The following is a 70,915-nucleotide window of genomic DNA, read 5'->3' as shown; positions in this document are numbered from 1 at the left end:
ATAAAATTATTCTAAAAAATTATTAATTTTCACATGGCATTTTACTATCATTAATAAAGTTATTCTCGAGAATGTGTTTGGTTTAGTGCTTGGAGCTACGTACGTTTAATTTTTTTAAAAATTTTATTTTTTCACGTTAAATTGAAATTTATTTTTTATCTATCAATTTTGTCCTTCATTATTCATATGATTAATTTTGTTGTTTTTTTCATAATATTTTTTTTAATATTCTCTCATGCATATTATTATCTTTTATAAAATTCTTATTATTCTTTGTTTATATGAATTTTTTACTTGTTATTTCTTTTGTATGATTTTTTTTATTTGTATTATGATTTTATTAATTCTATTAGAGTACTAAAGAGTACGATAAGTACTAGAAAATAGAGTATTAAAATTTATTTTAATATCTAAGGAAAAATTATAAGAAAATATAAAATAATTAGTTAGATTTATGCTCTTTTCAGTAATTTTTATCTATAAGTGATTTTGAATAATATAATCCAAACAACATTTAATTTACTATAATGTATTTTAATATAAAAATTGTCAAACATAAACTATATTAATACCAACTAAATTTTAATTAAAATTAATTTTACAAAATTAATTCTATACAAACTCCAATCTACAAACTTTAATCTGAACACACTTTAATTATAATTAATAAAATTAATCTAAAAAAATTAATTTTCCAAAGCACATGACTCATAGTTAATAAAATTAATATAACAAATAGAATCTGCCCATTTGCTACAGGAAGGGTGAGAGGCATTTTGACTGGCTTTGTTGTGATGGCCCACCAGATTCTCTCCTGTTCTGCAATGTTTGCCGCTGGGTACGATTCTTTCATTTCAAAATGGAATTACATAAATTTCACTTAAACTTTAAATCTTCCCATCAACTCTCCATCAGTCAAGTGCAAAAAAGTAAAACACAGTAGAATCACGCAAACGCATTTCATGGTTATCGCTGGGATTGCTTTGGAATTTTGAACTGGAACAGTAATCTGAATCTGAAATTTGGTTTGATTTGGGGTATTGGGACTTGTAGGGATTTCAAAGAATTGGAATAATATGGATCGTATTGAGCATTCTTCCAAAACAGGTTTTGATGAGTGTAGAGTATAGTGGTCAATTAGTAGAAAATGGAGGTTTTTATAGAAATGGGAGATGCTCTAAGCAAGCTTCACCTCCAAGGTGTGGTGGTGGGTTAAGAAATTCTAATCCTATTGGTCGCGCCAGCTTGAGGAACACTAGCCCTTTACGACAGAAGGTTTTTAAAACAAAACCAAGGGATTTGGATGAAGAAACACTTGCTACATTTGGTAAAGTAGTGGACTTCGACGGAGTGGGGCCAGTAGATTTCGGGCTTGCTGGATAAGACGCTGCCGAAGCCACCATGGCTGAGTGGAGAGAAGGAGTTGGTAGCGCGACGACAGAGAGAGGTGGTGGGGAGGTTTCAGTCGTTGTCGGCGAACGGGAGAAATAATAGAAGAGGCGGTGCTTGCGATGGCAGAAAAAAGGAAGGAAGAGAATCTGGAGGAAGAAAGAAGCAGTAGTAATAATTAATTAAATAGTGAGTATAACTAACTTTAACAATTAAATTAAATATATTCATTTAAAAATTAAAAAAATAACCCTTTATTTTATAAAGAATTACAAAAAAGACTCGAAAAAAACATATTTTTATTTGACACTTTCTGAATAACCGATGCGCCAAACAAATTTTCAGCAATTCAGTACGCAAACGTCTCCTGCATACTGAATCCGTGCCCATATTGCAGATGCGGACAATGGATTCAACACTTTATATATATATATATATATATGAAACACTGTTAGATGAACATACCCCGATGAAGCGTGCTCTTCACACTCTTATTATTTATGTTATTGAAAATAAAAACCCTAAAAATTACATCCCAATAAGAATTTCTTAGCTAGAAAATAGTGTTGAGTCATGTGTGACTGAATATATTTTCTCTTTACAAGATGTTGCAAAATAAAAATCAAAAGGTATATAAAGTGAAGGCAAATTATTTACGAATTAATATTCTAACTAGAAATTAACTTTGATAATTAATTAACATGATGAGACTTTCTTGTAGGGGTGGTTGAATAATGAGTGATGAACAATTGCACTATATATAGAATAATGAAGTGAAACTTCTTCATTTTGGTGGATTCCTTTCTTGTCTAATTAAATATTTGGATAAAAAGCAACTTGTATAAGTGCCAACTTTATAATATAGTTTCATTGTTCGTTGGGGCATATTGTGTGTAATAAACTTAATAAATCAATTACTTTAAATTAAAATATTTTGATTTTTTTTATGCTTTTTCTATTTTTATTTTTTTATTTGTGTTTTTTCATCTTTGGTTTTGTCGGATTTTTTTAAATAAATAAAATAAATATTTTAATTGTGAATATACGTTAATTTGAGAGTATTTATTGATTTTCATTAAGTGACTTATCTCGTTTACACTGTAAACGAGATAAGACACGAACACGTGACAACGTATCACGTTTAAAAACGCGTTATGATACGGATCTTATCTCACTTACAGTATAAATGAAATATGACCATATTTATCTCGTTTATACTGTAAACGAGATAAGGCTGGAGAGCGCCTATAAATGAAAGTCGTTCACAGCGCCCTTGATGCCACTCTGCCCCCACATTTCTCTCTTTCTCGCACCGTTTTCTTGATATTTATTAGTCCCCAGACGTTATGGCATGTGCAGACGCACGGAACCCTGGCATCAATCGCTTGAACGCTAGTTGACACATTGCGGGAGCTATCGACTTTGAGGTTAGTGTTATCTTTATTGTTTAAATTAATAAGTGTATGCGATTTTATTTAGGGAACTTTTATAGAGTTAGTGTTTTAACACATGAGTAGACTGGATGAGGTAACACAGTTTAGGTTAGTTGGCAAGTTAGTAATATTTCTTAGGTGTATAATTTACTCATAGTGAAAGTTAAATAACTAATTACTTTGATTTGATTAGTTAATTAAATATTTTTCTTAGTTAATTTTTTTTTAAATTTGAAAAGAATTTTAAGTATTGGTTTTGTATCCTGTTTATAATGTTGTGATGTTTATCTAAGTTGCATTTTAGATTTGTTAGAATAGATTTGAACATGTTAGAGAACTTAGTTTGGAATTGAATCTTTATGAAAAATTTTCTTTTAAACAAAGGCCTCGCCTGCTACTACCTATGCAGCTTAGTTGCACACTTGCACCCCCCAGACGCCATCGTCCCTTACTTGAGGGTGGCTGGGTTCGGCAACACGGTGCAGCTCAGAGACTTTGTGTTTGACAACTCTCTGATCGCTGCATTTGTGGAGTGCTAGCGTCCGAAGACCCACACTTTCTACCTGTCATGGGGTGAGTGCACCATCACTCTTCAAGACGTTGTGTACCACCTTGTGTTACGCACAGACCGAGAGTCAGTGAGTGGGTACCTGCGTGACTTCCAGACTTGGTACCAGCAACCGACATGGAAGTATGTGGAGGAGCTTTTAGGTGCCAGACCCCTACACGATTCGCAACAAGGTGCCCAGAGAAAGGAGTCGTTTAGCATCAAGATGACATGGCTTCGGAACAGAGTCCGGCACATGCCTCCGAATACCACGGATCCACCCACTCTCTGACAGTACACTAGGTGTTACATCATGCTGCTGATAAGCGGTCACCTGATGATCGACAAGTCCAACAATCAGGTGCATATCAAATGGTTGCCACTGTTGGCTGACTTCGGGAGGTGCAGCGGTCTGTCGCAGGGGTCTGCTATGGTTGCATAGACGTACCACTCTTTGTGCCATGTAGCACATCGTGATACCACGGACATAGCCGGATGCACACCGTTGTTAGCCTCGTGGATATACCACAGGACTCCACAGTGGTGTCTGTCCGAGAGGCAGATTCTGACCTTTCCACTGGCAGTGAGGTAATTGTTATCATTTAGTGTTCTTGTCGATTTCTATTATTCAATTCAAGTTTTACTGCATGGATTGACACAATTTGATTATTGCGTATGTTAACAGGTTGATCGGGATGACCCACCAGACTAGGGACCACCATGCACAAAGAGTCCTCCATTAGCGTACGGTGTTAGATCGGCTGCATTTGGATGAGGTATACCCTTATCTTTTACTTACTTGAATATGAAACGTTTGAGTATGATTATAGTATAAACTTCTTCTGATGAGCCTATTACACTTGGTTATGTAGTTTTAGTGGACACCGTACGCCGACTCCAAACTGCATGACATTACTCTAGACTGGGCGAGGTCCGGCGGGGAGTGGGGGACTTGGTTGTCTGTTGTCCCATTTATATGCTTTAATATTATGGAGTTTCACCAAGACGATCGGGTGAATTGTCAGTTCGGAAGTGAGCAGCTAATTCTTGGCGACCTAGTTAATGTCGACAAGTTTTTGACCACTACTGGACGGGAAGAGGATGTGTGGCGGCCTACTCACCTTCAGGAGTGGTACGACTCATTCATGTCCCAGTTTGAGGAGGGCCACATGATCTCCATTCAGCCTACCGCTAACGACAAGCCGACGTAGGAGTACTGGGTCTAGTACCAGCAGGCCTGCTGGGTCAGATATCTGTTCGGCGAGGATGTGCTTGATGATCCCAGACTTTCTACCCTCCATGACGACGTCCAGCCCACACCTAGTCAGCCCAGCGATGTCCTCCACCTTCCACGAGATGTTTTTGATCACTCTAAGAGTGCCAGGGAGGTGCGACCAAACACTCGGAGACCTGCCTGAAAGGAGAGGGGTGTGAGGAACCCCGGAGGAGCTGCAGTGTCTCAACGAGAGTGCGTCAAACCCCACATGGAAAGGCTGGACGTTGAGTCTGGGGAGGAGGCAGAGTATGCCCGGCAGGAGGATGTTGGCGACATACCCGAGGATGTGGATGACTCTCCACCACCACCACCACCACTGGGACCACCACCACCAACACCACCAGCCTCTTATGTGCATCATGATGACCCTTTCACAGATCCACCTGGCTGGGTGGACCTGGGTGCCTCGTCCAGTGTTCAGGAGAGATCGATTGTGGATGAGATACAGTTGATGATGTATTTCAGATTCAGACAGCTAACCAGCAGACCATGCATTGGATTGCCACGTAGTTTCGCACGGCCAGAGAACATGGTGCTGCATATGGTGTACCTTTCTCTACCCCACCAGTGACTACCTCGGTTTGGGTGCTTCAGATGTCCCCGGGTGCTAGCTCCTCCTACGGACCAGATCTTCGGCTGGGGTCTCAGTATGCTACACCTCCTTCCGTTGACTACGACCGACTAATGACTACCTCACATTGGTTACCTCCTCCACTTCAGTATCCACCACCACCACCACACTTCCAGACATAGGCGACTGATCAAGCACACCCATACCTTCCACAGCCTCCTCTGCCACCATCACATGCAGTGGCCTTTCCACCACCATCGGCTCCTCAAGACCCGCGAGGCCATTGACTACCTTGCCAGACTCAGACTCCCCCTTATGGCACTGAGCATTGACTTCATTACCCTAGGGACCAGCATCCATGAGTGATAGTATGTGTTGTTAGATTAGTTAGTAGTTTATCCTGTATTTCTCTACAGTATAGTATTTTGTACTAAAATTTTACATTATAGTGATGATGTACTCCTTTATTTCCGTTTTTGTTTTATGTACCTTATTTAACAAATTTATTTAGTTACTATCAATACCTTTATTAGGGTTATGTATGCAAATTATCGTTATACAATATAAAACATAGGTAGTTCGATTGCTAAAATAAACAAAATAACAGCGATACATAACGTAACCATAAATGAATAGCATGTTTCTAGTACATATGAAATGTGGCACAAGTTACAGAATTGCTAAGTAACCTCTGTGGATTGATTCGAACAACCCCTCCGAGTATGGCCGGTTTGCCAGCATAGCCTGCACCGTTTCTCTTGGCGCTCCACCTCATCCATATCGCTACAAAACCTCATAGAAACTAGTTTGCCAGTTGCCTTTCTACGCATGGTCAAACGTGCCCCGTGCCACTTTGGCTGAAACTTCTCGTCAAGGATCGGGAAAAACTCTACCTTGTAAACCTTGAACACAGACTCCTGCAAGTAGACTAGGTGAGCATATGGCCCCCACTCGACACTAGCAACAGCACAAGCAGCAAGTGCATGACGACAAGAAAAATGAACCCTGGCTCCAACCCTCAAACGACTCTAATTCCTCTACCAAAAAATTGAAGCCCTCCTGTCGCAATGTGTAATCCTCATCTTCTGGATACCCTCTCAATTCTTTTCAACCACAGCCTACATCCACTGTGAATACCGATTACCCACTACCATCTGAGCCTGTGCCTCCCTACTCTTCCGGATGAACAACTACTGCAATCTCTTGTACGTGCATCTAACGATTGCTGAAATGGGTAGATATCTTGTACCCTTCAGAACTGTATTGATGCACTCGGATAGGTTAATTGTCATGTGCCCAAACTGATGTCCACCATCACAATGTTGCAACCATATTTTCTTATTAAATCGACCGGCCCAGTCAGCCATCTCACACGATAACGTCCTCAGAGCATCCATGTACCACTCATACCCAACATTATTAGAACTGTATGCAGCATTAATCAGATATCGCTTGTCCTCGGCTGACTTGAACAGAGAGATGAAGTTCGCAGGCATGTGCCTGACACAATACGCATGGAACGTCTTAGGAGGCTTCTACAGGCTATCATCATCTCTAAGTGAAATCTTGATTACTTGGGATCTATCAGATATAATCAGTAGCCGTTCTTGCAGTGTCACATGGCATCTCAGATTAGTAAGGAAGAAGGACCATGACTGCGTACTCTCAGACTTAACAATGACGAAGGCCATAGGGAGGATGTTACTATTACTGTCATGTGCAACTGCAATTAGCAACACACCACCATATTCGCCATACAAGTGCATGCTATCTACGAAGACGAACAACTTACAATGCTTGAAAGCCTCAACACAGGGAGGGTATGACCAGAACACCTTGTCGAACTAACCGCAATCATGTACCATCAAGTGGCCATCAAGTACGACACCGCATTGATGTCACATACTGTGCTAGGGAGACAATTCTGCAACAGTTGGAGCAACCGCAGTATTTTGTTGTACAGCTCCTCTCAATCACCATATATATGTGCAATTGCTTTTAGGTTTTCTATCCAAACCTTCCTATACGGCGGCTTGAAGTGATAGCTTTGTCTCACTGTACTCTGTAGAACAGGGATAGTAACTGATGGACTGGACTGTATGAATGGCAAGATGATTCTGCATATGAGGTTGCTATCCAACTGTCAATGATTCTATGACATGGTGGAGTCCAGACACGTGTGTGGTCCGCCGAATTTACGCACCCCCTAACCATTTTAAATATAGCCAAAATAAAATCTAACCAAAATAACAACGACAAAGAAGACAAGGAACTAAAATACTATAACAGTCAGAGAAGCACAATGGAGGAGGAATGTGCACTGGTTCACTAGGTCTTGGACCAGCAAAAAGGAAGACAGGGAACTAGAGTTAGAACCTACAACTTGTGATGGTGAGAAGATGACCAGTGATGGCAGGTACGTCTAGGAGTTCTGAACGGCCATGGAAGGAACTCGATGGAAGAGGAACATGTGCAGGTTCTCCAGGTTTTGCAGTAGCATAGCGGCGGACTGGGAGCCACAAGCACCTTAGAGATTTGGACAGCCACAGATGGTGGTTGGCGTAGAAGGGGTAGTTTCTTAAGGTAGCAATGAGAGACTCCATCAAGTGGAATTTTGAAACATGCTGGGTTTGGAGTTGGTAAGCGGGTCGGGTTTTAATTCTAAATGTGAGGGTTCGAGTGGGGTCCAGATATTTCAGGCTTGTCTTTAGCATGCCTATGAGAAAAAAACTTTTGATCAACAAATATTGATATTAAGTATTATGTTGTAACCAACCAATTTGGGTTGGTAAAGCGGTCAATTTACTCGTTTACTTAAACAAATATCATGGGTTCAAATCTTGGTCTTTGACCTGTCGGATTTGAGCCCACTAATCTATTTAAGCAAGTATAGATCAATTCTTGATAGGGATGACAATGGGTATCCATGGGGGCAGGGACCCTCCTCCACCTGTTTAATAAAATACCCCCCGTCCCCGTCCCCGCCCCATCCCCGTCACAGGTCCCAATTTATTTCTCTTTGCGGGAGAAGCGTATACCCACGAATATCCATGGATATTATTAGGTTTTAAATTTAAAAAAAAATTAGTACAACCATAATAAAATATGAGTATTGTTAAAAGAAATTTGTTAAGAGTATAATTGATTTAATTTTGATATACTATCAATGTAAAATAATTTATATGTATATTTAATAACGTAATATCATATCATAAAAAAATAATTTTTTATATTAACTGGATAAATAAACATTTAAAAATACAGATATAATTAGACGACTTGTATAAAATATTTTATATTATTAGTGTATCAAAATTAAATTATATATATAATTTATTTAACAAGCAAAATTAAAATCTTATTTTCAATAAATTTTTTATATATTTATATCTTTACATCGAGTGCCCTACCAAAATTTATTTACAAATAGAGATTAGATTTAAGAAAAATATTGAATTATTTAGTCGAACTATAATTTAAAAGTTGTACAAATCAATAAAGTAAAAACTTAAGTTGCATGTAAAGAGCATATGCGAGAAGTTAAAAAGAAAAAACATGTACATCTTTTTGTGTTGTTTTTTTTATTCGGTTTTTTTTATTAACCGTCAAAGATCTTCTTCTGCTCTTTCCAAAAAGTTATTGGGTAATTTTTTCTTCCCCTCACTACTTAGTCAACATTGGTCATGTGCCTATTCGTTTGCTTTACTTTGCCTCATTGAAAATCGAAATAATAATGACACATATCATATGAAGTCTACATATAAACAATGGGTTAATGTTCAAATTCGTCTCTCAAAGATATAAGATTTTCATTTTCGTCCCGAATAATTTTTTAATCAAATTAGTCCTTGAAAGATAAACTGTTAGTCAAATTAGTCATTCCGTCAATTGGATGATGACGTGTTACGTTAAGTGCCACGTGGCACGCCACGTGTCACTTAACATATAAAAAAGTTTTCTATTAGTCAAAATAGTCCTTGAAAATCCAGACGTAAGTCATTTTTATCCCTTAAAGTTTAAAAATTAGTCAAACTAGTCCTTATATAATTTTTATAATATTAAATTTATAATATTTTTTATACTACTAATTTTAATATTATTTTTTAAACCTTAATAAACAAAATTCTCTTTACATAAAATAATAAAAATAATTAAATTTTTATAAAGTTATTTTGTCATTTGTATTTTAAAATTTTACATTTTCAAATTGTAATTTTTATGTGAATTTTTTTATTTAAATGAGTTTATCAAATTATTGTTATAAAAATTTAATATTTTAAAGTTTACTAAATAATATAGTAATTATTTTAAATTTTAAATCTTTTAAATTTTTTAAAATTATAATTTTTATTATTATTTAATTTATATAGTAAAACTCAATAATTGAAAAACTGGTTTATGAAATTATTTTTGAATCTTAATATTCTAATATAATTTTTTAAATATTTTATTTAAAGCAAAAGAAATTTTATTTTAATACAAAGCATATCTATTTATATAATGTACTAGTGCGGATCGGAGTAGCTTGTGTTATGCATAGATATAATGTTTCCTATTTCATTTTATCTCATTGATTTGTGAAATTAAAAGAAAAATTATATAATCTTTCTCAAACATATATGAAACATACAAAAATTTATTATGATCTTTGCATGTATTACGCTTAAGAAGCAATTCGTTTATAATAATAATAATAATAATAATAATAATAATAATAATAATTAACCAACAAATTTTTAATATTTTGTAAAGTTTGGAATTGAAATAAAATTTGTGGATCTTCTTGAATTTGACTCTAAATATCACTACCATTACATCCTATATGTAAGTAATACCGTAATAGAAAAAAAAAAGATGTAGTAGAAAAAAATAGTATAACTTTGTTTAGGTTAACATACATAAATTTTGATTTTGAGCATATAACTTTGTTTAGGCTAATAAATACATACATTTCAATTCTGAGTATATATATATTCCAGCAAAATATAGTAATGTAAGAAAAATGTTTTAGAATAGAAAAGAATAAGAGAGATTTTGAGAAGAATTAAAGGAGAGAGATAATTTTCTGAAGAAAAATAAAAAAAAATTATATAAGGACTAGTTTGACTAATTTTTAAAATTTGACGGATGAAAATGACTTACTTTTCGACTTTCAAGGACTATTTTGACTAATAGAAAACTTTTTTATATGTCAAGTGACGTGTCACTGACCTGCCACGTGGCGTGTCATGTCATCATGCCACGTGGCACTTAACGTGACACGTCATCATCCAATTGACGGAAGGACTAATTTGACTAACAGTTTATCTTTCAAGAACTAATTTGATTAAAAAAATAATTTGGGGACGAAAATGAAGATCGCGTGATCTTTCAGAGACAAATATTTTATCACAATACCCATATATTTAAGATTACGTATAGTCCTCTTTTGGTTTTCCACCACTAACCCAAAAACAAGAAAAGAAAATCGTAGATAAATTTGGTTTTTTTTAGTACTAGTAATATTAACAAGAAGCCGAAATATAGAAGCCGTTATGGCTATTGGCTAATAGAGCATAGGAGGTAGGGAGGGTAACTCTTCCTTCACTTATTTTATTTGGTGGGCCTATCTTTCATTGGATCTGTGAGAAAGAAAAAAAAAAACAACATAAGGTGGGCCTCGAGCCTCTAAGCAAATTTCTAATACAGAATACTACTACACTAGAGAAGTTTCCTCGATTAAATTATCTTCCTAATTTAACTTCAGTTAATTCAATGGTTAATTTATTTATCTACTTAAAAAAAATTAGAAGTTCAAATTTTGATTTGTATATAGAAGAATGAATCTTTTTAATTTTTTCTCTTAATTATTTAATAAAATGTGATCTTTAATAATTCAATATCTTTAACCAAACTTTCTTAAAATAGGAGTAAGAGTTAAGGATGGCAACGGGTCTCATGAAGACGGAAATATGTTCTCTGGTCCACGGGCAAAAATTTCTCCCATTCCCACCCCGTATTTGCAAAGAGTAACAAGATGTTAACCAAGGTAAATCTGGTACAAACGCCCATGTACGTCACTAGAAGCAACGCATAAAAGAAACCATGACGCCTCCCAAAGAGTCACGGTGGACTTCCGGCGAGACTTGGCACAGTGGCACTTCGCAAATGGTGATGTCTTGACTCCTATAGTGGTGGCCCATTTTCCACTATTCTCTCGCTATTCCAATGAACCCCACCAAGAAATTAATATTTTCCCACATTTTTCAGAGATGTTTCTCTCTCAGAGCCTTTAATCCTAAAAAGTAATCTCATGCCCAGATGATAGTAACTGTTTTTGTGCCCAGCATCTATGTTACCAATTGTATGCTTCAATTCTACTGTAAATGTTCCAATATGGCCTATGCATTCAAGGCGTTTGACAGAATACCACAAAAGGATATAATCTCATGGAACACCATGTTGTTTGGCTATGCTGGAATTGGAAACACGGAATTTACATAGTACTTGTTTGATTCAATGCTAAAGAGAGATGTGGTTTCTTAGAACTCTATGCTCTCGTGCTATTTACAAAATGGTACTAATCGAAAGACAATTGATATTTTTAACAGGATAAGATCACTAAGAATTCCACATAATTATGCTACCTTTACTATTGTTCTAAAAGCATGTTTAGGTATTGGAGACTATTGCTTAGGTCTTCAAGTGCACTGCCTTGCAAGTCGCATGGGTTTTGATAATAATGTTGTAACGACTAGTGCTCTAGTAGATATGTATTCAAAGTATAAGAAGCTAGACAATGCTCTTTATGTTTTCTATGAAATGCCCAAAAATAATTTGGTATGCTGGAGTACTGTAATTATAGCTTGTGTTCAAAATGATCAGTTTATTAAGAGTTTAAAACTGTTTAAGGATACATTGACGGCTGGTATAGGAGTGAGTCAATCAACCTATGCTAGTGCACTTAGCTTTTGTGCAGGATTAACTGCATTCAGACTAGGTACACAATTGTATGGTTATACTTTAAAATTTTCTTTTGGATATGATACTACGATGGAAACTTCCAACTTGGACATGTATTCAAAATGCAACAAAACAGCTAACGCACAAAAGCTTTTCAACTCATTGTCCAATCCTACTCGGCAATCTTATAATGCCATTATTTTTGGATATGTGACGAACGGATTTTCTGTCAGTAAAGAATTTTATAAAAATAATCACGTTGTAGGTATAGTTTCTAAACCAACAAAGAATCCTTTCGTACAAAAGTTTGGTTGTCACAAGTAACAAAACCCAATAAAATTTATAACCGAAGTATTTAAACCTCGGGTCGTCTCTCAAGGAATTGCAGGAAAGTATGATTTATTATTGGTTATGGAAAAGGGTATATTTTTGGGTTTTTGAAATATGGAACAGGAAAATAAATTAACACTAAAGTGAATTAATTATCATAAAAACCATTGCAAAGTATAAGAACTGGAAATCCCATCCTAGTTATCCTTATCAAGAGTGATGAAAATTATTTATTGCTCCCACTTAGTTAACCCTTACTAAATAAAGAAAAGTCAATTGGACTAATCAATTTGATTCCTCAAGTCCTAGTCAACTCCTATGGAAAGACTAGCTTTAGAAGGATCCAAATCAACCAGCAAATTCCAATTTTCAATCAACATCTGAGTTTGATAACTCAAGTGTCATCAATTACTTAACTAAAGCAAAGGGAGAGAAATCTAAATTAAATTAAAAGCATCAATAACATGAATTCGAAGAAAGCAATCTTAAATCTGAAATACCTCAAATTGTATTAAATAGAAAATCAAATTAACATGGAGTTCATAAACCAAATTGGATAATAAACTAGTAAGCTAGAACAAATAAAAGTAGAAGAGAAGTTAAATTAAAGAAACATTAAACTTGGAATTGAGAAGAAACAATCCTAAAACCTAGAGAGAGGCTCTCCTCTCTCTCTAGAAAACTACATCTAAAACCTAAAATTTTGAAGTATGAAAGTTGTCTTTATGAATGAATGGATTCTCCCACTTTATAGCCTCTAATTTGTGTTTTTTGGGCCGAAAACTGGGTCAGAAACAGCCCAGAAATTGCTGGGGGCGAATTTTGCCATGTGCAGGTCGCTAATTTACGCAGATCCACGTGTGTGAATGAAACCACACGTGCGCATCACTTTTCTTTAGAGAAACTATGAAAAAATATATATTATTTTGAAGTCCCAGATGTTAGCTTTCTAACGCAACTGAAACCGCCTCATTTGGACCTCTGTAGCTCAAGTTATGACCGTTTGAGTGCGAAGAGGTCAGGCTGGACAGCTTAGCAATTCCTTCAACTTCTTATATTCCTTCCGCTTTTGTATGCTTCCTTTCCATCCTCTAAGCCATTCCTGCCCTGTAATCCCTAAAATCACTTAACGCACATATCACGGCATCGAATGGTAATAAGAGAGGATTAATATTAGCAAATATAAGGCCAAAGAAGCATGTTTTCAATCATAGCACAAAATCAGGAAGGAAAACGTAAAACATGCGAATTGCATAAATAAGTGTGAGAATAATGGATAAAATCCACTAGATTAAGCACAGGATAAACCCTAAAAATGGGGTTTATCAACCTCCCCACACTTAAACATTAGCATGTCCTCATGCTAAGCCAAGAGAAGCTATAAATGAGTGAAGAGGAATGGTAGAATGTATGAAATACAACCTATCTATATGAATGTAACTACATGCAGAATGCTTTTTTCTACTTGGTTAAAAGTAAACAAATTTTTCAAGACAAACATAAATCTGATTCCACTAATTCAAATCATACAATAAAAGACAAGTAAACTTGTAAGAAGACAGCTCATGAAAGCAGGGAACATAGAATCAAGCATTGAACCCTCACTGGTAGTGTATATGCACTCTAATCTCTCAAGTGTCTAGGGTTAATTTACTATACTCTTCTCTAATCATGCTTTCTAAACTTTGTTCTTCATCTAACCAATCAACAAAAATTTAATGTACCAATGCAAACATCATGAGGTCTTTTCAGGGTTGTAATGGGGCTAAAGTAAGGGTGAGGATATATGTATGGCCAAGTGAGCTATAATATGAATCTTTAATTAACCTAAGCTCTTCACCTATACACACACTCTATGTACTTCTAAAATCATGCCTAGCTACCCAAAATTCTCATTTTTACATATCATACTCATGTATCAACTTTTCTTTAATTTTATCACATATGCATTGATTTTTTATTAACTTAACATTGGGGTAATTTTGTCCCCTTATTTAATTACTTATTTATTTATTTATGCTGGAAATATATTTTTTTTTATTTTTTTATTTTTTTATTATATTTTTTTCTTTTTTTTTGTTTTTTTTATTTTTTTTTTATATAAAAGCAAACCATAACATATCAATGCACATGGATATTTGATTTTTCTGGTTTCACATGAGTAGGTACCCAAATTCCTAATATTTTATCATTTAAATACTGTACACTTTCATTAACCCAAGTACCCACAGTTTTTCCACACTTAGTTAACACACTATCTTAAGCTAACCAAAGATTCAATTGGGGTATTTAATTTGTTTTTCTGCTTAAGGCTAGTGATGTGGTAAAATATAGAACAAGGGGGATAAAAAGGCTCAAGGTGGCTAACAAGGGTGACATAAAAGGGTAGGCTGTTTGGGATAAGTGAGCAAAAACAAGTAATGACCTCAATCATATGCAAGCATGTAAATACACTAAATACTGGACATATAGAATGGAACAAAGTAAAGTCTGCAATTATAGAGAAGGAAACACACAAGAATAAAATATTATGGTTAAATAATGTAACCATGTAATTAAGCTCAAATCTCATAGGTTGTGTGTTCTTTAGCTATAATTCATGTTCCAATTTACAATCTTCAAACAAGTTTTAACACAAAAATTTTTTTCAATTTAAATTAGTGAAATATTATAAAATAGAGTCTTGAAAAGAAATTTATTACTTTAATCAAGTAGTAACTAAATGCATAAAATCAAACAAACATGTAATTAAACATGCAAACACAACAATGAACTAACAAAGAAAATAAAACATTTGGTGTTGAGAAGAAAATAACTAACCCACGGAAGTCGATATCGACCTCCCCACACTTAAAGATTGCACTGTCTTCGGTGCATGATAAGATGTGCAAGTGGACGGGGGTTGTGATTCCTCAGCTGGTGCTCTTTGTAGAGGCTTTCTCTTTACCCTTCTTAGTGGCCATCCTGAAAGAGGGGGAAAGGAAAGGGACATGTAATTCAAATAACTAGAACCTGGAGGAGGAAGGTTCAAGTGATAATCAATGCCAAGATAAAGGATAATGTCTTAAATACATGGTCGCAACTACATGCAACTAGGACATCAATTGAAGTCAATGAAGGCATATTAGAGCAACTAGATGCAAGATGTTTAAAAGTATGCAAGAAAACGGATGAGAAGCATAATTCAAGTATCGAGTAATAAATGTGCCAATTAAAAGAGCATATGTAATGATGACAATTGTGAATGATCATTTCAAATACATGTGGAGCACAAGTATGGTGAAAAAGAGGCATTCAAGTAAAAGAATAAAACAAAATAGAGTTCAAGATGTCATAGGCTTTTTCACAAACACTTGGTGAGCAAGTTAAACTAGGAATGAAAATAATATAATCCAAATATATATGAGAGCCAAATTAAAATATCAATTGTCAAATCACTTCTCATAATGTCCACAAGCTTTAGTATAGTAAGGTAATACCCAACTAAAATTCCAACACCAATATGAGAATACAAGAAAAAGAAGATAAAAAAAACCATGGATAATGAAACTCAAAGAAAAATAAAGTAGAAGGAAATATAAATTAATGTAATAATGAAAGAGAAAAAGGGAAAGAAGAAAGTAAAAAGTAAGAAGGAATAAAGAAGAAAGAAGGGAGAAGAAAGAATTAGGATTGGGGAAGAAAAGAAAAGATTTCTGGCGCATAACTAGGTAAATTGTGCGTCGCATGCGACGCGTGCGCGTGGAGCATGCAAACGCGTGATTTGTGATATTTTCAGGTGACGCGTTCGCGTGGGTGACGCGCACGCGTGACCTGATTTGTGCCATTGGCGCAAGAGCAGCCTCGCGCACGCGCAACTCTCTATTTCATACGCATATTGCCAAATTTTTTGGTGACGCGTGCGCGTGGGTCACGCGCACGCGTGAATGGCCTAATTTTGAAAAATGACGCGTACGCGTGATGGAATTTGTGCTTCCAGCACCATTCCAGGCCCCACTCCATCATAACTCTCTGCCATATACCTCTTTACGTCGATTTTGCAGGGTCACGCGTGCGCATGGGTGACGCGCACGCGTGGGAGGCTGATTTTTCAAATGGCGCGGACGCGTTAAGGACGCGTTCACGTGGGCATGCTTGTGCCTAAGGCACACCTCCAGCCACGCTCCCGCGTGACTCTCTGCTTCTTTTCTTCTTGTTTCGAAAGCACCTATGACGCGGACGCATCAGCAACGCTTGCGCGTTGCGTGCATTTTTTTTAATGCAGAATGCAGATGATTATGCAGAAATTATGATTGAACACGAATAAAAATAAAATAAAATAAAAATAAGAATAAAAAGGAAAGAATATACCATGGTGGGTTGTCTCCCACCTAGTAAGCTAGAACAAATAAAAGTATAAGAGAAGTTAAATTAAAGGAACATTGAACCTGGAATTGAGAAGAAACGATCCTAAAACCTAGAGAGAGGCTATCCTCTCTCTCTCTAGAAAACTACATCTAAAACCTAAAATTTTGAATTATGAAAGTTGTCTTTATGAATGAATGAATTCTCTCACTTTATAGCCTCTAATCTGTGTTTTCTGGGTCAAAAACTGGGTCAGAAACAGCCCAGAAATCGCTGGGGCGAATTTTGCCACGTGCAGGTCGATGATTTGTGCAGATCCACGCGTGCGCGTGAAACCATGCATGCGCGTCACTTTCCTTCAGAGAAACTATGGTAAATTATATATTATTTCGAAGCCCCAGATGTTAGCTTTCTAACGCAATTGGAACCGTCTCATTTGGACCTCTGTAGCTCAAGTTATGTCTGTTTGAGTGCGAAGAGGTCAGGCTGGACAGCTTAGCAGTTCCTTCAACTTCTTGTATTCCTTCCACTTTTGCATGCTTTCTTTCCATCCTCTAAGCCATTCCTGTCCTGTAATCCCTGAAATCACTTAACGCACATATCACGACATCAAATGGTAATAAGAGAGGATTAATATTTGCAAATATAAGGACAAAGAAGCATGTTTTCAATCATAGCACAAAATCAGGAAGGAAAACGTAAAACATGCGAATTGTATAAATAAGTGTGAGAATAATGGATAAAATCCACTAGATTAAGCACAGGATAAACCCTAAAAATGGGATTTATCAATATGCTTGTCAAGACCAAGGTCTTAAAGATTTAGAAAATTTTCAATCTTTCCAAAAGTCATATCTTGGCTTTGATGAAATTAGTTTTTTTGGTGATTTGAGCTTGTGCTGCAATCAGAGGCCTGTTGGACATGATTCAACTACATGGATTAGCATTTGATATCTATGCTGCAAATGTTGTTTTAGACATGTAAGTTAATTGTAGAGGTCTGATGCAAGCTTGTTTAATATTTGATGAGATGGAAAGAAGAGATGTTGTTTCTTAGAATGCAATCATTGCAGCTCATGAACAAAATGAGAAAGTAGACAAAACACAAACACTTTTATTCTTTGTTTTAATACTACAGTCAGCAACAGACCCAGATGATTTTACTTATGGCAATGTTTTAAAAGCATGTGCTAGTCAGCAAGCTTTAAACTATGGTATGGATATTCATGGACAAATTGTTAAGTCAGGGTTGGGGTTAGACAATTTTTTTGGCAGTTCCCTTGTTGAATGTATTGCTAGTGTGGAATGCTAGAAGAGGCTGAAAAGATTCATTAAAGTTTGGAAGGGCAAAAAATGATTTCGTAGAATTTAATGCTTTCAAGATTCTCATTGCAAAAGCAAAGTGATGAAAATGCACAGAAGCATTTTCCAAAGATGCTAGAAAATTGGTGTCATACCTAACAATTTCACCTATGCCACAGTGATGGATATTTGTGCTAACTTAGTTACTATTAAACTTGAAAAGCAAATTCATACTCAAATCTTAAAGCTACAGTTGCATTCAGATGTGTATATAGCTAGAACTCTTGTAAATGTGTATTCAAAGTGTGAAAATATGTAAGATTCCAGATTAATATTTAAGAAGGCACCTAAGAAGAAGTTTGTGGCTTGGAGTGCTATGATTTGTGCATATGCATACCATGGTCTTGGAGGAGATGCAGTTAAGTTATTTGAGGATATGAAGCTTTTGAATGTGAAATTGAATCATACAATTTTTATTTCAATCCTCAGAGCTTGTGCACATATGGGTTTTGTGGACAGAAGGCTCTATTACTTCCGGAAAATACAAAACCACTATGGTTTAGATCTACATGTGGAGCGTTATTTATGTATGGTAGACCTTCTTGGGAGATCCGAACATGTAAATGAAGCATTAAAGCTTATTCAAAGCATGCTTTTTGAAGTCTTGATTTGGCGCAGCATTCGCAAATGATTAAGTCTTGATTCCCTTAACAGAGACCCCTTTTCCAATTTTTTTTCTTTTGCGATTCCAATAAACCCACCAAGAAATTAACATTTTCCCATCTTTTTCAAAGATGATCCTCTCTTAGAGGCATCAATCTTGGTGAGAAAGCCCATGTCTAAATGATAGTAACTGCTTTTGTGCCCAATATCTATGTTACCAATTGTTTGCTTTAATTCTACTAAAAATGTTCCAATATGACCTATGTATTCAAGAAGTTTGATAGAATGTCACAAAGGGATATAATCTTAGGGAACACCATGTTGTTTGGCTATGCTGAAATTGGGAACACCGAGTTTGCACAGTACTTGTTTGATTCAATGCCAGAGAGAGATGTGATTTCTTGGAACTCTATGCTCTCGTGCTATTTACAAAATGGCACTAATCGAAAGACAATTGATATTTTTATCAGGATGATATAACTAAGAATTTCACATGGCTATGCTACCTTTGCTATTGTTCTAAAATCATGTTCAGGTATTGGAGACTATTGCTTAGGTCTTCAAGTGCACTGCCTTGCAAGTCCTTTAGGTTTCAATAATGTTGTAATGACTAGTGCTCTAGTAGATATGTATTCAAAGTGTAAGAAACTAGACAATACTCTTCAGGTTTTCTATAAAATGCCAGAAAGAAATTTGGTTTATTAGAGTGCTATAATTGCAGCTTGTGTTCAAAATGATCAGTTTATTGAGAGTTTAAAACTGTTTAAGGATACATTGAAGGCTGATATAGGGGTGAGTCAATCAACCTATGCTAGTGCATTTAGGTCTTATGCAAGATTAGCTGCATTAAGCTTAGGTACACAACTGCATGGTCATACTTTTACAGAGGTCACATCTTGACTTTGATGAAATTAGTTTGTATAGTGATTTGATTACTTGTGCAGCAATCAAAGGGCAGTTGGACAGAATTAACCTACATGGATTAATGGTCAAATGTAACTTAACATTGGATATTTGTATTGCAAATGCTATTTTAGACATGTGTGGTAAATGTGGAGGTCTGACAAAAACTTGTTTAATATTTGATTAGGTGGAAAAAAGGGATGTTATTTCTTGGAATGCAATCATTGCAGTTCATGAACAAAATGAGGAAGTAGAGAAAACACTTTCATTCTTCGTTTCAATGCTGCGACCAACAGTGGAACCAAATGATTTTACTTATGGTAGTGTTGGAAAATAATGTGCTGGTTTGCAAGCTTTAAACTATAGTACGAATATTCATGGACAAATTGTTAAGTCAGGGTTGGGGTAGAAAGTTTTCTTGGTAGTTCCATTATTGATATGTATTGCAAGTGTGGAATGCTAGAGGAGGTTGAAAAGATTCATTATAAATTGGAAGGGCAAACAACGGTTTCGTGGAATTCAATGATTTCAAGATTCTTATTGCAAAAGCAAAGTGAAAATGCCCAAAATCATTTTCCAAAGATGCTAGAAAATGGGATTCATACTTGACAATTTCACCTATGCCACAGTTCTGGATATTTGTGCTAATTAGGTTAGTGTTGAACTTGGAAAGAAAATTCATGCTCAAATCTTAAAGCTACAGTTGCATTTGGATGTCTATATAGCCAGTACTCTTGTAGATATGTATATAGCCAGTACTCTTGGATGTTAGAGGCAATTTAATACAAAATTCGAAACTAAAATTTAGTTGCTTGAAGTGAATCCAGGTTAGTTAAAAGGTTAGATTTTTTTGTTAAGTATTTGTAGCTTTTAAATTTTCTTTCTGTAATGCTTCTAATTGCTCCTATGGCATATGAATTATGTTGGTCTATTAACACGCTACTGTGTGCTTTGTTTATTTGTTTTTTTTATGAACCACATATTTTTCTGATGTTCTAAAGAACTAAATATGAAAATTTTCTATTTTCTCTATATTATAAAGCTGGTCCCAAGAAAGTTTTGAGACATTAGCATGTTACATAAATTCTTTACGGATAACTAATTTATTTATTATTTTTGTGTGCATATATCATAGTTAATTTTTGACCAGATGTTAACCAAGGTAAACCCGGTCTAAATGCCCTTGTACGCCGATAGAAGCAACGCATAAAAGATACCCATGACGACCTCCCCCACCCCCCTAAAAAATTTGGGTAGTCCGGAGAGATTTGGCCTAGAGGCACTTTTCAAATGGTGAAGTCTTGATTCTCCTAGTGGTGGCCCATTTTCTATTTTTTCTCACAATTCCAATAAACGCCATCAAAAAATTAGCATTTTCCATATTTTTCAAAGATGATCCTCTCTCAAAGGCCTCAATCTTGGAGAGCGAGCCCACGCCCAAATGATAGTAACTTCTTTTGTGCTCAGCATCTATATTACCAATTGTTTGCTTCAATTCTATTATAAATGTTCCAATATGACCTATGTATTCAAGGTGTTTGATAGAATGCCACAAAGGGATATAATCTTATGGAACACTGATGAGCGGATAATTTATACGCTTTTTGGCATTGTTTTTAGTATGTTTTTAGTAGAATCTGGTTACTTTTAGGGATGTTTTCATTAGTTTTTATGTTAAATTCATATTTCTGGACTTTACTATGAGTTTGTGTGTTTTTCTGTGATTTCAGGTATTTTTTGGCTGAAATTGAGGGACTTGAGCAAAAATCAGATTCAGAGGTTGAAGAAGGACTGCTGATGCTGTTGGATTATGACCTCCCTGCACTCAAAGTGGATTTTCTGGAGCTACAGAACTCAAAATGGAGCGCTTCCAATTGCTTTGGAAAGTAGACATCCAGGACTTTCCAGCAATGTATAATAGTCCATACTTTGACCGAGTTTAGACGACGTAAAAGGGCATTGAACGCCAGTTCTATGCTGCTGTCTGGAGTTAAACGCCAGAAACACGTCACAATCCAGAGTTGAACGCCAGAAATACGTTACAACCTGGCGTTCAACTCCAGAAAGAGTCTCTGCACGTGTAACATTCAAGCTCAGCCCAAGCACACACCAAGTGGGCCCCGGAAGTGGTTTTATGCATCAATTACTTACTTCTGTAAACCCTAGTAACTAGTTTAGTATAAATAGAACTTTTTACTATTGTATTTGACATCTTTGAACATCTTTGGATCATTTTGAGATCTCTAGACCTCCATGGGAGGCTGGCCACTCGGCCATGCTTACCCTATATTCACTTATGTATTTTTCAACGGTAGAGTTTCTGCACTCCATAGATTAAGGTGTGGAGCTCTGCTGTTCCTCATGAATTAATGCAAAGTACTACTATTTTTCTATTCAATTCAACTTATTCCACTTCTAAGATATTCATTCGCACTTCAACATGAATGTGATGAACGTGACAATCATCATCATTCCCTATGAACGCGTTCCTGACAACCACTTCCGTTCTACCTTCGATTGAATGATTATCTCTTGGATCTCTTAATCAGAATCTTCGTGGTATAAGCTAGATAGATGGCGGCATTCATGAGAGTCCGGAAAGTCTAAACCTTGTCTGTGGTATTCCGAGTAGGACTCTGGGATTGAATGACTGTGACGAACTTCAAACTCGCGAGTGCTGGGCGTAGTGACAAACACAAAAGGAGGGTGAATCCTATTCCAGTATGATCGAGAACCTCAGATGATTAGCTGTGCCGTGACAGAGCATTTGGACCATTTTCACAAGAGGATGGGATGCAGCCATTGACAAGGGTGATGCCTCCAGACGATTAGCCATGCAGTGACAGCGCATCGGACCATTTTCCAGAGAGGATAAAAAGTAGCCATTGACAACGGTGATGTCCTTACATAAAGCCAGCCATGAAAAGGAGTAGGATTAATTGGATGAAGACAGCAGGAAAGCAGAGGTTCAGAGGAACGAAAGCATCTCTATGCGCTTATCTGAAATTCTCACCAATGATTTACATAAGTATTTCTATCCTTATTTTATTATTTATTTTCGAAAACTCCATAACTATTTTATATTCGCCTGACTGAGATCTACAAGGTGACCATAGCTTGCTTCATACCAACAATCTCCGTGGGATCGACCCTTACTCACATAAGGTTTATTACTTGGATGACCCAGTGCACTTGCTGGTTAGTTGTATCGAAGTTGTGAATGAAAAACGATTTATTAAGACGTGCGTACAGAGTTTCTAGCGCCGTTGCCTGAGATCACAATTTCGTGCACCAAACACCATGTTGACTGGCTTTGCTGGAACCAAGTTTGCACAGTACTTGTTTGATTCAATGCCAGAGAGAGATGTGGTTTCTTGGAACTCTATACTCTCGTGCTATTTACAAAATGGCACTAATCGAAAGACAATTGATATTTTTATAAGGATGAGATAACAATAAATTTCACATGACTATGCTACCTTTGCCATTATTCTAAAAGCATGTTATGCTATTACAGACTATGGTACGAATATTCATGGACAAATTGTTAATTCAGGGTTGGGGTTAGAAAGTTTTCTTGGTAGTTTCATCGTTGATATGTATTGCAAATGTGGAATGCTAGAGGAGGTTGAAAAGATTCATTACAGATTGAAGGAGGCAAACAATGGTTTTGTGGAATTCAATAATTTCAAGATTCTCATTGCAAAAGCAAAGTAAAAATGCCCAAAAATATTTTCCAAAGATGCTAGAAAATGGGAGTCATACTTGACAATTTCACCTATGCCACAGTTCTGGATATTTGTGCTAATTTAGTTATGTTGAACTTGGAAAGCAAATTCATGTTCAAATCTTAAAGCTACATTTGTATTTGGATGTGTATATAGCCAGCACTCTTGTAGATATGTATTCAAAGTGTGGAAATATACAGGATTCCAGACTAATGTTTGAGAAGGCACCTAAGAAGGAGTATGTGACTTGGAGTGCTATGATTTGTGCATATACATACAATGGTCTTGGAGGAGATGCAATTAAATTATTTAAGGATATGCAACTTTGGAATATGAAATCGAATCATACAACTTTTAGTTCAGTCATCAGAGCTTGTGCGCATATGGGTTATGTGGACAGAAGACTCCATTACTTTCGGAAAATGCAAAACCACTATGGTTTAGATCTATATGTGTAGCATTATTCATGTATGGTAGACTTTCTGGGGAGGTCTAGACAAGTAAAGGAAGCATTGAAGCTTATTCAAAGCATGCCTTTTAAAGCTGATGATGTAATTTGGAGAACTTTGCTTAGCAATTGCAAGATATAAGGGAATATAGAAGTCGCAGAAGTAGCAACTAGTTCTTTATTGAAGCTGGACCCTCAAGATTCTATTAACAATTTCACAAAACAACAATTGGTTGTAGTGTATGTGAGGCAATGCAATAGAAAATTCGAAACTAAAATTTAGTTGCTTGAAGTGAATCCAGGATAGTTAAAAGGTTAGATTTTTTGTTTAATATTTGTAGCTTTTTAATTTTTTTCTGTAATGCTTCTAATTGCTGCTATGCCATATGAATTATGTTGGTCTATTGACAAGCTACTGTGTACTTTGTTTGTTTGTTTTTTTTTATGAACCACATATTTGGCTGATGTTCTAAACAAAAATTTGCTATTTTCTCTATATTATAAAGCTGGTCCCAAGGAAGTTTTGAGACTTTAGCATGTTAGATAAATTCTATACGGATAACTAATTTTTTTTTTGGTTTAGCGGATAACTAATTTATTTATTATTTTTGTGTGTATATATCATAGTTAATTTTTTACCAGATTTTAACCAAGGTAAACCCGGTCTAAATGCCCTTGTACGCCGTTAGAAGCAACGCATAAAAAAACCCATGACGACCCCCCCCCAAATCAGGGTGGACTTCCGGAGAGATTTGGCCCAACGGCACTTCGCAAATGGTGAAGTCTTGATTCCCCTAATGGTGGCCCATTTTCCATTTTTTTTCTCACGATTCTAATAAACGCCACCAAGAAATTAACATTTACCATATTTTTCAAAGATGATCCTCTCTCAAAAGCCTCAATCTTGGAAAGCAAGCCCATGCCAAAATGATAGTAACTACTTTTGTGCCTAGTATCTATATTACCAATTATTTGCTTCAATTCTACTATAAATATTCCAATATGACCTATGTATTCAAGGTGTTTGATAGAATGCCACAAAGGGATATAATCTCATGGAACACCATATTGTTTGGCTTTGCTGGAATTAGGAACACCAAGTTTGCACAGTACTTGGTTGATTCAATGCCAGAGAGAGATGTGGTTTCTTGGAACTCTATGCTCTCATGTTATTTACAAAATGGCACTAATCGAAAGACAATTGATATTTTTATCAGGATGAGATAACTAAGAATTTCACATGACTATGCTACCTTTCTATTCTTCTAAAAGCATGTTCAAGTATTAGAGACTATTGCTTTGGTCTTCAAGTGCATTGCCTTGCAAGTCCTTTGGGTTTCAATAATGTTGTAACGACTAGTGCTCTGGTAGATATGTATTCAAAGTGTAAGAAACTAGAAATTACTCTTCAGGTTTTCTATAAAATGCCTGAAAAAATTTTCTTTTACTGGAGTACTATAATTGCAGCCTGTGTTCAAAATGATTAGTTTATTGAGGGTTTAAAACTGTTTAAGGATACATTGAAGGCTGGTATAGGGGTGAGTCAATTAACCTATGCTAGTGCATTTAGGTCTTGTGCAGGATTAGCTGCATTTAGCCTAGGTACATAATTGCATGGTCATATTTTTACAGAGATCACATCTTGGCTTTGATGAAATTAGTTTGTCTAGTGCTTTGATTGCTTGTGCATCAATCAAAGGGCAGTTGGATATAATTCAACTTCATGGATTAACGGTCATATGTAATTCAACGTTTGATATTTGTATTGCAAATGCTATTTTAGACATGTATGGTAAATGTGGAGGTCTGGTAGAAGCTTGTTTAATATTTGATGAGATGGAAAAAAGGGATGTTATTTCTTGGAATGCAATCATTGTAGCTCATGAACAAAACGAGGAAATAGAGAAAATACTTTCATTCTTCGTTTCAATGCTGCGACAAATAGTGGAACCAGATGATTCTACTTATGGTAGTGTTGTAAAAGCATGTGCTGGTTTGCAAGCTTTAAAGTATGGTATGGATATTCATGGACAAATTGTTAACTCAGGGTTGGAGTCAGAAAGTTTTCTTGGTAATTTCATTGTTGATATGTATTGCAAGTGTGGAATGCTAGAGGAGGTTGAAAAGATTCATTACAGATTAGACGGGCAAACAATGGTTTTGTGGAATTCAATGATTTCAAGATTCTCATTGCAAAAGTAAAGTAAAAATGCCCAAAAACATTTTTCAAAGATGCTAGAAAATGGGAGTCATACTTGACAATTTCACCTATGACACAGTTCTGGATATTTGTGCTAATTTGGTTACTGTTGAACTTGGAAAGCAAATTCATGCTCAAATCTTAAAGCTACAGTTGCATTTGGATGTGTATATAGCCAGCACTCTTGTAGATATGTATTCAAAGTGTGGAAATATGCAGGATTCCAGACTAATGTTTGAGAAGGCACCTAAGAAGGAGTATGTGACTTGGAGTGCTATGATTTGTGCATATACATACAATGGTCTTGGAGGAGATGCAATTAAATTATTTGAGGATATGCAACTTTTGAATATGAAACCGAATCATACAACTTTTATTTCAGTCATCAGAGCTTGTGTGCATATGGGTTATGTGGACAGAAGACTCCATTACTTCCGGAAAATAAAAAACCACTATCGTTTAGATCTATATGTGTAGCATTATTCATGTATGGTAGACTTTCTGGGGAGGTCCAGACAAGTAAAGGAAGCATTGAAGCTTATTCAAAGCATGCCTTTTGAAGCTGATGATGTAATTTGGAGAACCTTGCTTAGCAATTGCAAGATGTAAGGGAATATAGAAGTCGCAGAAGCAGCAACCAGTTCTTTATTGAAGCTGGACCCTTAAGATTCTTTTGCGTATGTCCTTTTATTTAATGTGTATGCTAATGCGAGAATGTGGGGCGAGGTCACAAATAGAAGAAGTATAATAAAGAATTGTAAGCTAAAGAAGGAGCTGGTTGTAGCTGGATTGAAGTAAGAAATAAGGTGCATGCATTTCTTGTGGGAGACAAGGCATGATCTGAAGAGATATATGAGCAAAATCGTCTACATGTGGATGAGATAAAGTGGGATAGATATGTACCATAATTTGATTTCATGCTTGATGAGGAGGTAGAAGAACAAGATTCTATAAAGAATTTCACAAAACAACAATTTATTGTAGTGTGAGGTAATGTAGAAAAAATTTAAATCCTTGCCTACGATAACTTGATGGATACTTCTACACTTCTTTGTGGGTATAAATTTTTGGAAAGGAAAATAAATTGCCAGAGTTTGAAGATAAACCTTGAAGCCAACCTGGAAGGAGTTTAGAGGCAATGCAATAGAAAATTCGAAACAAAATTTAGTTGCTTGAAGTAAATCCAGGATAGTTAAAAGGTTAGATTTTTTTGTTTAATATTTGTAGCTTTTTAATTTCTGTCTCTAATGCTTCTAATTGCTGCTATGGCATATGAATTGTGTTGGTCTGTTGACAAGCTACTGTGTGTTTTGTTTGTTTGTTTTTTTTTTTTGTTATGAACTACATATTTTGTTGATGTTCTAAAGGACTAAATATGAAAATTTTATATTTTCTCTATTTTATAAAGCTAGTCCCAAGAAAGTTTTGAGACTTTAGCATGTTACATAAATTTTATACAAAAATAACAAATTTATTGATTATTTTTGTGTGCATATATCATAGTTAATTTTTTACCAGATGTTAACCAAGGTAAATCCGGTGTAAATGCCCTTGTACGCCGCTAGAAGCAACGCATAAAAGAAATCCATGACGACCGTCCCCTCCCCCTCCCCCTCTCCCCCAAAAATCAAGGTGGACTTCCGGAGAGATTTGGCCCAACGGCACTTCGCAAATGGTGAAGTCTTGATTCCACTAGTGGTGGCGCATTTTCCATTTTTTCCTCATGATTCCAACAAACGCCATCCAGAAATTAATATTTTTCATATTTTTCAAAGATGATCCTCTCTCAAAGGCCTCAATCTTGGAGAGCAATTCCATGTCCAAATGATAGTAACTGCTTTTGTGCCCAGCATCTATATTACCAATTATTTGCTTTGATTCAACTATAAATGTTCCAAATGATCTATGTATTCAAGGTGTTTGATAGAATGCCACAAAGGGATACAATCTCATGGAACACCACATTATTTGGCTATGCTGTGATTGGAAACACTAAGTTTGCACAGTACTTGTTTGATTCAATTCCAGAGAGAGATGTGGTTTTTTGGAACTCTATACTCTCGTGCTATTTACAAAATTGCACTAATCGAAAGACAATTGATATTTTTATCAGAATGAGATAACTAAGAATTTTACATAACTATGCTACATTTGCTATTGTTCTAAAAGCATGTTCAGGTATTAGAGACTATTGCTTAAGTCTTCAAGTGCATTGCCTTGCAAGTCCTTTGGGTTTCACTAATGTTGTAACGACTAGTGCTCTAGTAGATATGTATTCAAAGTGTAAGAAGTTAGAAATTACCCTTCATATTTTCTATAAAATGCCTGAAAAAAAATTTGTTTAATGGAGTGGTATAATTGCAGCCTGTGTTCAAAATGATTAGTTTATTGAGGGTTTAAAGCTGTTTCAGGATACATTAAAGGCTGGTATAGGGGTGAGTCAATCAACCTATGCTAGTGCATTTAGGTGTTGTGCTGGATTAGCTACATTCAGCCTAGGTACATAATTTCATGGTCATACTTTTACAGAGATCACATCTTGGCTTTGATGAAATTAGTTTGTCTAGTGCTTTGATTGCTTGTGCAGCAATCAAAGGGCAGTTGGACATAATTCAACTACATGGATTAACGGTCAAATATAATTTAACGTTTGATATTTGTATTGCAAATGATATTTTAGACATGTATGGTAAATGTGGAGGTCTGATGGAAGCTTGTTTAATATTTGATGAGGTGGAAAAAATGGATGTTATTTCTTGGAATGCAATCATTGCAGCCAGTGACGGACCCAAAAAATTTTAATAGTGGAGGCAAAAATATCTATACTGAAATAAATGTTATTGAGCATTATTAGTTATATTAAAAATATAATAGAGATATAAAAATTAAAGTGTTAATAAATATTTTCATTCTTAAAATACTATTTATTATATATAATTTATAATTTTTTTTATTTTTAAAACCTGAACTTAAAACATCTTAATTAAATTATAAATAACTTGTGATCCTAATTAATTTTACTTTTATTTACTTTTATACACATTTAATAATAAAAAGAGTGAATTAATTAGCACGTTAGCGCTTATTGATACAGTAATATTTTTAATTTGAAACGAGAATTATATATAAATACAAAAAAAACTAAACCTGTATATAAAAAGTATGTTTATATAAAATAATATAAATTTAATTTATAATTATTTTTATCTCTTTTTTTTAAAGTAATTAAATTTTTTATATATTTTTTAATTTAATTTTGATACATTGTCAGATTAAAAATTTTATGCATCTATTTAATTATGTATTGTAATTAAAAAATAACTTTTTACATTCATCACATAAATAGTTATCTAAAAAAAATATAATTAAATAACTATGTAAAAAAATACATATTTTAACATATCAAAATTAATTCCTATGCTTTTAAACAATTGTTCTACTACTCATGATAATTTTCAAATATTAATTAGCATCCATTGAATTAGAAAATTCATTTGTTATAATATTTATGACATAAAATACTTTTTAATACAAAATAGTTATTACAAACAAAATTATTTAATGAAAAATGCAAAATCACTATGGTTTCACTACACCAAATTTGATGAATAGCTACACTTATTTTATGACCCTTATTTAAACAGTCGTTATTAAATAAAATAGTGACACTTATTTATATAATTTTTTCAGTGTCACTAGCAATTTATTCCTTTCTCTCTTTTTTCTTTTTTTATTTTCTATTTCTGATAACCATTTCTATATTTTAAAATGAAATTGGATCGGTGCTTGTTAAACGGCACTGTTTTGGTTTTTTCCCCAATGTTCAGCCCTCACTCATCCCCTTCCCCCCAACACCCCCTGTTCATGAATCACTATCTCTGAACTCAAGCAAAGTTCAAAATCACCCCGCCAAAACACTAGGTTCTCCCTGCAATGATTTTGAGACAGTGTCGCCACCGTCCGTACTGTCGGCGCCTCCGCGTCCTCTCTTGTAGCCCAGGCCCTCTCTTGTAGCTCGGCGTCCTCCTTCCCGCTGTCCGCGTCCTCCCTGTCTTCTCTGTTCGAGGTTGGAGTAGCTCACCGCCGTGTCGCCGCCGGTCTCCGTTCGTGTCTCCATCGAAGGTTAGTCGCACTACTTTCACTTCTTCGGTTCTTCTCTTCTTTTTATGCTTTGTTTGCTAATTTTTTAATGTGAAATTGTGAATGGATTAATGTAAATCAAATAACTTATACATGATTGTTATTCTTTGGTACTGTTACTTGTGATTTTAAATTTTTCATTTATTCTTCGTCTGAGAGATCATGCTTTGTATCTTATTATATGGAGGATTGTTTTGTTGGAAGCTTTAAATTTTGTTTGTTTTAAAATTCATTTTGATTTTACTTGCACACAACCTGTTCGATGAAATGTTTCAACTAAAATTATGGCTGACTTGATACATTTCTAATTAGAAGGATAGATAATATAAAATTGATGCACTAATATGGTAGACCTCTCCTCGTCATCTCTCTGTTTCAAGGCTTCAAGCTCTCTCTTCGACAAGTAGTACTCCTCCACTATAATAATATCCCCTTTTAGAGTGATTTTAATTTCATTTCTATTGTGTTTCGTAGTGGATTACAAGATTCTTACTCACTTTAATTCCTCACTTCAGAAAGGTATGTGTGCTTTATCCTTATTGAGTTATGGTAATACTTCAATAATTTCTTTCTTTGCCTTTTTAAATAGGAATTTATTGTGTGCTTTAATTATATGATTAATTTTTGAAGCATGAATTTGTGATTATGATATGTAAGCATAATGCATTGTTGCCTTTAACTTTTGTGCAGATTTTGTTGTCGGCTTTTGAGTGTCCTCATTGTGGTGAGAGGTGAGTTACTCTTTATTGTGAATTGTGTTTATTGGCTGCAATGTGATTGCTTGCTCTAATTTCATTTGATTTTTAATTAGAAAACAAAATAATATAAGGCATAATGGAAATTACATAGCAAATGAAGAAAAAAACTAAGACAAATTACATGGCAATGATGCATGATGCATTAGTCAAACCAATACTAAGAGAAACCAAAAGAGGATATGCATGGATACAGTAAAGTGGTTCATTCAAAAACTAATTAAGCATATTGTGAAGATGGATTTCGAAGATGGCAAGCAGCTTGCTCCACAATATAAACTAATTAAGAGCATTTTTAATTAAGGAAAAGTACTGGGTGCGTTAGCTGCATTTCTAATTGTGTCTCTTCCGTACATACATGTAGCACACTCCAGATATATTAAACCAGAGTCTTATTTCATAATTAGCTTATTCTACTATTTCTTTATTTTGTTAAGTAATAGTCCTTACATTATATCACTGATTGTGTAACTATGTTGCTAAAATTTATTATTCTATAGTAAATAATCACCCAGGCTTTCCTCATTTTATTTCTTTGATAAAATGAACTTAATTAAACAAAACAAGATATTGCTATCAATCTTGATATATGAATTATATTTTTTCTGTATTGGAGTTCTAACTTATTTTCTTTGTGCTTTGTGCTTTCTACAATCTCGGAATTGTTCTGGTCATAATTCTTCTCCATTTTACTTATATATCGTGCAATTGTGCTTTGTTTTACTTTGTTTGTGTGCATGTAACAGTATTAAGAGTATAGAATTCACTTTCTTTTTTCTGCACTTAACATGTTCGATGAAATGCTTCAACTAGATTTCTTTGAATTCTCCCTTTATTATTTCTTCTCTTGATTTCTTTGATGTTTTTGTGCCTTGATGACATCATGAATCAGTTAGTCATCTTCTTGAATTATGCAAATTGCTATACTAGAAATGGAAAAGCTAATTAGCTGAACTTTAGTCTTAGATTTCATCTCTCTATCTTATGTCCATCCTTGTAAAACCTGGTAGTTTTGTTTTTGTGCACCTATAAACTTGATGTGAGCTTGATGACTAATTTATAGCAAAAGCTAAAAGCAAAAAACCACCATCACTACTAGTATAAAAAAACCATCTCTTACTAACTTTCTTGTGTTCATATTGACTTAGGTGTCTAACTTCTATATTATAGGAAATAAATTAATGTAGCATATGTGTCATGAGACAGAAATGGAATTGCTAATATATATATGAGATTGCTAATATATTTCACATCGCGAGACTACTGCTGCTGCTATTTTTACTAATGCAAAACTGGGTCATGAAGCTAGTTTTCTTTGCCATCATTGTTGGCATGTTGGATGAGCAAAACTGGAATATGTGATCTGTATCATTGGTAGTGATGGTTGGTGTTTCAAGTAAGGTATAAACCCAAGAGTGAGAGAGTGCTCTTTGAGCTGTAGCATTTGTTTTCTTGAATATTCTGCAGATTGTCCAAGAGTCCTGCATGTTGAAATTGAAGTTAGCTAGAAAGTGTGAGATCGATCTTGTTAAGAAGGGTCATGGCCAAATTAAAAGGCTTAATATTCCTACTTTTTGGTGATATTACTTGAAAATTAATTTCTTAAATGTAATTTCTTATTAGTTTTTAAGAGTATTTCTTAAATGTAATTAACATGGAACTCTTTAATTATATTTTTTACTATGTTTTTACAGGTATGAAGAGAAAAAGGCTAATAAAGAAGTATCAAAATCCTAAAAAATTCCTCAAAGATGTTGAAGATGCTAAAATAGTGTCATCTCCTAATACAAGAGGAAATGATCATATCTCAATTTTCAATTTTACCAAATTCTTAAAGTGTGAATTTATACATGATTGTTATTTTTTTATTTAAGTAATATAGTTTTCTCTTATTTCTTTTATGTTTTTACAAGTATGAAGAGAAGAAGGCTAATAAAGAAGTATCAAAGTCCTAAAAAATCCTTCAAAGATGTTGAAAATGCTAGACTAGTGTCATCCCCTAATGCAAGAGAAAATGCTCATATCTCAATTTTTAATTTTATCCAATTCTTAAAGTGTCATCCCCTAATATTATTTTTCCTTTTTTTTATATTATTGCAGGTATTAAAAGGAGAAGGCTTGTACAATTTGAAGAGGAAGAAGATGAACATATTGAACCGAATGTTGTATATGCTAAAGAAAATGTTCATCTCTCAAATGATGAAAATGGTAACTATCTCCTCTTTTAGCATACTATGATAAAAATATTGTGAAGTTTCTAATTCCTTTAATTAGGTTTCTAATTCTTTTACTTTGAAGTTATCTTGGCACGAGAAAAAAGACATCTTCCAAGTCATTCTAAGTCAACATCTTCTAAAGGCACGAGTCAACAAGAGCATATACCTCAAAGTTCATCCATTCAAAATGAAGTTTATAGTCATAGCCTATCAGATGCTGATTTTCTTAATAATGAAGAGGTAAATGGAGTTGCTATTTCTAGAAAGAAGTGGAACACCACATGATTTGTTATTGTTGTAGGTATGTTATTTTTTCTTATTAATTTACTAGTTCAAATAATCTGTTTTCAATTACTAACTGTCTTAAATAATAGCTCTTTTATTTTCTTTTTAGATGAACAAGGGGTTGAAAAGAGTATGCATCTTAAGGTAAAAGATGCATTTTCCCTTCATCATAGTAGGAAACGAGTTCTTATAGAATGGAATGGAAGTGGTCAGCCAATTGGAGAATCCGGTGGACTCTTGGGAGGTGTTTTGGGGCTCATTGCAAGTAATTTTAATAATTTTCCTATAATGTACAAAACTTGGCATAAGGTTCCAATGCAATACAAAGATGCTGTTTTTGAGAATACTATTAAGGTATGCTATTTTTTATTATATTTTTATTTTGAAAAATATTATTTGTTGTGTTTACCTTAAGTTTTGTATACTAACTACATATTTATATTTTTTTTGAAGAAAATATTTGTTGTTAATGATGATGAACACAAAAGGTATATCTTGTCAAATCTTGGAAATAAGTGGAAGAATAATAGATGCAAGCTATTCAATGAGCATTATAAATTGGAACTTAGTTGGGATGCAAATGTTAATTCGAATCCAATTGGAATTTCCAAAGATCATTGGGCTGCATTTTTGGAATATAGATTGAGTCCAAAAACTCAGGTAAACACATTTGTTCTTTATTAGTTTTTATTTGTGTTTAAGATCCATTAACTTTTATGCTTGTTAATATGCAGGAATTGTGTGAAAAGAATGCTACAAATCGGCAACAATTAAAAATTCCTCACACTCTTAGCTCAAAAACACTTGCTAGGAAACGCCATGAACTTGTACATTTGTTTACTTTCTTAGTATTTTTGTTTTCTTAATTTTTTGTGTTAGTTATATTTTAATTTGACCAATCTTTTAATAATGTTAGGGAGTTGAAACTGGGCGACAGTTTAGTAGAGGAGAAATGTTTTCTATCACTCACAAGAAAAAAGATGGAACATTTGTCAATGAGGAAGCACAACAAAAAAATGTAAGATAAGATTCTAATCTATATTTATTCCCACAATGATATTAACATAGTGCCCTTTTCATTTCATTATTATGTATCCTTTTTAGGTTTGCTAAGACTAAGAGCATTTTAAGTTTTGAATTTCTCTTCTCATTTTCCTTTGTATATATTACATCATTTCATTCCTAACAACAGTAATATGAAGCAGTAATTAAATTAAAGTAAAGCGCTCTATCTTCAGGCTTGAATGCTTGATTTTGTTCTTTAAAATAGTAGTACTCCTGTTGCTTAATAAAATTGTAGTACTTCTTTGCAAAATGATTGATAAATTCTATTGGACTAATATTGCATATGTAACATTATTATTTGTCTATGAATCACTCCAGGAAGACTTACAGAAGGAAATTGGTGAGGGTGCTTCTGAAAATGAAGCATATGTTAAAATATTTGGCAAAGAGAATTCAAGCTATGTTAGAGGTATGGGATTTGGTGTTCGTCCATCTCAAATGATTGGATCCTTATCCCGCTCAAGAGAGTCTATGCAATCTACTACAACTAGTAGACCATCAAGAGCTGAATATCAAAACTTGAAGTTACAAGTACAATTGCTACAGGAGCAAGTAAATTTTCTTGTGAATCATCAAAAGGGTCAATTGCCACCCGGTTTTTCTACTGAGGTAAGATAAGGATATATGTTATACTTAATTTTATAGACTTGCGTACTTAATTTTTGTCATCAACTTTTTCTAAAATGATTATAGTTTGTAATCATAGCCTCTTGTATAACACTTGTTGATAAGTATCCTTCTAAAATATTTTCTAAAATATATATTTTTTTATTTTCAATTGTAGGTTGCAGATTTTGAATCACCGACACATACAAGACCATATTCTTCTGCCAGTCATGAACCTCAACAACATAGGCCATCCAACGTTTAAAGGAGTTTTATGATTGAATTGTTAGGTTTACAAGTTTGGATTAAGTTGGAATTTTTTGAATTTACATATGGATTATTACTATGTAAGTAAAATTTGTAGAATTCAACTTTTGAAATACATTGTTACTATTTTTGTAAAATTTGTGGGATTGAATTTGGATTTGTTGAAAAACAATGTCATTTATGGAGAATTCAATTTTTGATAATAGAAATTTTGATGTTAGAGAGATTATGACAGTTTAAAATAGTCACTAAATACAGAAAAAACTGTCACATGAATAAGTAACTTAGTAACGGTTTCAAAGCAAAAAAATGTCACTAAAAATATTGGACGGTTTAAATAGTCACTAAATATGCCTAAAAATTATCATAAGAACTAGTAACTTAGTGACGGTTTAAATAGTCACTAAATATGCTTAAAAATTGTCACATGATTTAGTAATTTAACGACGGTTTCAAAACGTCGCGAAATATAGTATAAAAAACACCTTTACAAGTGTTATAAATTAGTGACGGTTTTATATTTTAAAAAACCGTCACAAACAATTTAGCGACACTCCTTACCAACGGTGGTCCAAAACCGTCACTATGTCAGCTGGCGACGCTCAAATCTGTGACGCTTTTTTTAGCCGTCGCAAAACCATTTAGTGACAGTTAAAACCGTCACCAAGCATTAAAAAAACCGTCGTCAAAATGTTGTTTTGTTGTAGTGTTTATATCTATATGTGTAGCATTATTCATATATGGTAAACTTTCTGGGGAGGTCCAGACAAGTAAAAGAAGCATTGAAACTTATTTAAAGCATGCCTTTTGAAGTTGATGATGTAATTTGAAGAACTTTGCTTAGCAATTGCAAGATGTAAGGGAATATAGAAGTTGCCGAAGCAGCAACCTGTTCTTTATTGATGCTGGACCCTCAAGATTCTTTTGCGTATGTCCTTTTATCTAATTTCTATGCTAATGTGGGGATGTGGGGCGAGGTCGCAAAATAAGAAGTACAATAAAGAATTATAAGCTAAAGAAGGAGCCTGTTTGTAGCTGGATTGAAGTGCTTTTCTTGTGGGAGACAAGGCACATCCAAGATTTGAAGAGATATATGAGTAAAATCATCTACTTGTGGATGAGATGAACTGGAATGGATATGTTCCAGAAGTTGTTTTCATGCTTGATGAGGAGGCAGAATAACAAGATTTTTTTAAGGGTTTCACAGAACAACAATTGGTTGTAGTGTGAGGTAATGTAGAAAAGATTTCAACCCTTGCCTACAATATCTTGTTGGATACTTCTATACTTCTATTTGGGCATAAATTTTTGGAAGAGGAAAAGAAATTGCCAGAGTTTGAAGATAAACTTGAAGCCAAGCAGGAAGGAGTTTAGAGGCAATGCAACAGAAAATTTGAAACTAAAATTTAGTTGCTTAAAGTGAATCCAGGGTAGTTAAAAGGTTAGATTTTTTTGTTTAATATTTGTAGCTTTTTAATTTCTTCCTCTAATGCTTTTAATGGCTGCCATGGCATATGAATTGTGTTGGTCTATTGACAATCTACTATGTGCTTTGTTTTTTTTTTCTTATGAACCACAAGTTTTGCTAATATTCTAATGGACTAAACATGAAAATTTGATATTTTATCTATATTATAAAGCTAACCACCAAGGAAGTTTTTGAGACTTTATCATATTACGTATTTATATTTAAGCCCTCATTCAGATGGAGCGTTAGAATTTTACTCAGCCATTCTTTGGTTGACCATTACCTTGTGATAAGGTAATCACCATAGGTGATGTTTTTTCAAGTTCAATTTTTTTTTTGTATCTAACTCAAGATAGAAAATACAGAGGTGCGTGTGGCTCCTGGTTTGCCGCTATACTGCTGCAAACCCTGGTGAACCTGCACGAATTCCTCTTCCGTCGATTTCCTTCCATGGTCCTTCAGAGCTCCTAGACGTACCTACCATCGCTGGTCATCTTCTCGCCGTCGCAGGTTTTAGGTTCCAAATTTGATTCCATGTCCTTTGTTTTGCTGGTCTAAGACCTGGTAAACCAATTCATGTTCCTCCTCCATTGTTCTTCCCTGACTACATGTGCTTTGCTGACAGCCTTGAATTTGCTTTCAATTTTATCGCAGCTCCTATTAATATTGATCCTTTCCAGTCTCTAAAAACATAAGTTATTGCTACATTGCTATTTGAGCTTCTGAAAGCTACATCTGTGCTTACTTTTAGCCATTCGTTAGGAGGTTGTCTAGGAAACTTCCTTTCCCGCCTTATGTTTCTGTTACCTCATGGGCGTAGCAATTTCCCTTGATGGGGCGGGTACCCATGGGGATTTGCCCGTCAGGAGATGGACATAGCGAGGATTTTCTATCTGATGAAATGGAGGACAGAGACTCGTGAAATAAACGGGACGGGGGTGGGGATAAAGATCTCCACCTTGTGGATAACCATATAATACTCATATATAGAAAATACCTAAAATACCCTTATTATAAGAAAACAGTAGATAATAGTTTTGATGACATGTGTTAGTTTTAGTATTTGACAAGTGTTAATCTTGAATGCATCCTATGAAAACACCAATAAACTAATTGGACAGGAGATTGAAATTGAAAATCAGATTCTAATTTCTCTCTCAACTCAATTTTTTGCTTTTTTAAAATCAAATCAGTATTATTACTTCATAAAGATGTTTCACCTAGCTCTCACTAGTGGAGGCTACTGCCACTGGCATCCACCGTAGAACAGCATAACAGCTGCTCTTTCACCGGCAGTGGCAACGGGTGCTCCTTCTCTAGCCTGTCAGTTACGCAGTCAGCTTCCCATCCTGTTGTTGTTGTCATCGAAAAAACCGATTTTGGAAAGAGCACCCAGCTCTCTCAGATGCTCTACAGCCGCGGCTACGCCAATTTCACCAGAATCGCCGTCACTCAACCTCGTAGTGTCGTTGCCATCATCAAAACAAGGTAAATAACCAACTTCTTTTTCTACACTAAAATCCAAGGTTTTGAAAATCGGTTCGAACCGATTGGTTGGATTGGTCAAATGGAGAATTGGTGATTAAAGCAAATCGGATAATAGGTATAACTATCTCTCTTGAAAACTAGACCAAAACCGTTAATCTGGTTGAGAACTAGTCTGTTTTTAATAAAAAAAAGACCCCATATGATGTCATTTCACCAATTAAAAGAAAAAAAAACCTAACTTCCCTAGTTCCCTTAGCTCTCTGGCCTCTCTCTCAACCAATCAACTCCAGAATTGCACTTATCGAAGAAAAACTTGAGAAAGTTGCAACCTCCATCTTGTTGTCGTTCTTCAACCAGTCTAACTACCGCCGCCATCATTTCTGGTACGCTGCGTCCACACCGCTCCGGCATCGCCACAAAGCATTTGTTCAGCCCTTGTTGATCGTGCTTCTGCCTCTATTTTACCAAGCTTCCTTCTCTGTTTCACCGTGCATCCGCCACCATTTTACTGTGATTCAATTGCAAGTCTTAAATGTGTACGACTTATGTTATAGATACCGATCTCATTGAAGATATACCACCATTGTCGAAGCCTGGTGTCAACTCTGTCATTAGGTGGCTCTGACCCCACCCACCTATAACATCAATGAATATTTATAAACCACATAACTATTTCGTTAACTTAAGAAATAATATAAAAAACAATAAAAATACTTCTTAATCAGGGAAAATCGATGTTGGTCAAATCCATTCGGTCGACACAAAAGTATATAATGATATTTCCAAGAGATAAATAAACCGCTGTATCCACCAGGTTCTGCTAAGGGTAATCTATGGAACGACACATCTAGCAGTAAAGCCACACCAACACAACTAACCGCCATGACATCGTCCTACATTGATCAAGGTCATCTAATAAAGGCAACCGCCTCATGTACACCTGAAAGTTAGACGTATACGAAAACAGAATGCCCTCGATGATATGCATGATGTCCTCCGTTGGGTGCTCCTCCAACTGCCTGCAAATAGTATTCTAAAACCAAGTAAGATTGACAGTCCACTTGTTTTATGACTGTCTATCATGGACCCGGAACAGCATCTAGCAGCTTCAGACAAAGGTCCTCAATAGATCGTCCATCACAAAACTGCTCCTACCCACCGATGTAACTGCTGACTGAACCTTCATCAATGTTGAGTCCCAACTAATACTCTATGTCATGTAGGGTGATAGTCATCTCTCTATATGGCAAGTGAAAATGTGGGACTCAGGTCTTCATCTCTTTATCAAAGTAGAGAGCAATGCCCAGTCATGGTCCCACTCTAGCATATATGTGCATACTCAAATGTTGCTCGTCTAAGGTGTGACCTAATCTGTTCGGGTGGCCATTGTTGTAAATTCTTCTTGTACACAAAACTCGAGGCGCCTACTAAAAAAAATAAATTAGTCAAACAAAACGAAGTCCACAAGTAATAAGACAAATTTCAAACGTATAAAAGAGACAGGTTATAAAGTATACCACTCGACCTAGTCTGCCAGCAATATGGTCGATCTGATCTCATCTATAAAGGACATCTTTGTACCCTAACATGTTTTGCTTCGTAAAACTACAATATGATAGAATAAATTATAATAAAATTATTTAAACTAACTCTCTTTTTATCAAATGTATTCAAACTTAATCTAACCATCTAAACCATAAAATATAACTTAATTCTAAACTAATTAGTTCAACCGAAACAGTAATCTAAATAAAAAATAATTTAAAATTAACTAACTTATTATCAAACACATTGACAATAAATCTAAAAATTCTAAATACTTAGATCATAAATTATAAATTGACAGTCCACTTGTTTTGTCATTGTCTATCATAGACCCAGAACAACACCTAGCAGCTTCGAACAGAGGTCCTCAATAGATTGTTCATCACAAAATTGCTCCTACCCACCGATATAATCGCTGATTGAACCTTCATCAATGTTGAATCCCAACTAATACTCCACGTCATGTAGGGTGATAGTAATCTCTCCATATGGCAAGTGAAAAATGTGGGACTCAGGTTTTCATCTCTTTATCAAAGTAAAGACCAATGCCAGTCATGGTCCCACTCTAATATATATGTGCATAATCAAATGTTGCTCGTCTAAGGTGTGAACTAATCTATTCGAGTGGCCATGGTAGTAAATTCTTTCTTCTACACAAAATGCGAGGCGCCTACTAAAAAAATAAATTAGTCAAACAAAACGAAGTCCACAACTAATAAGACAAATTTCAAACATATAAAAGAGACAAATTATAAAGTATACCACTCGACCTAGTCTGTCAGTAATATGGTCAATCTGATCTCATCTATAAAGGATATCTTTGTACCCTAACAAGTTTTGCTTCGTAAAACTACAATATGGTAAAATAAGTTATAATAAAATAATTTAAACTAACTCTCTTTTTATCAAATGTATTCAAACTTAATCTAACTAGCTAAACTATAAAATATAACTTAATTCTAAATCATAATCAGTTCAAGCGAAACAGTAATCAAAATAAAAAATAATTTAAAATTAACTAACTTATTATCAAACACATTGACAATAAATCTAAAAATTCTAAATACTTATATAATAAACTATAATTTTACTGTAAACATAAATGAAACAATAATTAAAATAAATTTTTTCATTAACTATCTATTAATCTCCTACTATAATCACATGATTGTTTGACATTATCTAAACTAACAATAAATGGTACTCTAAACTAATTGTATCATCTAATTATCAAATCAAATAATTATCAAACTAACTAAAATTAAAAATTAACAAAATCTAATCTAACTAGATAAACGTGTTATAAAATAATACGACAATAAATTAAATTGAAAAAAAATAAAAGAACAGAATTACTTAAAATTGTTAAAATAGCCAAAATTAAAAACTTCTATAAAAGAAGGACGATGAGAGTGAAAGAGTGAAAAGCGAAAATGGTGAAAAAGAAAAATAGAAGGAACAGTTTGCTTTTTTATTTGAGCAATCCTCCTTAAAGTTCGCTAAAAGAGGCGACGAACTTCATATAATATGTGAAGTTCGCCAAAGAGAGCAAACCTTATGAAAACGACAAGATCCGATGAAGAGAGCAGTAAATTTGCCATCATTACAAAAAAAAATTGAATTTCAAAAATTAAAATTGAAATACTCTTTAAAAAATTCTTTGGTATTTTATATAAAAAATTCTATGCATAAAGTAATATATCAAAAATTATTTTTAATATGCAAATTGAAATGGTATTTTGGTTGAATATTGATATTTGAAGTGTATTATAGAAGAATAAATGATCATTTGTATCCATGAAAGATGAAAATGCTGACGTATATACCCACACTAAATCTAAACTAAATTTGTACCCACACAAAATATTCTCCGTGTGACAAAAGTACCCTGTTTTTAGAGGGTTGGAGCGCCACGTAACGTAGGTACTTGTCACACAAAAAATATCTTGCGTGGGTATAAATTTAGTTTTGATCTAATGTGAGTACATATGTCAGTGTTTTTATCTTTTATGGATACAAATGGTCATTTATTCTATTATCGATGTTTCAACACGTCCCCACATGTTGCACCCGCCACGTATTTAACACGCCCCTCACCTGCAAAATTCACCTATCTATAATTATATCAAAAAATTCTATTTCCAACCAAAAAAAAAAATCAACCGTAATATACGGTACAACATAAATCGTTGTTTTGGCGGCTGCTGTGTTTGTTGTTGTCGTCATTGGATACTGGTGGCCGTAGTTATTGCGCAATAATGACGGATTGATGGTTGCGGTGGGTTGTCATAAAAGAGGAGGAAGAGAAACCTAAGTGGTCGGTTGTCATAAGAGAGGAGGAAGAGAAACCTAAGCGGTGGGATGGCAGAAGCAATGGTAGTTGTTTGTGGTGGAGAGAAAAAGGGGTTTAATTTGGTGGTAAAGGTTGGAAGAGATGGTGAAAAAGATAAAAGGGATCAAAACAAAAATAACTTTTTACTACTTAAAAATGGAATCAAATAAAATATTAAAGGATAAAACTAAAATAAAATTGAAACAAAACAGAATATAGAATATGGAGATAAAATCAAACCATCCTCAAACTGTGCGTCACCCCTCAAGGTCAATCTGAAAGTTATGTACTCATCGCAGACATCTAAAGAATTGTGACAGCAAATGGCATTTAACTACCCACATTAAAATTCATAAGCGCACACATAAGTGTCTTGAAAACCAAATTCTCAGTCTCAGTACAGTTTTACATACACTGAAATGAGCATAGGAACACTTGCAAAACCAAAATAGCGAAAAAGCTCAAAGGCAATTATTTTTTTTGTCACAAGTCCAACCATAAAAACACTCGCTCAAAACCCTCAACAGAACACTTGACTTGTACCCCCAAATACCCCAATTCCTACCCTCCAGGGATGTAAATAGTAACGCACAGAAACCTTGCTCAGTACTTGTAGTCCTTAACATGAAGGCTCTCTGAGGCACCCTCACCAAGGTTTGCACTACCCTTGTATGTTCCGAGTGTTGCTTCAGAATTGGCCTTTGCCCTTGTGAGGAATGCTTCTTGAGCCTTCTTCACATTCTCCTCTTTTCCACTCCAAGCCTTAAGAGTGCTCTGTTGAAGTGCCCTTCCGAAAGAGAAGGAAAGGGACCATGGCTTCTTACCCTTGACTTGGTTTATGGCATTGAGGTTGAGGGTTGCCTCCTCCTCACTCTGTCCACCAGAGAGGAAAACCACGGCCGGGACAGCAGACGGGACAGTTCGCTGAAGAGCTCTCACAGTGTGCTCGGCAACAACCTCAGGGGCAACCTTTGCAGAGTCAGATCCGGGGGTAACCATGTTTGGTTTCAAGAGTGTTCCCTCAAGCAAGACATGGTGGTCATTCAGTGCCTTATAGCATGCTGCAAGCACTCGCTCTGTTACTGCTGCACACTTGTGGATGTCATGGGGTCCATCAACAAGGATCTCAGGCTCAACAATGGGAACAAGACCATTCTCCTGGCAAATGGCGGCATATCTGGCCAATCCATATGCATTCTCGTGGATGGCAAGTTCGGATGGCTCGGTGGGACCGATCTTGAGCACAGCACGCCATTTGGCAAAACGCGCACCAGCTTCATAGTACTTGGCGCAACGCTGACCAAGGCCATCAAGACCCTGAGTGGTGGTTTCTCCATTGGTTCCGGCAAGCTCGACGGTACCCTTATCAACCTTGATACCTGGAAGTACACCACCTTCCTTCAAGACCTCAACAAAAGGTTTGCCTGAAAGAAGCCCATTCGTCATGTCAGTCTCTCTCTCTCGAGAGAGAGAAAAAAAATTGTTATAGCAATGCTCATTCAAATAAGACAACACAAACAGATGCAACGGAGAACAAAATATTTCGTTAACCAAGGCAATTAAATTTGATAGAGAATATTTCGTTAACCAAATTCTTTTTTTAAAAAAAGAAAGAATTTATGATAATGTAGGAGAGCACAAGTAGATGAAAAGTAGAAGAACTCCACCAAAATGAAAATCACTTACGTAACTCACTGAAAATTTCAAACACAACACATCTTGTCAAAGCAAAAATCAATAAGAAAAACCTTACATAACAAAAATGCAGGTAAGACAGAACAATCAGATGAAAAGGAAAACAATGAATGCTTAACACCACTGATAGAATGCTCATAGCAAGACAAAGATTGTTGAGAGTGCGTAAGTACCTGCAGCAGTGCTCTGGTAGAGGGTTTCCTCAAAAAGGATAACTCCACTGAGATACTGAAGAGCTCCAGGAGTGGTAAAGAGGAGCTCCCTGAGAGACCGCCTGTTAGTTTCGACGTTCTCGACATTGATGCTGGATAGACGCTTGCCAATTGTTCCAGTTGACTCATCAGCAGCAAGAATTCCCTTTCCGGGGGTGCCAATGTATGCAGCATTGGCAATCAGCTCATCTGCAAACTCCTCACTCATTAATTAATTAAATTAATCAAATCAATTTATTACCACACAAATAAAAAACCCTTCTTCCCAATCCTTAAGTATGAGTGACAGATCACATAGATCAGAACAATTACATGTTTTTGTTATGTTAGATGCAAAGTTCTCATTCAGTCTACAACAAAGGGAGAGTTGCACTTCTTATTCAAATCATGCTAGTTTGGTTAACCAAAAAACCTTGAAAGTGAAAGCATCTAATTTAAATCAAAGGGACTATTAGTCCCTTTTTGTTTCACACGTAGTCAGATCTGAATTTTTTCACACAATCAGAGACCAAAACCGACCGATTTGCACAGAAAAGTACGCGAATTGCACGGAGAAACAAAACAAAACAAGAAAATAAACAAAAGTACCGAACGCAAAAAGTGGAACCACCAAAGCATCATCAAATTACAAAATAAAAAATAAAAGGAAAAATCAGATTCATAGACAACAAAAAGATCCATACAACACATATAACACCAGATCGAATCAAACTAGACACGAAAACAAAAATCCATCCCATCAAAATTAACCTTAAAAAAGAAAGAAAAAAACTCTAAGGGAAGTAGTCGAAGGGCATGCGGGAAAGGAGATACCATGGTACTTGCTCTTGAAGTTCGACATGGTTGATTAGATCGGAGAACGGAAAGAGCGATAGAGAGAGGGTTAGATAGTGAACGATGATAACAGACTAAGAAGGAATAAAAGAGAAGTAGAGAGAAAAAGGCGAGGGTTTTAGGGTTTTTATAATGAAATGAGATATGATGTTGTTGGGTCAAAAAAGTGATGACTAATGACTAAGAAAGTAGTAGAAAAGAAGAGGGGCGCACGCAAATCTCGAAAACATGGACTACGTCGGTTTTTTCTCTTCACGGTTTCGTCTCTGTGGACTGCCGTTGGAATCACGACACTTAGCAAAACCAACAACCTAGAAACCAAAAGAAACATGGTTTATGGTTTTTTCCAAACCCACGTTCTGCGTATGTTGTCACATTTCAATGGCCCACAACATCGTCTTTATTGGGCCCAATCACTTCTCCTCCTCAATGTCTGTCCTATTTTTTGTTTTTGGGTTCGAATGAAAGAGCCCCATCCAATTAAATTAGAGCTCGTCCAAAAACAAAAGATACAGATGTTGTTTAATAGGAAACCACAAAAAACAAAAAAGAATTATTGAGTTAGTAGAGTGATTAGTCCACTTATCCCACTAAGTAAGTGTGAGCGTTCCATGGAGTTTAGATTTTTCATAAATTATTTTTTAGTCTGTGGGACTGAAAAATACAGTAAATAATAAAAAAATATATCAAATTAGGTTGGTCGAACTCATTTATTCATTTAAACTTTAAATAAGTGTTAAAAGTTCAAATAACACCTAATACATGTAATAATTTATTTTTCGGTAAACTATTAAATAAAACTCAAATTCATAATAATTATTTTTTTGACACGCCGAGGTAGGAGATATCAAGGGTTAAGTTAGATGAGTTCGAATTGGAATTTAAATGGAAATGGAATGCAATTTTTTTTCATACATTTAATTAATATGTATTTCTTACATTTAATTAATATGTATTAATTGAAGATAAATGTACCATAAGATAAGATTTTTGCCTCTAAACAATACCCTCTCTTGGTTATGGTTCTTGTAAAAATTTTCTTTTAACTTTGGTGAAGTAAAATTTAAAAAGCTTTTGTTTTAGTTTATATTATCAGTTTATTTCAGTAAGTGTTGATATAGTAGATTAAATGTTGATGTAACGTGTTATGTGACATTAATATTTTAGGTTGTCAGATTATCATTTAACCTATTATGTTAATATTTTAGGGAGCAAATTAACAATTTAGACTAAACAAAATTATTTAATAAATTTTAAAATAAAGTATTATTTTACTTTCTTACGTTTTGTTTAAATAATAATTTTATTCTTAACATTTAAAATATTCTATTTTTGTCTCTAGATATTATATTTTATTCTATTTTTATGCTTTGATCAAAATTAAACATTTTGTTCTAAAAATACTATTTTTCTTTATTATTGTTTTCTTGTTTTTTTTATTCTTTTGCAACTTTTATTCTCAAATTACTATAATCACCACTATAACTACTGTAATTATAATTTTTGTCACTATTTAAGAAAAAATATAATAGAAAAAATAATATTTTAAAAAAAAAATAATTTTGACTATAGGATAAAATAGAACATTTAGAAAAAAATATAACACTTTAAATATTAAAAACAAAATTAAAACTTAACTCAAATATTAAATACTAAAACAATACTATATCCTAAACTTTATTGCACCAAAACCAAAAGAAAGATCCTATAGGAACTAAGACAAAACTTTTTGTTTAAAATTCAAAACTTTTTTAAGTCAATTTTTTAAAAGAACTTAATAATTTTAATTTCTAAGACAAAAAAATGTATAACTCTTTTTTTTTGTTTAATATCACTTTTTTTCCAACAAATTCATGTATATATAAAATATAAAAAAAAATTGTATAAAATGACATTATTGAAAATGGAATAAAATTATCATTTTTCTAATTCATATAACCCAACAAGTTACACAATTATGTTTGTAAAGTAGTCGTTATTTTGAGTAATCTCACATTTATTACTATTACACATATTTCCATGACAATTAATCAACTAGCTGCTTATAGTATGATTGAATATTGATAGAAAAAAAAAAGGTTTATATCAATATATTTAAGTTAAAAGTTTAACTAGCTGAGCTGTGTATAGTATGATTGAATATAAAAAAAAAAAAGTTTATATCAATATATTTAAGTTGAAAGTTTAACTAGCTGCTTTAATTTAGTTATTTTGGTTGCCAATAATATGTATCTTTTTAATGTATCATAATTTTTATATCTTAACTAAAAGAGACTCATAACAATAGACATTTAAGTTGGTATTTTAAGCCTCGAATTATGGATTCGATTTTTTACACCAAATTAAAATTAATATCAAATTAATTAATAATATAAAATATATATTAGAATATAAAATAAATATTAAAAATGATATTATATATATATGGGATTAATTTTTTGATATACTATAGATAGTATTTTTTTTAATAAGAATTTCCACTTATTATATTTTTCTGGTAATATTGTGATGATTGTTTTTGGGAAAGTGTTCGGGCCGGACAGCCCAACCTGAACCAGATTCAGACCGAAGACGCGTGCCCATCCCAAACCCAGATTGATATGTTTTTGTATATTATTATTATTAATTTTTGGTTCGTGTTAATAAATTTTTTCGTAAGTTGTTATGATTGTGACTCAAAGTTACTGGCCCAATATCTCATGCTCCACTTACAACATGGATCTTGGTAATAAACATTGGGCATGTACTCTGACCAAAACCCAAAACATTGGGCATGTTCTCATACCACTAGCACACTGATCTGACTTGAAGATCAAGGTAGCCCTATGGTGGCTGAGGCATGTGATGCAGTGGCAAAAGTATTTGCCTCAAATTAAAGCCACACAATTCGAATTCTAGCAGTGGTTGGTGGCTAGGTTAGTGTTCCGAGGGTTACCTGAAACTGGAGATCGATCTCGGATGAGATCTTTTGTATTGGTCGGAGATGGTATGTTCGGCTGGCTGGTGGCGACCGGAGCTGTTGTGTCCGACTTGTTGGACTTGCTACACTGCTGATCCTTGGTCACCGGAGGGTGGGGGTACCTGCAAGAGACTCCGATGCTTAAGTTAGCATGGGTATTAAGCAGGTTTATTGTAGAATCAGAGTATGAGTTATACCTGGGTGCTCCAGTGTATTTATAGTAGTGAGATGTGACCTTCTTTGGATAAGATAAGTTAGTTATCTTATCTTATCTTTTGTTGAGGTCAGCTTATCTTCCATGGAACCGCCCTTGTCTCCATCGGCTTGGGCTGCCTTTGGATCTGGGTCGTATTCCTTGAGTTGGGCCCTTCTTTGGGCTTTTCCTGTCGCTTTGGCCGTCTTCTTCGTAAAGAAGTCGGTCCGCTTGACCTAAAGAGGTCGGTCGCTTTGCTACTGAACATCCCGGCTCGGTCATCTCGACCCAGGGTATGAACAGTGCCCTGCTTGAGCTCGGTCTTCTTTTTGAGGTCGAGTTCTTGACTTCGGTCCTTCTCTAGTGAAGCCAAACTCAAGCATTTTGTTGATTCCTTTGTAGAAGCTTTTGAATGTAGAACGTTTTTCCTCTAAAGGCGCGCGCTTTTATATTGGCGTTTTGGGAACGTGCGAGGGTTTAATGTTTTCATTAATTTTAACATTAATTGCCCCGTATCCCTTTGGCTCTTTATTTTAATTTTGAAAAACCCAGAAACGGTTTCTCTCCTTCGCTCTTTTTGTAACTTCTTTTCTCCGCTCTCTTCGCTCTCTGTTTTTCGTTTGCACTTCTGCTTTCTTGTGTTGCGGCGTTTGTTTGGCAATTTTCTGGGCAGCTTTTATTTCTGCGCCTCCATTTTTCTTCCTCGAAGCTTCTTTCGTCTCCAGGTTAGTCCCATTTCGTGTTTTTCTCTTTGTTTTTGTGATGAGGTTGAGAAAGTTTGGATCTTTCTGTTTTCATCGTGTCTTATTGTTGTTGAAATGTGCGTTTTGGGAGTTTCTCCATCTTCTGCATGATCCTTTTTGTTTTTGCTTGATGCTTTTAAGGCTTTGCATGTTCCTTGTTGTTTCTGTTCTGATACCACTATCCGCATCTGTTCCGTGCTTTATTTGAAGGTTACTTTGCCCGATTCTGAGAAAGTTCGCATCTTTGATAGTTTCTTCTTAGCGCACTTGATTTTTAGGAATGCTTTTGATGGTAGACTGTGATGACTTTTTCTTTTTCTTGTTTTGAGAAATGCTTGGGTGGGAGCTGTAGATTTTCCTGGAAACCTTGCTTTGTTACTGCCTCTAAGGGATGCCCCAGGACTTTGGTTTGAGTCTTGGGGTTTTCCTTTGCTGTTTCTTTACCTGTATCGTATTAATCGAGTCGTTTTCTCCCTTGTCCGAGATGTTTTTGGTAACCCCATCTTCTTTTCTTAATTAGGGTTAGTTGGCCTCATGTCTTTTCGCAATAACATTGTAGAGATGTCTTCCCGAGTTTCTGAGGGGATGTCCGATTGGCTGGACTCCCTTGTCTTGCTGTGTGTTTCTGTTGTGGATGCTGAATTTTGCATAGAGCTGAGGAAGTGCCATAGGATTTGTGGTAATAGTACCCGGGAGGGAGATTATGAGCTTGTTGCTCCTGATTCTGATGAGAGAGTTTGTTTTCCGACTTCCATCGAGGGGGAGCGTCCCTTTTTTTACGCCTATGAATACTTCTTCAGTCAGTTGAACGTTACTTTTCCTTTCACTGCCTTCGAGACCGACTTGTTGTGGTTGTGTAATATTGCCCCCTCCCAGCTTCACCCAAATTCCTGGAGTTTTATTAAGATTTTTCAGTTGCTCTGCCGAGAATTAGGTGTAACACCTTCTCTGACTCTCTTCCTGTACTTGTTTGTATCCGCCAAGCCTGGTGGTTCTTCGAAAAAGAAAGCTTCCTGGGTTTCCTTCAGGTCTGCCCAGGGCCATAAAGTTTTTGCTATGTATGATGAGTCCTTTAAGGACTTCAAGAATTACTTCTTTAAAGTTCGTGCCGTCGAGGGGGCTCGCCCTTTTTTTCTTGTTGAAAACGATGAGCCCTCTTTCCCTCTATGGTGGCAGAAGGATATGAGAGTGTCTCGCTATACTTGGGAGATGCTTGATGATGTTGAACGTGCTTTTGTTGTTGTTCTTGAGGATTTATGGGGGGCGCCTCCTCATCTTGATACAAAAAGATTTTTAAACGATCCGCCTCTGGTTCGGACTGTTTTGGGTATTTGTCAGACTTGTTTATATACTTGTTTTATTGGCTTCACTTCCTCTTCTTGTAATTGTGATCCTTTGCTGTGGCTGGTTTTGCAGAGATGTCAAAAAATAATGATTCCATAAAGGCCTTCAAAAGGGCAAAAAAGGAAACTGCTGCTCGAAACATCTCGGCCAAGGCGGCTGGGGAGGGATCTTCGCAAGTTTCAATGAAGCCGCCCGTGTCGAGTTCTCCTGGTCTGAGGAAGGTGATCCCCACTCCTCGGGTTCGTCCGGTGGAGCCCCCTCCCCCCCCAGTCTTCTGCTGCAGCTTCTAGTGCTCCTCCTAGTAAAAAGCAAAAAACGATTGAGCCTTTCAACCTTGATGCTCCTAACTTTGATGCGGTCGAGTTTGTAGATCAACAAATCAGCCCTTATGGTGTCCTCCCTATGGATGACGTGTCGCTTCTTCATCATTTTGATTATATAACTCAGAGTAGTATCAAGATGACACACATGGGAGCGGCCCTATATCGAACTGCTCAAAGTCTTCCTATCCATGCCACTAAAGATTTTATGGAGGAGGCCAAACAGGAGTTTGATCGGATGAAAGGCTTGAAGGAGGAGCTTGAAGTGAAGGTGGCCAAGTTGGAAAAAGATTTGGAGAATGAGAAGGCGAGTTCCATCTCTCTGGTGGCTTCTGTGAGGCTGGCCGAGGACACGACTATGAGACATAAGGATAGTTATGTGATATCTTACCGGGAGGTGTTACGCCTGAGGGAGGAGTTGGAGAATGCCCGAGCTGATTACTCCGAGCTCCAAGGTCATCTTGTTGGTAGTAAAACTGCTGCCTATGAGAACCTGAAGGAACAAGTTCGGGTTATTGCTCCCGAGGCCGACCTGAACCTCTTCAGCCTAGATAACGTTGTCAGGGATGGCAAGATTGTCCCTGATGACGAGGATGATGATGATGTTGAACCTCCCCCTGTGTCCTCTGCCAAGGTGTCAACTCCTGCTGTTCCTGCCGAGGTCGGCCCTCCCGCTTCTGATCCTAACTGCCAGATCTTAAACCGGGATGACGGTACTGTGGATGCTGTTCTTCTCCAGACTCGCCCTCCGTCTCCTCGGACTGATGCTGCTAAAAAGTCTTCTGACCCTTAGCCCATTTATTCTGGATATTTATGTAGTTGGCCCGGCTTGTGTGCTTTTTAAACTCTTTATGTTTTGTTAACTGCTGATACTTTCTCGTTGCTTGCCTAGCAACTTTTTGTTTTGACAAACAAAAGTAACTTTCTAGCTTTTGAGGTAGATTTTGGTGGCCTCTGAAGCTTTATAACTTTGTAGATTATATCATGCTTTCGTGCTTAACTTGGTATCTTTTTTGTTTTCTGAGGATGTTGGAACCCTGCCGTTCGTCCTCTTCGGATTTGCTTTATTGTTTGTAGCTTGGATCCTTTGAGGTTATGGTTATGTGGGTCCAACTTGTTTTTCGATTTTCTCGCTCTTGCTTGTATTTCTGACGATCTATAACCGATTTCTTCAAGTTGGTCCTCCAAGTTATTTTGGTAGTCCTTTGTCCGGTCTCTCTCAGGGGTTACCTTTGTAACTTGCTTTGTAGTAGGCTGACTTCTTTACGTCGTCCTTTTCTAAGTTATTTTTGTAACCCTCTTTCTTGGATCTTTGTTAGATCTCTTTCAGGGATTACTTTTATAACTTTTTAGTAGTAGGAGTCCGACTTCGTTATGTCGGTCTCTTCTAAGTTATTTTTGTAATCCTCTTTCTTGGATCTTTGTCAGATCTCTTTTAGGGATTACTTTTATAACTTTTTAGTAGTAGGAGTCCGACTTCGTTATGTCGGTCTCTTCTAAGTTATTTTTGTAATCCTCTTTCTTGGATCTTTGTCAGATCTCTTTCAGGGATTACTTTTATAACTTTCTTTTGTAGGAGATCGACTTCGTTAGGTCAATCTCTTCTAAGTTATTTTGTACTCCTCTTTTTTGGACCTATGTCAGGTCTCTTTCAGGGACTACTTGTATAACTTTTTCATTTTGGGCTGACTTTGTCATGTCGGACCCTTCTAAATTAAAGTAATCCTCTTTAATCGGGTTGGCCAGACCTCTTTCCAGGGTTTACTTATAACTTGGGTTGACTTAGTCCGACTTCTTAACGTCGGCCAGTCTTTAAGTTATTATTTTAGCAATCCGTAAGACCTCGTCAGGTTCTTTTTTAGATCACTTTCGATAACTTCTTACATTATTCTGTGTTCATCTTTGCCGATTTGTAGAAAGTGGTTGTCATTTCTAGATCGTCTTTTGGGTGAATCGCGTTTTCACCTTTATCGGACGTTTTATCTTTATCGTGATCGTGCAGTGAAATTGTTTTTCACTTTCCGCTGATCTGTTGCTTTATAATCAGACGATGAATGCTTCAGATTAATGCATCTTGAGATCTTGTAGAATATCTAAAAAATATATTTTATTCAAAGGAAAGTGCAAATATATACATGTGGGAATTTTTCATCCCTTTAAGTCGGATAGTGTCTGAGTCTCAACTTGGTGCTTCGTTAAAAAACCTTTTCAGGAAAAAGAGTGTATCCAATAATGAGATCTTTTACCTTTTCTACCTGTAGTACATTCTTAGGTTGCAGGCGTGCCATGATCTGGGAAGCTCTCGTCCATCGAGTTCGGACAGTCTGTAGTAGCCCTTCCCAAGTACTTTTATGACTCGGTAGGGTCCTTTCCAGTTTGCTGCCAGCTTTCCTTCTCCTGGTTGAGTTGTTCCGACATCATTTCGAATTAGGATGAGATCATTCTCCGTGAAACTTCTCGGTACTACCCTTTGATTATATCTGGAAGCCATTCGACGCTTTAGTGCTTCTTCCCTGATCCGAGCTCTTTCTTGGATTTCAGGTAGTAGGTCAAGCTCTTCCTTCTGAAGTTGGGAGTTTGCTCCCTCATTGTAATGGACCACTCTAGGCGATCCTTCCTTAATCTCTACTGGGATCATTGCTTCTATTCCATATGCTAACCGGAAGGGGGATTCATTCGTGGTGGAATGTGGCATCGTTCGATATGCCCATAGGACCTGTGGAAGCTCCTCTGCCCAAGCTCCCTTTGCATCTTGTAATCTCCGTTTTAACCCGGCCAATATGACTTTGTTGGCAGCTTCGGCCTGTCCATTGGCTTGTGGGTGTTCAACGGAGGTGCACTGGTGCTTTATATTCAAGTCGGCTACTAGTTTTCTGAAGCCTGCATCTGTGAATTGAGTGCCATTGTCTGTGGTTATTGAATATGGAACCCCAAACCTTGTGACAATGTTTCTATATAGAAATTTCCGACTTCTTTGAGCGGTAGCATTGGCTAGGAGTTCTGCCTCAATCCACTTTGTGAAATAGTCTACCCTTACTATGGAAAATTTAACTTGTCCTGACCCCTGGGGGAAGGGGCCGAGAAGATCGAGTCCCCATTTTGCAAACGGCCAAGGCAAGGTCACGCTGATAAGTTCTTCTGGTGGAGCGATGTGAAAGTTGGCATGTTTCTGACATGGTGGACATGTCTTTACAAATTATGTGGCTTCTTTCTGTAGAGTTGGCCAATAAAATCCCGCCCGGAGTACTTTTTTGGCGAGAGCCCATGCTCTGAGATGATTGCCACATATGCCGCCGTGTAATTCTTCCAGCACTTCCCTTGTGTTGGGGGTCGGTACGCATTTTAGTAATGGTATTGAGATCCCTCTTTTGTACAGGATGTTGTTTATGATGGTGTAGTACTGTGCCTCCCTTTTTAACCTCTTTGCCTCTTTTTCTTCTGTGGGGGAGTGTTCCTGCTTTGAGGTAGTTGATTATGGAGGTCATCCATCCTTGGTCCTGACTTGTTATGGCCAGGACTTTTTTCTCTTCCGAGATTGACGGGTTCAGTAGCATTTCCTGGATGAGGCTTCTATTGTTGCCCCCTGGTTTGGTGCTGGCTAGTTTCGAGAGTGCGTCAGCTCGGGCATTTTGTTCGTGGGGTATGTGGCAGATCTTATATTCCCCGAGTTGTCCGAGTTGTTTCTGGGTTTTATCCAAATACTTTTTCATGGTGAGATCTTTGGCTTGATAGCCCCCTGTTATTTGTGATGTGACCACTTGTGAATCGCTGTAGATGTTGAGTTTTTGAGCTCCAACCTCTTTAGCCAGCTTCAAACCCGCTAATAATGCTTCATATTCCGCCTGGTTATTTGAGGCTGGGAACCTGAACTTGAGGGAGAGCTCAACCTGGGTTCCTTGGTCGCTTTCTATTATCACACCTGCGCCGCTTCCAGTCTTATTTGAAGAACCGTCCACATAGAGATTCCATTCTGTGGGGATTTCCGGGGCATCTGTGAATTCTGCGATGAAGTCGGCCAGATACTGTGATTTGATGGCTGTCCGGGCTTCATATTGGAGGTCGAACTCGGATAACTCGACTGCCTATTGTAAAATTCTTCCTGCTAAATCTATTTTCTGCAATATTTCTTTTATGGGCTGGTTAGTTCGAACCTTAATTGTGTGAGCCTGGAAGTACGGGCGAAGTCGTCGAGATGTTAGAACGAGAGTATAGGCAAACTTTTCTATTTCTGGTAGTTCAACTCGGATCCTTGTAGCGCTTTACTAATGAAGTAGACGGGTTGTTGCCCACTTTCGTCTTCTCTGACAAGTGCTGAGGCTATTGCTCGGCTTCCTACTGCGAGATATAATATAAGCGGTTCTCCTTTTCGTGGCCGAGATAGGATAGGTGGTCGTCCTAAGAATTCTTTGAAGTCTTGGAAGGCTTGTTCACATTATGTTGTCCATTCGAACTGCTTTCCCTTCCTTAAAGTAGCATAGAAGGGGAGAGATCTTATCGCTGATCCTGCTAAGAACCTAGATAGGGCGGCCAATCTTCCGTTGAGTTGCTGTACTTCTTTGACACAGGTTGGGCTTTTCATGTTGAGTATGGCTTGACATTTATCTGGATTTGCCTCAATTCCTCTTTGTGTTAGCATGAAACCTAAAAATTTGCCCGCTTCTATGGCAAAAGTGCATTTTGCGGGATTGAGTCGTATGTCATGTTTCTGGTGCGCAGAAATTGTGATTACACTTTGATTATGTAAAATTCATCGCTCTTTCTTTCCCTGGTAATGGCGCCAAAAACATGATGCCAATACCATGGTTCACAACTTCGCACAACTAACCAGCAAGTGCACTGGGTCGTCCAAGTAATACCTTATGTGAGTAAGGATCGAATCCCACGGAGATTGTTGGTATGAAGCAAGCTATGGTCACCTTGTAAATCTCAGTCAGGCGGATATAAAATAGTAATGGAGTTTTCGAAAATAATTAATAAGATAGGGATAGAAATACTTATGTAAATCATTGGTGAGAATTTCAGATACGCGAATAGAGATGCTTTCGTTCCTCTGAACCTCTGCTTTCCTGCTATCTTCATCCAATCAGTCTTACTCCTTTCCATGGCTGGCTTTATGTGATGCATCACCATTGTCAATGGCTACTTTTGGTCTTCTCTCGGGAAAATGATCCAAATGCCCTGTCACGGCACGGCTAATCATCTGGAGGCATCACCCTCGTCAATGGTTACATCCTATCCTCTTAGTGAAAATGGTCAACGCACCCTGTCACGGCACAGCTATTCATTTGTCGGTTCTCGATCATGCTGGAATAGGATTTACTATCCTTTTGCGTCTGTCACTACGCCCAACAATCGCGAGTTTGAAGCTCGTCACAGTCATTCAATCATTGAATCCTACTCGGAATACCACAGACAAGGTTTAGACTTTCTGGATTCTCTTGAATGCCGCCATCATTCTAGCTTACACCACGAAGATCCCAATATCTCGGACTCGGTCCCCTGTATTAGTAATCTAAGAGATACTCGTTCAATCGAAGGTAGAACGGGAGTGGTTGTCAGGCACGCATTCGTAGGGAATGATGATGATTGTCACGTTCATCACATTCAGGTTGAAGTGCGAATGAATATCTTAGAAGCAAAATAAGATGAATTGAATAGAAAACAGTAGTACTTTGCATTAATCTTTGAGGAACAGCAGAGCTACACACCTTAATCTATGGAGTGTAGAAACTCTACCGTTAAAAATACATAAGTGAAAGGTCCAGGCATGGCCGAGATGGCCAGCCCCCAAAACGAGATCACAGGATCAAAATACAATCCAGGATGTCTAATACAATAGTAAGAAGTCCTATTTATAATAAACTAGCTACTAGGATTTACAGAAGTAAGTAATTGATGCATAAATCCACTTCCGGGGCCCACTTGGTGTGTGCTTGGGCTGATCTTGAGTGTTGCACGTGTAGAGGTCATTCTTAGAGTTGAACGCCAGCTTTTGTGCCATTTTGGGCGTTGAACTCCACTTTGCAGCTTGTTTCTGGCGCTGGACGCCAGAATTGGCAGAGAGCTGGCGTTGAACGCCAGTTTGCATCGTCTAAACTTGGGAAAAGTATGCACTATTATACATTGCTGGAAAGCTCTGGATGTCTACTTTCCAACGCAATTGGAAGCGCGCCATTTTGAGTTCTGTAGCTCCAGAAAATCCACTTTGAGTGCAGGGAGGTCAGAATCCAACAGCATCAGCAGTCCTTCTTCAACCTCTGAATCTGATTTTTGCTCAAGTCCCTCAATTTCAGCCAGAAAATACCTAAAATCACAGAAAAACACACAAACTCATAGTAAAGTCCAGAAATGTGAATTTAACATAAAAACTAATGAAAACATCCCTAAAAGTAACTAGATCCTACTAAAAACATACTAAAAACAATGTCAAAAAGCGTATAAATTATCCGCTCATCACAACACCAAACTTAAATTGTTGCTTGTCCCCAAGCAACTGAAAATCAAATAGGATAAAAAGAAGAGAATATACTATAAATTCCAAACTATCAATGAAACATAGCTTCAATCATATGAGCGGGACTTAGAGCTTTTTGCCTCTTGAATAGTTTTGGCATCTCACTTTATCCATTGAGGTTCAGAATGATTGGCATCTATAGGAACTCAAAGTTCAGATAGTGTTATTGATTCTCCTAGTTCAGTATGATGATTCTTGAACACAACTTCTTTATGAGTCTTGGCCATGGCCCTAAGCACTTTGTTTTCCAGTATTACCACCAGATACATAAATGCTACAGACACATAATTGGGTGAACCTTTTCAAATTATGACTCAGCTTTGCTAAAGTCCCCAATTAGAGGTGTCCAGGGTTCTTAAGCACACTCTTCTTTTGCTTTGGACCTTGACTTTAACCGCTCAGTCTCAAGTTTTCACTTGACACCTACACGCCACAAGCACATGGTTAGGGACAGCTTGATTTAGTTGCTTAGGCCAGGATTTTATTCCTTTAGGCCCTCCTATCCACTGATGCTCAAAGCCTTGGGATCCTTTTTATTTACCCTTGCCTTTTGGTTTTAAGGGTTATTGGCTTTTTGCTCTTGCCTCTTGGTTTTAAGAGCTTTTGACTTTTTCTGCTTGCTTTTTTCTTTTTCTTTCTATTTTTTTTTGCCGATATATATTTTTTTTGCAAGCTTTGTTCTTTACTGCTTTTTCTTGCTTCAAGAATCATTTTTATGATTTTTCAGATTATCAAATAACATGTCTCCTTGTCATCATTCTTTCAAGAGCCAACTATTTAACATTCTTAAACAACAACTTCAAAAGACATATGCACTGTTCAAGCATTCATTCAGAAAACAAGAAGCATTGTCACCACATCAATATAATTAAACTAAGTTCAAGGATAAATTCAAAACTCATGTACTTCTTGTTCTTTTGAATTAAAACATTTTTTATTTAAGAGAGGTGATGGATTTATAGGACATTCATAACTTTAAGACAAAGTTACTAACTACTAATGATCATGTAATGAAGACACAAACATAGATAAGCACTTAACATAGAAAACGAAAAAATAGAGAATGTAAGAACAAGGAATGAGTCCACCTTAGTGATGGTGGCGTTTTCTTCTTGAGGAACCAATGATGTCCTTGAGCTCTTCTATGTCTCTTCCTTGTCTTTGTTGCTCCTCCCTCATTGTTTTTTGATCCTCTCTTATTTCATGAAGGATGATGGAGTGCTCTTGATGTTCCACCCTTAGTTGTCCCATATTGGAACTCAATTCTCCTAGGGAGGTGTTGATTTGCTCCCAATAGTTTTGTGGAGGAAAGTGCATTTGAGGCATCTCCGGGATCTCATGGTGATGAGCTTCATACGCCTCTTGAGCTCCATGAATGGGCTCTCTTGCTTGTTCCATCTTTTTCTTAGTGATGGGCTTGTCCTCTTTAATGAGGATATCTCCCTCTATGTCAATCCCAGCCGAATTGCATAGGTGGCAAATGAGGTGAGGAAAGGCTAACCTTGCCATATTGGAGGACTTGTCAGCCACCTTATAGAGTTCTTGAGGTATAATCTCATGAACTTCCACCTCTTCTCCAATCATGATGCTATGGATCATGATGGCCCGGTCTATAGTAACTTCAGACTGGTTGCTAGTGGGAATGATTGAGCATTGAATGAACTCCAACCATCCTCTAGCTACAGGCTTGAGGTCCAATCTTCTTAGTTGAACCGGCTTGCCTTTGGAGTCAATCTTCCATTGAGCTCCTTCTACACATATGTCCATAAGGACTTGGTCCAACCTTTGATCAAAGTTGACTCTCCTTGTGTAGGGGCGTGCGTTCTCTTCCATGTTTGGCAAGTTGAACGCCAATCTCACATTTTCCAGACTAAAATCTAAGTATTTTCCCCGAACCATTTTAACATAGTTCTTTGGATCCGGGTTCTTACTTTGATCATGGTTCTTGGTGATCCATGCATTGGCATAGAACTCTTGAACCATTAGGATGCCGACTTGTTGGATGGGATTTGTTAGAACTTCCTAACCTCTTCTTTGAATTTCATGTCGGATCTCCGGATACTCATTTCTTTTGAGTTTGAAAGGGACCTCAGGGATCACCTTCTTCTTGGCCACAACATCATAGAAGTGGTCTTGATGGGCCTTGGAGATGAACCTTTCCATCTCCCATGACTCGGATGTGGAAGCTTTTGTCTTCCCTTTCCCCTTTCTAGAGGATTCTTCAGTCTTAGGTGCCATCAATGGTAATAGAAAAACAAAAAGCTTATGCTTTTACCACACCAAACTTAGAATTTTGCTCGCCCTCGAGCAAGAGAAGAAAGAATAGATGAAGAAGAAAAAAAAATGGAGGAGAGGGAGAAGGGGTTGTGTTTCGGCCAAGAAGAGAAGAGAGGGTTGTGTTGTGTGAAAATGAGGAAGAATGGAAGGCTTTATATAGGAGAGGGAGGGGGTTTAAGTTTCGGCCATGTAGGGTGGGTTTGGGTGGGAAATTGATTTTGAATTTTGAAGGTAGGTGGAGTTTATGAGGTAGGTGTATGGGGAAGAGTGGATGGATGTGAGTGGTGAAGAGGTGATGGGGAAGAGGGATTGAGGTGATTGGTGAAGGGTTTTGGGGAAGAATATTTATGGGATTGTGTGAAAGAGGGGTGAGAAGAAGTGAGTGGAGGTAGGTGGGGATCCTGTGGGGTCCACAGATCCTGAGGTGTTCAAGGATTTACAACCTTGCACCAAATTAGGCATGTAAAATGCCCTTGCACACAACTCAGGGTGTTCAGCGCTAGGTTGGTGCCCATTTTGGGCGTTCAACGCCCATTTGTTGCCCATTTCTGGCGTTGAACGCCAGAACCATGCTTGTTCTGGGCATTCAGCGCCAGCTCCTCTCCAGGGTGCAATTCTGGCGTTCAGCGCCCAGATGATGCCCATTTTGGGCGTTCAGCGCCCAGATACTGCCCATTTTGGGCGTTCAGCGCCAGAACCATGCTCTGTTCTGGCGTTGAACGCCAGACAGATGCTTCCTCCAGGGTGTGATTTTTCCTCTACTGTTTTTGATTCCGTTTTTAATTTTTATATTTATTTTGTGACTCCACATGATCATGAACCTATAAAGACATATAACTAAGAAAAATATTGTTAGATAAATAAAAATTGGGTTGCCTCCCAATAAGCGCTTCTTTAATGTCAATAGCTTGACAGTGGGCTCTCATGGAGCCTCACAGATGTTCAGAGCATTGTTGAGACTCTCCAACACCAAACTTAGAGTTTAGTTGTGGCCTCCCAACACCAAACTTAGAGTTTGACTGTGGGGGCTTTGTTTGACTCTGCTTTGAGAGAAGCTTTTTCTGCTTCCTCTCCATGGATGCAGAGAGAGATCCTTGAGTTGTAAACACAAGGTTGTCCTTATTTAATTGAAGGATCAATTCTCCTCTGTCCACATCAATCACAGCTCTTGTTGTGGCTAGGAAAGGTCTTCCTAGGATGATGGATTCATCCTCTTCCTTTCCAGTATCCAGGACTATGAAATCAGCAGGGATGTAAAGGCCTTCAACCTTTACTAACACGTCCTCTACTTGTCCATAAGCCTGTTTTCTTGAATTGTCTGCCATCTCTAATGAGATTTTAGCAGCTTGCACCCCATAGATTCCCAGTTTCTCTATTACAGAGAGGGGCATGAGGTTTATCCCTGAACCAAGGTCACACAGAGCCTTAAAGATCATGGTTCCTATGGTACAAGGTATTATGAACTTTCCAGGATCCTGTCTCTTCTGAGGCAATGTCAGTTGATCCAGATCACTTAGTTCATTGGTGAACAAGGGAGGTTCATCTTCCCAAGTTTCAATACCAAATAATTTGGAATTCAGCTTCATGATTGCACCAAGAAACTTAGCAGTTTGCTCTTCAGTAACATCCTCATTCTCTTCAGAAGAGGAATACTCATCAGAGCTCATGAAGGGCATAAGGAGGTTCAATGGAATCTCTATGGTCTCTAGATGAGCCTCAGAGTCCTTTGGTTCCTCAGAGGGAAGCTCCTTATTGATCACTGGACGTCCCAGGAGGTCTTCCTCCTTGGGATTCACGTCCTCTCCTTCCCTTACAGGTTCGGCCATGGTGCTTATGTCAATGGCCTTGCACTCTCCTTTTGGGTTCTCCTCTGTATTGCTTGGGAGAGTACTAGGAGGGATTTCAGTGATCCTCTTACTCAGCTGGCCCACTTGTGCTTCCAAATTTCTAATGGAAGACCTTGTTTCATTCATGAAACTTACAGTGGCCTTGGACAGATCAGAGACTAAGTTTGCCAAATTAGAGGTATTTTGTTCAGAATTCTCTGTCTTTTGCTGAGTGGATGATGGAAAAGGCTTGCTATTGCTAAACCTGTTTCTTCCACCATTATTAAAGCCTTGTTGAGGCCTTTGATCCTTCCATGAGAGATTTGGATGATTTCTCCATGATGGATTATAGGTGTTTCCATAAGGTTCACCTAAGTAATTCACCTCTGCTATTGCAGGGTTTTCAGGATCATAAGCTTCTTCTGCATAAGAAGCCTCTTGAGTACTGTTGGATGCAGCTTGCATTCCATTCAGACTCTGAGAAATCATATTGACTTGCTGAGTCAATATTTTGTTCTGAGCCAATATGGCATTCAGATTATCAACTTCAAGAACTCCCTTCTTCTGAGGCGTTCCATTACTCACAGGATTCCTCTCAGAAGTGTACATGAACTGGTTATTAGCAACCATGTCAATGAGTTCTTGAGCTTCTGCAGGCATTTTCTTTAAGTGAATGGATCCACCTGCAGAAGTATCCAATGACATCTTTGATAGCTCAGATAAACAATCATAGAATATATCCAGGATGGTCCATTATGAAAGCATGTCAGAAGGACACTTTTTGGTCAGCTGCTTGTATCTTTCCCAAGCTTCATAGAGGGATTCACCTTCCTTCTGTCTGAAGGTCTGAACATCCACTCTAAGTTTGCTCAGCTTTTGAGGAGGAAAGAACTTGGCTAAGAAATCCGTAACCAGCTTATCCCAAGAGTTCAGGCTATCTCTGGGTTGAGAGTCCAACCACACTCTAGCTCTGTCTCTTACAGCAAAAGGGAAAAGCATGAGCCTGTAGACTTCAGGATATACTCCATTAGTCTTAACAATATCACAGATTTGCAAGAATTCAGTTAAGAACTGAAAAGGATCTTCAGATGGAAGTCCATGAAACTTGCAGTTCTGCTGCATCAGAGAAACTAGCTAAGGTTTCAGCTCAAAGTTGTTTGCTCCAATGGCAGGAATGGAGATGCTTCTTCTATGTAAATTGGAATTAGGTGCAGTAAAGTCACCAAGCATTCTCCTTGCATTGTTGTTGGGTTCGGCTGCCATCTCCTTTACTTGTTCGAAATTTTCAATAAGGTTGTCTCTGGATTGTTGTAATTTAGCTTCTCTTAGTTTTCTCTTCAGAGTCCTTTCAGGTTCTGGATCAGCTTCAACAAGAATGTCTTTTTCTCTGTCCCTGCTCATAAGAAAGAGAAGAGAAAAATAAAAGAAGAGGAATCCTCTATGTCACAGTAAAGAGGTTCCTTATTGTTAGTAGAAGAAAAGAAGAAGAGAAAAATCTGAACTCAGAAAGAGAGAGAGAGAGGGTTCAGATTTTTGGTGGGTGAGGGAGAGATGTTAGTAGATGAATAAATAAATAGAATAAGATGAGAGAGGGAAAATTTCGAAATTGATTTTTGAAAAAGAGTTAGTGATTTTTGAAAATAGTTTTTGAAAAAGGTTAGTAATTTTTGAAAATAAAAATAAAAAATTAAAATAATTAGTTAATTAAAAAGAAATTTTGAAAAAGAGGGGGATATTTTCGAAAATTAGAGAGAGAGAGTTAGTTAGGTGGTTTTGAAAAAGATAAGAAACAAACAAAAAGTTAGTTAGTTAGTTGAAACAAATTTTGAAAAGATAAGAAGTTAGGAAGTTAGAGAAGATATTTTGAAATCAAATTTTTGAAAAAGGTAAGATAAGAAGATATTTTTGAAAAGATATGATTAAAATTAGTTTTGAAAAAGATTTGATTTTTAAAAGTCACAATTAATGACTTGATTCACAAGAAATCACAAGATATGATTCTAGAACTTAAAGTTTGAATCTTTCTTAACAAGTAAGTAACAAACTTGAAATTTTTGAATCAAAACATTAATTGATTATGTTATTTTCGAAAATTTGATATAAAAATAAGAAAAAGATTTTTGAAAAATATTTTTGGAATTTTCGAAAATAACTAAGAAATTTGAAAAAGATTTGATTTTTGAAAAAGATTTTGAAAAAGATGAGATTTTTAAATTGAAAATTTGATTTGACTCATAAAAACAACTAGATTTTAAAAATTTTTGAAAAAGTCAAATCTAATTTTCGAAATTTTGAGAGAGAAAAAGGGAAAGATATTTTTTTGATTTTTGAATTTTTAATGAAGAGAGAGAAAAACAAGAAAAATGATGCAATGCATGAAAGTTATGGATCAAAACAATGAATGCATGCAAGAATGCTATGAATGTCAAGATGAACACCAAGAACACTATGAAGATCATGATGAACATCAAGAACACATTTTTGAAAAATTTTTAATGCAAAGAAAACATGCAAGACACCAAACTTAGAATTCTTTAATGCTTAGACACTAAGAATTCAAGAATGCATATGAAAAACAAGAAAAGACACAAAATATGCAAATGCAAAGATCAAACAAGAAGACTTACCAAGAACAACTTGAAGATCATGAAGAACACTATGAATGCATGAGAATTTTCGAAAAATGCAAGATGCACATGCAATTGACACCAAACTTATAACATGACTCAAGACTCAAACAAGAAACACAAAATTTTTTTGATTTTTTTGATTTTATGATTTTTTTGTATTTTCTTTTAATTTTTTTTTCGAAAATATTTGGAAAAAAAAGAAAAATAAGGATTCAAAATTTTTAATATGAATTCCAGGAATCTTATACTCTAAAGCTCCAATCTGAGGGTTAGACATGGCTTAATAGCTAGTCAAGCTTTAGAATGGATTTACATCCATTGAGGTGATTAGTTGAAGACCAATCCCAAAGGAGTTTGGTTATGGCTTTTCAGCCAGATAGGATTCAACATGTTACCATGAAACTCTAGAATTCATTCTTGAAAGTTTTGAAGCCATAGAATAATTTATTTTTGAAAACATTATTTATTTTTTTATTTTTTTTTTCGAAAACAGATGAGAAATTTTTGAAAGGTTTTTGAAAAATTTTTGAAAATAAAACAAAAAGAAAATTACCTAATCTGAGCAACAAGATGAACCGCCAGTTGTCCAAACTCGAACAATCCCCGGCAACGGCGCCAAAAACTTGGTGCGCAGAAATTGTGATTACACTTTGATTATGTAAAATTCATCGCTCTTTCTTTCCCTGGTAATGGCGCCAAAAACATGATGCCAATACCATGGTTCACAACTTCGCACAACTAACCAGCAAGTGCACTGGGTCGTCCAAGTAATACCTTATGTGAGTAAGGGTCGAATCCCACGGAGATTGTTGGTATGAAGCAAGCTATGGTCACCTTGTAAATCTCAGTCAGGCGGATATAAAATAGTAATGGAGTTTTCGAAAATAATTAATAAGATAGGGATAGAAATACTTATGTAAATCATTGGTGAGAATTTCAGATACGCGAATAGAGATGCTTTCGTTCCTCTGAACCTCTGCTTTCCTGCTATCTTCATCCAATCAGTCTTACTCCTTTCCATGACTGGCTTTATGTGATGCATCACCATTGTCAATGGCTACTTTCGGTCTTCTCTCGGGAAAATGATCCAAATGCCCTGTCACGGCACGGCTAATCATCTGGAGGCATCACCCTTGTCAATGGTTACATCCTATCCTCTCAGTGAAAATGGTCAACGCACCCTGTCACGGCACGGCTATTCATTTGTCGGTTCTCGATCATGCTGGAATAGGATTTACTATCCTTTTGCGTCTGTCACTACGCCCAGCAATCGCGAGTTTGAAGCTCGTCACAGTCATTCAATTATTGAATCCTACTCGGAATACCACAGACAAGGTTTAGACTTTCCGGATTCTCTTGAATGCCGCCATCATTCTAGCTTACACCACGAAGATCCCAATATCTCGGACTCGGTCCCCTGTATTAGTAATCTAAGAGATACTCGTTCAATCGAAGGTAGAACAGGAGTAGTTGTCAGGCACGCGTTCGCAGGGAATGATGATGATTGTCACGTTCATCACATTCAGGTTGAAGTGCGAATGAATATCTTAGAAGCAAAATAAGATGAATTGAATAGAAAACAGTAGAACTTTGCATTAATCTTTGAAGAACAGCAGAGCTCCACACCTTAATCTATGGAGTGTAGAAACTCTACCGTTAAAAATACATAAGTGAAAGGTCCAGGCATGGCCGAGATGGCCAGCCCCCAAAACGAGATCACAGGATCAAAATACAATCCAGGATGTCTAATACAATAGTAAGAAGTCCTATTTATAATAAACTAGCTACTAGGGTTTACAGAAGTAAGTAATTGATGCATAAATCCACTTCCGGGGCCCACTTGGTGTGTGCTTGGGCTGAGCTTGAGTGTTGCACGTGTAGAGATCATTCTTGGAGTTGAACGCCAGCTTTTGTGCCATTTTGGGCGTTGAACTCCACTTTGCAGCTTGTTTCTGGCGCTGGACGCCAGAATTGGGCAGAGAGCTGGCGTTGAACGCCAGTTTGTGTCATCTAAACTTGAGCAAAGTATGGACTATTATACATTGCTGGAAAGCCCTGGATGTCTACTTTCCTAACACAATTGGAAGCGCGCCATTTCGAGTTCTGTAGCTCCAGAAAATCCACTTTGAGTGCAGGGAGGTCAAAATCCAACAGCATCAGCAATCCTTCTTCAACCTCTGAATCTGATTTTTGCTCAAGTCCCTCAATTTCAGCCAGAAAATACCTGAAATCACAGAAAAATACACAAACTCATAGTAAAGTCCAGAAATGTGAATTTAACATAAAAACTAATGAAAACATCCCTAAAAGTAACTAGATCCTACTAAAAACATACTAAAAACAATGTCAAAAAGCGTATAAATTATCCGCTCATCAGTTTCCTTATAGTGTCAAACACTTTAGCCAGGTCGGATAATAATGTTTCTTCACTTTGTGTCTTTATCAACATGTTGTCCACATATACTTCCATAATTTTCCCGATGTGATCTGAGAAGACTTTATTCATTAGCCTTTGATAAGTAGCTCCCGCATTCTTGAGACCGAAAGGCATCACGATGTAGTAGTAGTTCGCTTTTGGTGTTAAAAACGAGGTCTTTTCTTGATCTGGTGGATACATGGGGATTTGGTTGTATCCCGAGTATGCATCCATAAACGAGAGGTATCTATATCCGGAGGAAGCATCTACCAGGGCGTCGATACTTGGGAGTGGGTAAGGATCTTTTGGGCAGGCTTTGTTGAGATCAGTGTAATCAGTACACATTCGCCACTTCCCATTTGATTTTTTCACCAAGACGACGTTCGCTAGCCATAGTGGATACTTGACTTCTCTTATGAATCATGCCTCCAGTAGTGCTTGTACTTGTGCTTCCATAGCTTGGGATCGCTCTGGCCCAAGTTTTCTTCGTCTCTGCTGCACCCTGGATAGACCGCCAACTTGTGGCTCATTAGCTTGGGGTCTATACCTGGCATATCTGCAGCTTTCCATGCGAAAAGGTCGACATTATCTCGTAAGAATTGTATCAGTAGTTCTTTTGAGTCTCCTCTTAGGATCGTGCCGACATTAGTCATTTTGTCCGAGGTGTCTCCAATCTGAATCTTCTCTATCTTGCCTTCTGGCTGCGGACGGAGTTTTTCTCGTCGCTGAACTCCGCCAAGCTCGATTGTATGAAACTCTTCTCCTCCGCCTATGAGGTTTAGACTTTCGTTATAACAGCGACGTGCCATCTTTTGATCTGCTTTTATTGTGGCTATCCCCTCCGTAGTTGGGAATTTCATACATAGATGTGGAGTCGAGACTATTACACTGAGTTGATTGAGTGTTGTCCGACCTATGAGAGCATTATAGGCTGAACTTACATTGACCACGATGTAGTCTATTCTGAGGGTCCTGGATTGGTTCCCTCTCCCAAAGGTTGTATGTAGTAATACGTATCCCAGTGGCTGAACCGGGGTGTCTCCTAGTCCAAACAGACTGTTCGGATATGCTTTAAGTTCTTTTTTCTTCTAAGCCGAGTTTGTCGAAGGCTGTTTTGAATAAGATGTCGGCAGAACTCCCTTGGTCTATTAATGTGCGGTGTAGATTGGCGTTTGCCAGTATGATAGTGATGACCATGGGATCGTCGTGTCCCGAGATGATGCCGGATGCGTCCTCTTTAGTGAACGTTATGGCTGGGATGTTGGGTGCTTCCTCGAGTTAAACACCAAAGTGGTCCTTGAGATTCGCAAAATGCACCGATTTAGTCCCTGACTTCCCAATTGCACTAATTTAGTCCTCCAGATTCGAAAAAATGCATCAAAGTGGTCCCCCTCATATTTTTCGGTCAGATTCCTTATCGGCGGGAGTGACGTGGCGAACGAGTGCCACGCTGGAGGATCGAAAACGACGTCGTATTGGGTTTTGGTGCTAAACCCATTAATAGACGACACCGTTTCATCTCAGCATCAACAAAACTTTCAAACCCCAATATTCAAAGATCACTTCGTCTTCTTCATCTCCTGTAAACTGAAAGCATCAAACCCTGGCATTCTACACTCCTGGCATTGCTTTTCGAAGTGAAACAATCTGGAGTTCAGAGGAACCTCTTCATTGTTGGCTGAAGATCGGTGAAGGAAGGAGCAAAGATTCTGCGTCGAATCCCCTGTGACAGAGGTAGGCATGCAGAATATTACATAGTATTTTTCTGTTCAACGTAGTGGTAAGGTATCGTTCTTTATGGATTTTACTTGGGGATTTGGTATAGATTGATGGGAAACCATGGATGCTATGTTAGTAGATAGGGTTTTTGCATTGGGTGGTGCGGGTAGGGGTAATCGGAATGCTCTGTTTTCAAAGCTTAAATATGGGCATTTCTATAATGGCATATTGACTGAATTAGTTGTTAGTCAGGAATTTTGGAATATGATCTGTTGTTGTTTGCTGATTCTATATTTTAGTAAAAATGTTGTATATTTTTTTTCGATATAGATGGAGAAGTTGCTGGATATAATGTTCCATCATGGTGGAACATTTAAGAAGAATGCTGATGGAAAGTTGGTTTACTCACCTGACAATAGAGCTTGCTTAGGTGATTTAGATGAGGATACACTTGATGTCTTCTTCATCAGGAACTATTTCAAGGAGTTGGGATATGACAAGGTAGTTGAGTGTTGGTGGCTGGTTCCAGATAGGAGCTTGGAGGTTAGATTGAGAGCTCTGACCACTGATGATGAATTAAGGGAGATGTGCTTCCATGCACAGAGGAATGATGGAGTAGTCGATGTTTATTTCGAACATGGAGTTTCGACACCTGAATTGATGGAGGGGAAAGAAGCTGTGTTGTGTCTGGATTATATTCAAGAAGAGGAGCATGGTGGTGACTTAAACAAGAAGAACACCCCTGAGGATACCTTAAATGAAATGCCACATGACAAAGATGATCCTGACCCAGTTCCTCCTACCCCAATCCCCATTCCAAATAGTCCAACTGCAATCCCAGTTCCTGCTAACACTCCCATCACAAAACCTATCCATGATGACACCAAGTCCATGGTTGATCATGAGAACCCCAAACTCCATCATATACCCAACCCAAAACCCACTACAAAGCCCAATACAACCCCAATTGTCAAGCAGAATCCAAAATCCAAGCAGAACTAGAAGCCCAAGAAAACTCAACCAAAGCCCAAGCCCAAGTTTACTTCCAAAACCAAGCCCAAATTTAACCCACCTAAAAGAATCACAAGATCTCAGGGAAGGGGACAGTAGAGTGCTAACAAAGGGAAGCAAACTTTTCATGTGGATTTAACTGGAAACAGATCAAGTAGTGATGAAGGGAGTTCAGAGGATGACTCTTATGCCCCTGTGCAGGAGGCCAGCTCTAGTAGTGATGATAAATTGGTTACACAACCAATTAGGAAAGAGGTGAAGAAGGTTTAGAAGGCCTCAGCCATGGCCAAAGGAAAGGAAAAGATGTATAAGGACACTATTATGCAAGATAATGATGCAATTGTGGCAGACTTATCTGATGTAGAGGTGGACCTTGGTTTTTTAGGAAGTCCAGGAGACGCATTTATGTATGATGCTCTTGACCCGGGTGCAGAATCTGATGGTGCCAACTCTTGGCACTCAGAGGAGATGAAGACTCCTCCTAATTCTGAAGATAAATTGGAATCTGATGGAGAATCAGATGAATTTTCAATCTTCCAAGAGGGACAGAGATTTGGTGAGTTGCAACTGCAAGTGGGAATGAAGTTTAATACTAAACAAGACTTCAGGGATGCTGTGTGAGAGTTTACCATTCAGGAGGGTAGAAGGATTAAGTTTGTAAAGAATGGCAATGTGAGGTGTAGGGCAGTGTGCCAGGTGGAAGAGTGCTCATGGGTTGTTTATGCCTCAAGGGATCATGAGGACTCTTGTTGGCAAATCAAGACCTTTTATGACGATCATGCATGTCCAAGAGAGAATTCTAATACGGCTGCAAACAGAGCTTGGCTGGCAAGTAAGTTGGTCAAGAAGGTTAGAAAGTACCCCAACTTCAAGCAATGTGAGGCTGCAACATACTTTAGGTCTAAGTGTGATCTCATACTTCATAAGAATTCATTAGCTCGAGCCTTGGCTGATGCAAGAAATATTGTCTACGGGGATGAAAAGGCACAGTATGCCTTGTTAAGGGATTATGCTGAAACGCTGCTAAAGACCAATCCGGGATCCACTGTAAAGATTGGGGTTACTCTACTGCCTGACGGCCAAGTAATGTTTGATAAAATGTATATCTGCCTGAGTGGTTGCAAGAACGGGTTTAAAGCTGGTTGTCGACCTTTAATCGGCCTCGACGGTGCATTTCTGAAGACGCAGATTGGTGGACAAATATTATCAGCTGTCGCACAAGATGCAAATCACCACATTTATGTGGTTGCTTGGGCTATAGTCAACATTGAAAATAAGGAGAACTGGAAATAGTTTTTGGAGTTACTCCACGATGATTTAGGAGACTATAAGGCTAACGGGTGGTGTTTCATTTCTGATATGCAGAAGGTTAGACAGTTTATATTGTAAGCAAAATGTATATTAGTTTATTGTATAAAATATTTGATTCTATGTTTTATTTGGTATGGATAATTGCAAATTGCTGAAATCACTTGTAGTTTGTGTGAATATTCAGGGTATTTGGTTAATTAAGTAGTTTGAACTGTTAGGTGGTTTCCTTATGTAGGCTGATTGGTTAATGATTATTTAGGGTGATTGTTTATTGATTACTTAAGCTAATTGATTATTGATGATTGGTTATATTGGGTGTTTGGTGTCTGCTATATCTTTCCATCAATTGCAGGGGTTGTTTTCGGCTGTGGAAGAGGTCATGCCACAGGTCCACCATCGTTTCTGTGTATGGCACCTGTGGCGAAACTTTAACAAACAGTGGAAGGATCTTGAGCTGCGGAGACTCCTTTGGGATGCTGCAAGGTCAACCACCTTTCAAGATTTTATTGGCAACATGGACAAGATCAAAAGAGTCAGTGAAGAAGCATGGACATACCTTAACAAGTGGCCTAGGCATTCATGGACGAAGTCTCAATTTAGCCACAGGCCAAAGCTGGATAATATATGCAATAACGCGTGTGAGGTCTTCAATGCAAGGATCAAAGAGG

The 70,915-nt window shown here is 36.8% G+C and overlaps 6 protein-coding genes, 1 long non-coding RNA gene and 1 other non-coding gene across 8 annotated transcripts; 7 read left to right on the top strand and 1 right to left on the bottom strand.

Moving 5' to 3' along the window:
* Positions 1-11,921: 11,921 nt before the first annotated feature.
* On the top strand, positions 11,922-18,825 carry LOC112763106 (pentatricopeptide repeat-containing protein At3g02330, mitochondrial-like). The gene is made up of 3 exons (XM_029294267.1): positions 11,922-12,271; positions 17,742-17,813; positions 18,462-18,825. Exons 1-3 carry the CDS (start codon positions 11,922-11,924, stop codon positions 18,823-18,825), a joined length of 786 nt encoding a protein of 261 aa, XP_029150100.1.
* A 227-nt stretch (positions 18,826-19,052) lies between these two features.
* On the top strand, positions 19,053-23,886 carry LOC114925634 (pentatricopeptide repeat-containing protein At3g02330, mitochondrial-like). The gene is made up of 6 exons (XM_029294266.1): positions 19,053-19,233; positions 19,333-19,463; positions 19,539-19,685; positions 19,888-20,020; positions 23,218-23,413; positions 23,514-23,886. The coding sequence occupies exons 1-6, from the start codon at positions 19,053-19,055 to the stop codon at positions 23,884-23,886; spliced, it is 1,161 nt and encodes a 386-aa protein (XP_029150099.1).
* Positions 23,887-24,878: 992 nt separating this feature from the next.
* Positions 24,879-26,078, top strand: LOC140180560 (pentatricopeptide repeat-containing protein At3g02330, mitochondrial-like). The gene is made up of 4 exons (XM_072221787.1): positions 24,879-25,044; positions 25,149-25,243; positions 25,364-25,414; positions 25,509-26,078. The coding sequence occupies exons 1-4, from the start codon at positions 24,879-24,881 to the stop codon at positions 26,076-26,078; spliced, it is 882 nt and encodes a 293-aa protein (XP_072077888.1).
* A 40-nt stretch (positions 26,079-26,118) lies between these two features.
* Positions 26,119-28,878, top strand: LOC114925633 (pentatricopeptide repeat-containing protein At3g02330, mitochondrial-like). The gene is made up of 6 exons (XM_029294265.2): positions 26,119-26,482; positions 26,573-26,646; positions 27,993-28,115; positions 28,246-28,254; positions 28,461-28,511; positions 28,606-28,878. The coding sequence occupies exons 1-6, from the start codon at positions 26,119-26,121 to the stop codon at positions 28,876-28,878; spliced, it is 894 nt and encodes a 297-aa protein (XP_029150098.2).
* Positions 28,879-32,807: 3,929 nt separating this feature from the next.
* LOC140181130 (uncharacterized) lies at positions 32,808-33,480 on the top strand. The gene is made up of 3 exons (XR_011875791.1): positions 32,808-32,975; positions 33,072-33,179; positions 33,270-33,480. It is a non-coding gene; the product is annotated as an uncharacterized lncRNA (long non-coding RNA).
* Positions 33,481-33,604: 124 nt separating this feature from the next.
* On the top strand, positions 33,605-38,370 carry LOC112765733 (uncharacterized). Its single transcript, XM_072221786.1, has 6 exons — positions 33,605-33,826; positions 33,926-34,132; positions 34,207-34,299; positions 34,389-34,490; positions 34,856-35,146; positions 38,113-38,370. The coding sequence occupies exons 1-6, from the start codon at positions 33,605-33,607 to the stop codon at positions 38,368-38,370; spliced, it is 1,173 nt and encodes a 390-aa protein (XP_072077887.1).
* Positions 38,371-42,554: 4,184 nt separating this feature from the next.
* On the bottom strand, positions 42,555-45,332 carry LOC112764656 (fructose-bisphosphate aldolase, cytoplasmic isozyme). Its single transcript, XM_025810371.2, has 3 exons — positions 44,964-45,332; positions 44,112-44,339; positions 42,555-43,667 (listed from the first exon to the last, which is right to left on the bottom strand). Exons 1-3 carry the CDS (start codon positions 44,989-44,991, stop codon positions 42,847-42,849), a joined length of 1,077 nt encoding a protein of 358 aa, XP_025666156.1. The 5' UTR covers positions 44,992-45,332; the 3' UTR covers positions 42,555-42,846.
* Positions 45,333-61,919: 16,587 nt separating this feature from the next.
* Positions 61,920-62,027, top strand: LOC112768397 (small nucleolar RNA R71). The gene has a single exon (XR_003185831.1). It is a non-coding gene; the product is annotated as a small nucleolar RNA R71 (small nucleolar RNA).
* The last annotated feature ends 8,888 nt before the right edge of the window (positions 62,028-70,915 follow it).

The sequence above is a fragment of the Arachis hypogaea genome, chromosome 17 (assembly GCF_003086295.3).
Source record: "Arachis hypogaea cultivar Tifrunner chromosome 17, arahy.Tifrunner.gnm2.J5K5, whole genome shotgun sequence".
NCBI lineage: Eukaryota > Viridiplantae > Streptophyta > Magnoliopsida > Fabales > Fabaceae > Arachis > Arachis hypogaea.
Note: the sequence above shows the minus strand (reverse complement) of the source record. Positions and strands in the feature narration are given on the sequence as shown.

Bases quoted from the DNA above. Each gene is read 5' to 3' on its own strand.
- LOC112763106 (XM_029294267.1), top strand. From the start codon at position 11,922: ATGGGTTTTGATAATAATGTTGTAACGACTAGTGCTCTAGTAGATATG. The intron at 12,272-17,741 runs GTATTCAAAATG...TGCTGCAATCAG, and splicing joins GAAACTTCCAACTTGGACAT to AGGCCTGTTGGACATGATTC. The intron at 17,814-18,461 runs GTAAGTTAATTG...GTAAGATTCCAG, and splicing joins GCAAATGTTGTTTTAGACAT to ATTAATATTTAAGAAGGCAC.
- LOC114925634 (XM_029294266.1), top strand. From the start codon at position 19,053: ATGACCTATGTATTCAAGAAGTTTGATAGAATGTCACAAAGGGATATA. The intron at 19,234-19,332 runs GCACTAATCGAA...AATCATGTTCAG, and splicing joins CTCGTGCTATTTACAAAATG to GTATTGGAGACTATTGCTTA. The intron at 20,021-23,217 runs GTAGTGTTGGAA...ATGCTATTACAG, and splicing joins ACCAAATGATTTTACTTATG to ACTATGGTACGAATATTCAT.
- LOC140180560 (XM_072221787.1), top strand. From the start codon at position 24,879: ATGACCTATGTATTCAAGGTGTTTGATAGAATGCCACAAAGGGATATA. The intron at 25,244-25,363 runs GTAGATATGTAT...CAAAATGATTAG, and splicing joins TTGTAACGACTAGTGCTCTG to TTTATTGAGGGTTTAAAACT. The intron at 25,415-25,508 runs GTGAGTCAATTA...ATATTTTTACAG, and splicing joins CATTGAAGGCTGGTATAGGG to AGATCACATCTTGGCTTTGA.
- LOC114925633 (XM_029294265.2), top strand. From the start codon at position 26,119: ATGGGAGTCATACTTGACAATTTCACCTATGACACAGTTCTGGATATT. The intron at 26,647-27,992 runs GTAATTTGGAGA...TATGTATTCAAG, and splicing joins TGCCTTTTGAAGCTGATGAT to GTGTTTGATAGAATGCCACA. The intron at 28,512-28,605 runs GTGAGTCAATCA...ATACTTTTACAG, and splicing joins CATTAAAGGCTGGTATAGGG to AGATCACATCTTGGCTTTGA.
- LOC112765733 (XM_072221786.1), top strand. From the start codon at position 33,605: ATGCATCTTAAGGTAAAAGATGCATTTTCCCTTCATCATAGTAGGAAA. The intron at 34,133-34,206 runs GTAAACACATTT...GTTAATATGCAG, and splicing joins GATTGAGTCCAAAAACTCAG to GAATTGTGTGAAAAGAATGC. The intron at 34,491-34,855 runs GTAAGATAAGAT...GAATCACTCCAG, and splicing joins AGGAAGCACAACAAAAAAAT to GAAGACTTACAGAAGGAAAT.
- LOC112764656 (XM_025810371.2), bottom strand. From the start codon at position 44,991: ATGTCGAACTTCAAGAGCAAGTACCATG. The intron at 44,340-44,963 runs GTATCTCCTTTC...AGGAGTTTGCAG, and splicing joins CTTCAAGAGCAAGTACCATG to ATGAGCTGATTGCCAATGCT. The intron at 43,668-44,111 runs GTACTTACGCAC...GGCTTCTTTCAG, and splicing joins CTACCAGAGCACTGCTGCAG to GCAAACCTTTTGTTGAGGTC.